The 72,089-nt window shown below is 38.9% G+C and overlaps 1 long non-coding RNA gene across 1 annotated transcript; it reads left to right on the forward strand.

The window, feature by feature from the left end:
- Nucleotides 1-7,241: 7,241 nt before the first annotated feature.
- On the forward strand, nt 7,242-40,760 carry LOC147361832 (uncharacterized). Its single transcript, XR_015138288.1, has 3 exons — nt 7,242-7,385; nt 35,598-35,731; nt 40,567-40,760. It is a non-coding gene; the product is annotated as an uncharacterized LOC147361832 (long non-coding RNA).
- Nucleotides 40,761-72,089: the final 31,329 nt, after the last annotated feature.

Below are 72,089 nucleotides of genomic sequence, written 5' to 3' on the forward strand. Positions count from 1 at the left end.
ACAGAAGAAATATTAGCTGAATATTGACCAAAGTCCAGGTGTAGGAGCTAGATACATGAAATACAATAGAGCACAAGAGTGGCTGTTTTACCAAAAGGGAAGAAAGAATGAAAGAAGAAGAGAAAGAAAGGGGAAAATCAATTTGGGGGAAAATCAAGCAAATAAAAACAATGGAACAATTTCAAACTTACAACTTGCCAACCTTGCTACTTGATTGAAGTGATTACAATAGAAAACTCCTTTTGGAGTTATTTTCTGTAAATAAAATGATGTGCTTGCAATCAGAACATCTCAAAAGCTCTTACAGTTATGTATAGTCTACAAAACATCGGGTAAAAAAATAGATAGTAAGATCCTGAGCAGCTTAGCAAGAAAAAAATGTTTAACAGCATGGACTGCGCTCACTGTCCGTGTTTCTCTTCCAAAAGGCAATCTGATTATAATTCTCCCAGATATGGAAGTTTCTCATCCAACTAACACGGGAAATTTATCAGCCTCCTCCCACCACTGGCTGGGCAGATGATAGAACAAAAGGGCAGCAGACAACGTGAGCAGAGGCAGCCAAGTTTCCTGCCCAGGCAAACAGAGAGGATAACAGGAGAGGGGGAAGGAGAGAAAAGAAAATGGTAACATAAGCTTTTTTTCTTTTTAATGTCAAAAATGTAAGAGTGCCTTTGTTATACAACATGGGCGTTGATTTCCTGTTTCATAACTTGTGATTGGTGAGTTATTTTTACATTTAACTTAATGAGGTTACACCCTGCTCTGAGATTTCATAAGCCATTTTCCTGCCTCTGAAACAAACAAAATATTCTCTCGGAATCCGTTTTTTCATTGACCTTGGGATAGCTGAACAAGGGAATGGTCCGGGTTACACATTAACCTCTGGGTCTAAGATGTGTGGCAAGAAGGAACAATCAGGCTTTATTTGGAATTCTTTACCTGTGAGACTCCAAAGTCAGTTATTTCCTGCCTTTTTATTTGTATCTTGAAAAAGTTACAAAGGACCAGAAAGCAAGCGTTTCCTGAATTGTGCAGTAAAAAGTTCTCCAAAAAAAGTGTAAATATATCTTTGGCCTTGAATGATGCATCTTAAATCAATTCTGACAAAAATCTTGTGTGGATGAATAAAAATTAATGGAACATGATTCACTGTGGGCATCAAATATTCAAATGAATAAAGAGCATAGCCAAGGAGACACAATTATTTTATTCTTCAGTTATGCCCTGCTTGCTGCGGTGGACAGACGAATTTGGGCTGTGTCCTTTATCGCCACCACACTGCTCTGGGCGCTGGCTTGGGAATTAAGGATTCATGCCTGTACATAATGATATATGATTAGCACTGTGAAAGTAATTGAACTCTTCGTTCTAGACAATCCCTTGCAGTGTCAGCAAGAAGCTGGAACAAACTGTGTCATTTAACAGAGTTATGCTGTAAGTGAAAAAAACCTCTGATCCCTGCACAATTAACTTCCTAATAATTTTTAAGTTCTCGAGATTAAATGAGAGAATTAATATAATAGACCATGTAAATGTGCATCAGAGAAATAAAGCGACACAAGGGCACGAAGAGGGATGGGAAATTTAAGGAAATTAACAATTGTTCTCAAATATAATAAGAGACAGGTGTCAGGCTGTGAAAAGGCTGATTGTTGTAACTGGAGCAGCTGAGGATGGTAAATGCACAGCTGTTGCAAAGATTAGTTGTATTGTAACAAAGAATAGTACTTGTTTTGCTGTGCCCTCCACAAACTAAACTCTATTAGGACAAGCTTATAAAGTATCCAGAAAGTGAAGCAATAGTGATATTAACACCTGTTTTACATAAAACACTATAACTCAAATCAATGATATTGACACCTATTCTACATAATAAAATGTTGTAACTCAAATCGATGATATTGACACCTATTTTATAAAACACTATTACTCAAATCATTTACTATAACTTTGTGGCTTCAAGTCTTAGCACACTAGCTGATTATTTGTGAAATTTCTCAATTTTCTTCATTAAATTGATCAATTAGCTCAATAATCATTTTAAGATAATAATCTAATTGCATTAGGCTGCATTAATTTCCCGAGAAGGCAATGGCACCCCCATTCCAATACTCTTGCCTGGAGAATCCCAGGGACGGGGGAGCTTGGTGGGCTGCCGTCTATGGGGTCGCACAGAGTCGGACACGACTGAAGCGACTTAGTAGCAGCAGCAGCATTAATTTCAAAATGATGACATTTTGAAAGAAATAAGTTCTCTTTCAAGTTCCCTCGTTCCAAACACCTTTTTATACTGCTAGTGTAGTTTTGTCAAAATGTTATTGTATTCTACACAGAGCAATGAATTGTATTTCAAGTAATTCTATAAAGAGGATGGGCGTACTCTTGGATAAGGTCTGGACTTGGATAAGGACTGTTATATTTGGTTAGAATCACACTGACCTTTAGGAAACAAAGGAAAGAAGGAGAGATTGCTTTGTTGTTCAGTTGCTAAGTCATGTCTGACTCCTTACGACCCCTTGGACTGCGGCACGCAGACTTCCCTGTTCTTCACCATCTCCCAGAGTTTGCTCAAACTCGTGTCTATTGAGTCAGTAATGCCATTCAACCATCACATCCTCTATTGTCCCCTTCTCCTGCCTTCAATCTTTCCCAGCATCAGGGTCTTTTCCAATGAGTTGGCTCTTCGCCATCAGGTAGCCAAAGTATTAGAGCTTCAGCTTTGGCATCTTTATAGTTATTCTCAAATGAAATTTTTGTTTCTTTCAGTACCATCTAATTAATTAACACCCTCTTGTACAACAAAAAAAAACATAAAGCTGAAAGGAAAAAATGTCAAAACAGAGATGTGATCATATTTATGGCTGCCTCTGCTATTTCTTTTTTTTAAAGAGTCTATGACTGAAAAAGGTCTTCCCTGGTGGTTCAGTGGTAAAGAATCTGCCTGCCAAGGCAGAAGACTCACGTTCAATCCCTGGGTCAGGAAGATCCCCTGGATAAGAAAACGGCAACCCACTCCAGTAGTCTTGCCTGGGAAATCCCATGGACAGAGGAGCCTGGCAGATTACAGTCCATCTGGTTCAAGAGTCTGGCACAACTTAGCCACTAAACAACAACAATGAAAGAAAACGATTCCAGTCACTCATTTACAAGAACATACATTCTTTGGTGGCAGGGACCTGGGTTTATTCAGTGAGGTTTTTGTTGATAATGTTTTGTTTTTATAAATTATAAAATTTCTTTTTCACACCTCTCTAAGTCATTACCCTCTCCTGTGAGTTCCAGTCATGTTGGCCAGTGGTTGCTAGTTCTGGCAAACATGTGAATTGAAAACTGAAATAGCAATATATTTGAGCCAATAAACTGCTATGAGAATTGATGTCACCATTTTTATGCAACTTTGGAAACTCTTCTGTGTTTTTATATATGTTTGATGGCTGACTAAATAAACAACAATGTTAAACTGATTAGATCCAAGATACTAGACATTAATTTCTTATTAGTGATCAGAAAAGTTTTGTTTCTACCTGGATAGATTTAAAGAAAGCAGTCATCTTTTCTTATTATTTTGTTACTGCAGGATTCAACTGCTTATAATTTAATTCTGTGGGTTTTTTCTGTCTTGTTTTGTTTGTGTGTTTGGTTTTCGCTGGAGTAAGGTTGCTGTGCAATTAAGCTTCCACTAGTTTTTAATAACCACTGGCCTGTTGAGTTTGGATGCAAGGTTTGATCAACACGAACACTTTCTGGCTGGTTCCCTTGCAGATTAATATCAGAATAATCAAAGAGACAATGTGAAGTAAGGATGAATTTTTATATTACTGAATGTTCTCCTTATGAAGAAGGAAAAATAAAAAGAATTATATTAACTGTTAAAGGAAATAGTTTTGGTTTAACTGTTTCTAAACATTTCTTAAAGTTTGGTTGAACTTTTTCTATACTTTAAGCAGCTACTTCGCTTGCAGATTCTAAAACCTTAGTAAAATTTTGTTTAGAAGAGAGTGGGTTATAATAATGTAATGGAAAATTCTACTGTTGCTGCTGATATGGAGAACTGTCAAGGATATGTCTTCAGGGTAACATCAGCATTCTGAAGTGGTGAATCTGGTTACAGCATATTCAATAATATATTGTAATCAGTTGATTTTTCCACTATCTGTGCCATTGAAATTATAAAACAAGCTCCTCTAAATCTTTTGTTCATCGTTAAAGTAACAATCCATTGGCCCAAGAGCTGAAATGCTTAAGTGAAGTTTATAGAAATATAAAGATGCATGTGAGTAACAAAAAATAAGCCTATTATATTCAGTTCTAGAATTGTGACAATTTCCAGAGCATTAAAAAAAAGAAAGCATGATTATTCTAGAAGCCAGAAAATTTAGGATTTAGATTATGTAGTATGTCAGCAACAAAGAGCATGGCGAGGCATTTAGAAGTGCCTGTGGTTCTTACCTTACTCTAATGTAGTAGTTGTTTACACACTTTTCCTTTCTTGATCTCTGCCTTATGTCTCTATCTAAAAACTTGCCAATAAGAGTAAGCTTTTGTTTTTTTCATAGTTACATCCTCCCATGTACAACAGATCATCTTTCGTTTAAAGGGTTCACAAATACATTTAAATGAATTGATCAGATGAACACACATGGATTCAGTTCAAAATAATGCACAGAAACCAACAAGAAAGAAGGTATATCGAAAGAAATGGGGAAAACAAATGAGAAGCAGCAGAGGCGCCAACAAACGAAAAAGAAGCAAGCAGACAGGCTTCAGGATGGTTATAGCAACTGGAGAATCAAGATGAAGTGAGAACTCATTTCATTCAATACGCCAATATTAGCCAAGTGCCAGGCTGAATGGCAAGCACTGGGTGACAGCAACGAATAAGACAAGCATCTTCTCCGACCTCCTGTAGTTGTTGCCTAGTGGAAAGCATAATGAAGGAAATAAACGACGTTCTTGGGTAAACAGTAACGTATGGACAAAGGGTGGAGTCAGCCAGGACTTCTGAAAATAAATGACTTCTATTCTGAGACCTAAAATGTGTAGGAAAAAAAAAAGAACAACCATCCAAAAAGTGGGAAGAAATGTTGTCCCAACAGCATGAACATGTACCAGTTTCCTGAGAAAGGGAAAACAGAATGTCTAAGAAAGTGGAAATAAAACCTAGTGATGCCAGTGGAGTTAGCAAGAGGGGGATTGGCAAAAGATGAAGTTAGAGAAAAAGGCAGTGGCCAGATAATGCAGAGCCTTGAAAACTAAGATAAAAATCTTATTCCAAGTGCAATGAGAGAGTTTCACACCTATTCCAAGTACAGCCAAGGTCATGATCTAATTTAACTTAAAAAAAAAAAAAAGAACACTTTTCTGGTTGCCAGGTGAAGATTAGATTTTAAGGGAAACCAGAGTGGAAGTGGGAAGGCTAGTTAAAGGCAATAGAAGCATCTCTGATGTGAGGTGACGGCAGCCTCATTTGGGGCAATTATGGTAATGACGGAGAAGAGTTGGGCTCTGATTGAAGAGCATTTGCTGAAGGATTAGATGGTGGAGATGGGAGTGAGGAAAGTGAGGAACCAGGACTGACCCTTAGAAGAAATGAGCGAACTTAGGGTAAACTGATTTGGTCTTCCCTTCACCACAAAAACGAGAGATGGCCACGGTTGTGTAGAAGTAGGAATCAGGAGTCCATGCTTAGTTATGTTCATGTGGAAATGCTTATTAGCAGACATGTCTGTATATGTGAGTTTGAAGATCAAAGGACACATCTTGGCTGAGATATTAATTTGGAAATTATCAGCACAACATAGTATTTAAAGGAATGAAAATGTATGAGATCATCTGGAGAGGAGAAGAGACAAAGATAGAGAAGATACACAAGTACCACCGACAATCAGAAATGCCGTGAGATTTCCTTCAATGTATTCTGTTTCTGAACTTGGCACATCCCCAAGACCTTTCCAACTAAGGTCAGCTACAAGAAGCAAGACATAATCTTCATAGGGTCTTCCAATATTTAACAACTGGGGGAAATAATGTAAGGGATTAATAATTCCAAGTTTATGTTTTAATGTCAGCAACACAACTTTTAAGAAACACCATGTGATCTAACTCTAAATCCAAAACCCAGTCTGCAACCTGGGCACAAGGAAAGTTTTCTTCCAAATAAACATTCAAGTTATATGCCAATCCTGCAAAAAGCCTTAAGATTCCTGGCTGCAGTCAATTAAAATTATTCATGAAATGTTAATCTTCTGTGCCCTAAGTCACATCCTCTGTCTTTTCCACTCCCTACTATACATGGTTTTCCTTCCTCGATAAGACATCAAACCTTAGGAATGGAACCAACGTTAATTCTGACACAGGGAAGAATGACTGATGACTTTAAAAATATTACCTTTCCCTGAGAAATTGTCTTTTCAACAAAGATTTGGAAAATTATGGTGGCATTGAAAACATCAAAGGCAGAAATAAAGCCCTCAGTGGTGGAATTTCGGGGGACTGCATTCCGAGAGATTTGGGAAGGTGAAGGAGGGAGGGTGGGATTTTATGCTACTATTGGAAGTATTAGCATATGCAATGAAATGCCCATTTACAAAGAAAAGAGTATATTAATAGATTTAGTTTAAAATGCTTATCTTAGATAAAATATCCCCTTTATTGATTACAAAGCATTGGTACCCTGAGACAACTGAACTCTGTACAGACATTAAAATGAAGGGACTTCCTTGCAGTTCAGTAGTTAAGACTTTGCCTTCCAAGGCAGGGGGTATGGGTTTGATCCCTGGTCAGGGAACTAAGATCCCACATGCTTCTAGGGCAAAAAACCAAAAACATAATACAGAAACAGCACTGTAATAAAATCAATAAAGACTTAAAATTTTTAAAAATGTTCACATCAAAAAAAATTCTTTAAAAATTGAAGCAAGTTTTTTCCCAACAAAACTTTTGTCATAAAGAACTGAAAAGTCTTCTCTTATAAGGTAAAAATAATACTAACCATGTTTAAAGTTTGTTTTGTATTTATGTATTTATATTTCTCATGCCAAAAGAGAATACGATTACTCCTTTAAAAAATGCCTCCAGCACCCTTCCTCTTAGGAGAAGCAAAAGCTACACACACTAAAAAGTACTAGATTTAAAAGTAGAGCAGAGGCCCTATTATTTGAAACACAGTTCAAGGCAACACTGACAATAAAGCCATTGGCTGGGGTAAAATTTAACTGACCCTTTCAAGGTTGAAAGAGATCTTCAATCAAAACGCTTCCCTGTCACAGGAGGAAGAGCTCTGCATTGAACTGATTTAAGCGTAAAACCTACTGAAATCGCTCTCGCTGGGGAAGCATAAGCTAAAACAAAAGCAACAACAATATAAACCTGCTACAGTTGTGGTAAGTAGATTGTGGAGCTGTATTTTTGCTACTTCAAAGGATACCATAGATGAGAGGATTTCTGTTAAAGTAAAACAAGTCCTATGGACAAAAATTGTGTTATTCCTCACTCTTGTTATCAGTTTACTCACTCACTGTAAACTCTTCACCAGACTTTAGATATCTCTCATATTAAAATCTCTGATACTTAAATAAAAGGCTATATTTTTGAGGCACAAAGGGATATTTATGATTTGCTCTAATGCATTTACTGTCGATGTCACAGGCCTACCTTCAGGGTTGAATCCACGAGGGAACGTTCCCCCTGAAGTAAGTGAGCCACAGTAAGCACAACGGTAGCTGGTGCTTCTTGGGAAATGGAAAACATTTTCTCTGGAAGTTGAGGCTGTGATTTTCATCCTAGTGAGGTATCTTTCAAGGACTCTATTTTGTTTTTCGAGCTCTTGACCACTTTAGCCACAATCACAACAGATGTGCAGGGCTATCAAGCTGGACACGTTCCGATCAGTGGGTGGTTTGAAAGCATTTGACAAGGTGAGACCGATGTGTCATCCCAGTTTTGAAATGAAGGACCACAAATACTATTGCTGTATTTCTGCTGATTCTCTCTGGGAACAAAGCTGATTGGTGCACAAATCCCTCACCAAGAAATGTTAATAGAAGCCGTAATTCTGACACCTCCTCAAATTGGGGGAAGTGAGTCAGAGGCCACACAAGAAACCCAGCAGCGTTATTAATTTCACACTTGAGCAGAACCACACAGTTAAGCATGCACTGCCTGAATTCAAGCCACAGCAGACAACTGGATTCAGTGATAATCAAAAAGCAAAGCTGATTTAAAAAAAGAAAAATAAGATGAAAACCACAGTATACAAGGCTTTTTAGCACAAAGAGTCACTTTTACTGAAATATGTACTTACTGAATTTGATCATAATTGATAGGTATGTAGTATGAACTATCAATTAGGTCAAAGCTTATACTATATGAATGAATTAAAGTACAAGAGTAATTTTCCAGAGAGTTCTATAAATGACCATTCTTCTTGCCTGGAATCTGAATTACATGGAAATATACTCCTCCCTTTCTTTTTCTACCTGTAATTGTCAGTTATTTTTACCATTTGCTCAGTTTTTCACTTTGATAATGCACATCTGTTACCATTACCAAATTTCTCAAATAATTTTGTGATCCTTAGAAAGGCTATATAAAACATTGAACACAGCTCAGGAGATCACCAGGGAAACAGTGATCTGCATTATAAATCAGTATCAATATAAATTTTGTGGTTGCTTGCTTTCTCTTTTCCCTACAAGAAATGTGTCGTTCTTGTTTTAGTCGCTAAGCCCTGTCCGACTCATCTGTGACCCCATAGACTGTAGCCCGCCAGGCTCCTCTGTCCATGGGATTTCCCAGGCAAGAATACTCGAGTGGGTTGCCAGCTCCTTCTCCAGGGGATTTTCCTGACTCAGGGATCGAATCCACTTCTCCTGCATTGCAGGCAGATTTTTAACCACTGAAGCCCATCAATATAAATCAGTATAAATACCTTCATTGATTGAACTATTAAATAAATGGACAATACGAGTTTGGAGTGGTACTGGCTTAGAAAAATGTATAGTGAAAAAAAGAAAAGGAGAGATTACCCAGAAAAAAATATTTGCTTGCTAAATGAAAGAGAATTAATATGTTTTTCAAAGTAACATCAAAGTAGTTTTTATGTTAAGAATTACACTTGACTTTTATCAATGTAAAACCTAACAATTTACACACACACACACACACACATTCCTGCATTTATTTTTTGTTCCTGCTTTTGTCTTAAGCCCTGCATCTGAGATCTCTTGGTGGCTTGAATTAGACATGAGTAATGGACTCATGCTCACTTAGCATTTCACTTTCTTTGTACAAGGAAACATATATTCTAGTCTAGATCCACAACTTCTTTCCTGAGCTAATACCTACAGCTGTGCTCCATCTATCAGATGAGTAGATGTTAACACAGATATTAACAACCAAACAAAAAACAAAAAGTGAAAAGACTGGTTTAAAAAATGTTACATGTCCTTCAAAGCTCATTGTTACTGAGGAGTATTTTTAAAACTTATTCCAAGGGAAACTATTTCCCAGGCTCCTCTCTCCATGGGGATTCTCCAGGCAAGAATACTGGAGTGGGTTGCTGTGCCCTCCTCCAGGGGATCTTCTCAACCCATGGACTGAACCCAGGTTTCCCACATTGCAGGCAGATTATTTACCATCTGAGCCACCAGGGAAGCCCAAGAATACTGGAGTGGGTAGCCTATCCCTTCTCCAGCGGATCTTCCCAATGCGGGAATCGAACCAGCGTCTCCTGCATTGCAGGCAAATTCTTTACCAGCTGAGCTACAAGGAAGACCCATAATTGGAACCATGATCATTCAAATCCAAAGACTGATTTGCTGCAAGCAAAGGTCAAAAGCATTTGACTTAAAATTCTCTATTTTCTACTTCAATTTATGCATATAAACATGGTCTCAGAATATACAAGCTGTCCCCATGAGAAAAATCACATTTTATAGTTGGAAAATGCTTTCAAGACATTGAGCAAGAAATAGGGAAACTTATGTAGCAGGCAAGGATAGCCACAAAGCAAAATGTAACTGCTTGAAATCCAGATAAAGCAAAAAAAAAAAAAAAGCCAGTGGACTGGTAGCTTCTGACATGACTTTTTTGAACAGATTTACTACTGCACCCGATGCCTCCTTGCCTCATATTGTGAAAAGCTGACTAATCCATACCACATCTCATCTCAAGAAGAACATTTTTAAGATTTATGAGTGTATTTTGAGATTTTATGATGGTCATTTGATTTATGATGTATGTAGTGAATTTTCCAGTAACAGGCAGGGTACAGGCACTCAAAAGCAAAACACATACTATTTTCCAATCATTTCCGTCAAAATGCAGAAAGATATGATGGTAGGATTGAAATAATGCTACATTATACTGTTCCCTGACTGCCTCTCCTCTCCTTCACACCCCACGTTCTCCTCTGTGCATGGTGGTATGTTGAAGCCTGTCCTGAAGGCATATTATGCTCTTACTAAAGCTACTGCCGCAATATCTTTGATCTATGTACCCACTGTGTTTATGTTCCATATATTTTCATGAGAAATCAATGGTGCTGATTTCTCTTTTTTCTGAAGGGTTCCGGGAGGCCAAGGGTTTAAGGGAGGTTATAGTTCAACTTGACAGTGTTTATAATTAGAGAAGTTTAAAATTTTTAAAAGGGCTCTTTATATTCTCATGTCATAGGCATAATTTCTTCATGTGCTAAGTTGCTTTGGTCGTGTCTGACTCTGTGCAACTCTATGGACTATAGTCTGCCAGGTTCCTCTGTCCATGGGGTTCTTCTGGCAATAATACTGGAGTGGATTGCCATACCCTCATCCAGGGATCTTTCCAACACAGGGATCGAACCCACGTCACTTACATCTCCCGCATTGGCAGGTGGGTTCTTTACCACTAGTGCCACCCAGAAAGCCCAATTTCTTCACAAAGAAGACGTTAACCAAAAGGTGAGGACTGAACAGACGGCACTGGTTCATTCTCTTCACCATACCTCTGTTCCATTCTTTTGGTGGTAAAGTCATAGACGCACCACTCATCTTGTTTGAACTAAAGAGAAGGCTTGAATGCTTTTCTGACAGTCAAAAGATCTTGGAAGACCAATTAGTTAAAGCCATGAGTGAGTGATAGTTGCTCAGTCATGCTGACTCTTTGTAACCCCGTGGACTGTAGCCTGCCAGGCTCCTCTGTCTATGGAATTCGCCAGGCAAGATTACTGGAGTGGCTTGCCATTTCCTTCTCCAAGTTAAAGCCATGAGATATGTTCAAAATTTAATCATACACCATTATTATATTTGAAACATTGTATGGCCCCAAGAGATAAATTGAATATGAAACGAGTGCATGATCCCCTCAATTTTTAAGGTCTTAAAAATTGCATAGGAAGTCATTTAAATATTATTACTTTTTTTATGGTTGTGCCAGGTCTTCGTTGTTGTCCATGGGCTTTCTCTGGTTGCAGCAACAAGGGTTACTCTCTAGTTATGGTGCATGGGCTTCTCACTGTGGAAACTTCGTATGTGGAGCCCAGGCTCCAGGGCATGTGGGCTCAGTAGTCGTGAGGCTGAGTAGTTGTGGCACACTGGCTTAGTTACCCCACACCATGTGAGACGTTCCTAGACCAAAGGTGGAACTCCTGTGCCCTGCATTGGTGGGCAGATTCTTAACCACTGGACTGCCCCATTTAAATATTAAGAGAATGCAAAGACAAATCAAATAATATAGCACTATGGGTGGGAATTTCAGGCTTTCATGAGTAGCCCTGAAAAGTAGACTTTGGGGGCTATAGGTTTAGAGCTTAAAATATGAGAGGTTATAAATAGGACATATGTATATTGTCCCATTGGTGTCCCAAAAAAAAGAGGCCAGTGGATATTCTGTCAAATGCTTCTGATTGTTGAGCAATCACAACCAGCTAAGCATATATACCCCAAATTGCTTGGCATGGTAAATGTGTTTATTTAACAAACAAGATTCCTTAAACCCAGGGAGGTTTTAAAATTCATTGTAAAAAGGCCTAAGAGAAGCAAGCATGTGATGTTAATGCTGTTGTTGTTGTTGTTCAGTCACCCAGTTTTGTCCGATTCTTTGCGACCCCATGGATTGCAGCATGTTAGGCCTCCCTGTCCCTCATCATCTCCCGATGTTTGCCCAAGTTCATGTCCATTCATCGGTGATGCCATCCAGCTACCTCATCCTCTGACGCCCTCTTCTCCTTCTGCCCTCTATCTTTCCCAGCATCAAGAATTTTGCCAATAAGTCGGCTGTTCTCATCAGATGACCAAAATACTGAAGCTTCAGCATTAGTCCTTCCAACGAGTATTCAGGGTTGATTTCCCTTAAGATTGACTGGTTTGCTCTCCTTACAGTCCAAGGGACTTTCAGGAGTCTTTTCCAGCACCACAGTTTGAAGGCATCAGTTCTTTGGTGTTCTGCTTTCTTTACAGTCCAGCTCTCACAACTGTACCTGACCACTGAGAAGACCATAGCCTTGATTACACAGACCTTTGTTGGCAAAGTAATGTCTCTGCTTTTCAACACACTATCTAGGTTTGTCATCACTTTCCTGCCAAGAAGCAAGAATCTTCTGACTTCATGGCTGCAGTCCCCATCTGCAGTGATTTTAGAGCCTAAGAAGAGGAAATCTGTCACCACTTCCACCTTTCCCCCTTCTATGTCCCATGAAGTAATGGGGCCAGATGCCATGATATTAGCTTTTTTAATATTTAGTTTTAATCTGGCTCTTTCACTCCCTTCCTTCCCTCCCTTCATTCTGCTCTTTAGTTCCTCTTTGCTTTCTGCCCATTAGAGTGATATCATCTGCATATCTGAGGTTGTTGATATTTCTCCTGCCTATCTTGATTCAAGCTTGTACCTCATCCAGCCCAGCATTTCTGATGATGTGCTCAGCCTATAGATTAAACAAGCAAGGTGACAGCACACATCCTGCCGTACTCCTTTCTCAATCTTGAACCAATCAGCTGTTCCATACAGGGTTCCAACTATCGCATCTTGACCCACATACAGATTTCTCAGGAGACAATATCTTTGTACTAAGATATCTGGGCTTCCCAAGTGGCTCAGTGGTAAAGAACCCACCTGCCAATGCAGGGGACATAAGAGATGCAGGTTGGATCCCTGGGTCAGAAAGATCCCCTAGAGAAGGGCATAGCAACCCACTCCAGTATTCTTGCCTGGAGAATCCTATGGACTGAGGAGACTGTCGGGCTGCAGTCCATGGGGTCACAAAGAGTTGTACACGACTGAAGGGACTTAGCACACACACATTAAGATATCTGGGCTTTTAGTTTCTACAATTTGTAATGTTCCAGAGAATTTGCCCTATTAGAGGAACAGCTTTATGATTTCAATTTAATATGCCTTGCTGAATAATTTATTTCAACTCATAATTTAAAGTTGGAAGTGTAAATGAAATAATAATGAAAAGTATTGGACATTTAATGGAACTTACAAATAACTATTTTAATAATTTTAATAAGTAAGTGTACTACTTGAGCATTTGAATGTTGGTCAGTCAAAAAATCAGATTACTTTAAAAGTATGTTTGACTATGTCAAATGAAAATTTGGTTTAAAACATTTACTAGTCTTTAAGTTATAAATAGCACTAATCATTAAAGATGTCTTTAAAGTATCATTAAACCCCTCTAATTTGAACTCTATAGATTGATTTACAACTAAACAAAGAACTACATTTTAGAATTTCTGACTTTAACAAATTTAATATTAATTTTCACAAAAATCCTTGAATAGTTATTTTGTGCCAAGACACACATACACACTTATTTTAGAAGCATCTATAAAGTCCCATTCATTACAAAGACTTTACTTGGTTTTTTTTTGAAAGAAGTTATTTTTAATAATGCTATAGGTTACATAGTAACCCAAGAAATGTCATTTATAAAATATTGCAGGTCTAGAGATATTTAATTTTTTATTCCTTTTTTTAATTTGTTATTTTATATTGGATTATAGCCAATTAACAATGTTGTGATAGTTTCAGGTGGACAGCAAAGGGACTCTGCCATACATATACATGGATCCATTCTCCCCCAACTCCACTCCCACCCAGTCAGGCACATAACATTGAGCAGAGCTCCCTGTGCTATGCAGTAGGTCCCTGTTGGTTATCCATTTTAAATACAGCAGTATGTACAAGTTGATTCCAAACTCCCTGACAATCTCTTCCCCTGTTATTCTTCTCTGGAAGCCCTAAGACCATTCTCTAAGTCTGTGTGTTTGTTTCTGTACAAAGACTTTTGTGATCAAGAGAGTTTGGATTTTTTTCCCCTTTAGAAGTACCTATTATGCCTGGACTACATAACAAAAAGTAAACAAGAACTGTTAGGAATTAGAAAATTGATTCTAAAATAAATAAACTGTGTAATAATTTCAACAAAAGAGATGAACTAGCTATGCTGATTTTTTTTTTTCCGATTGAATTTAGTCAAATTTAGTTGTATGGAGAGAAACATCTAAAGCTGTTAATTATCTGGTTGATTTACAACATTCTTACTCTCTGTCTATAAATTTTGGAAATGATAAGTGTAAATATAATTGAAGCCATGTTATTCACTGAGTTTAGAGCAGTAGTTTGTCAGTTAGTGGCAAAAAAAAGAGAGAGAGAGAGAAAAAACAGTTCAAGCAAATAATCATTAGTAGTAATTAAAATTATTTTTATTTTAACATAAAAGCACATTGGTTTGCCTCTCTTTACATATGGCTATTTGCTTTGATTATAAACAGATTAGTATTCTCCACAATCAGAAGTTCGTTATCTAAAATTTCCAGTTTTATTTCTGTAAAGGGGTCCAAGAACTTAAAGAAGCAGCTAGTAGCCCAATCAGATACAGAAACTGTCAGCTTGTCCTCCTTATATCTATCCTTCACAGCTCTTGCTCATACCTAGAAACCTTTAAAAATTTTTTTGTTTTATTTTTTGGCCATGCTTTGAGACATGTGGAATTTTAGTTCTCCAACCAGGGATTGAACCCATGCCCTGCACTGGAAGTACATTCTTAACCACTGGACCACCAGCGAAGTCCTAGAGACCCTTTTCCAGTGACTCACCTTTCTTAATTCTTTCCATAGCATTCAACATGTTTTTTATAGAAACAAAGATAGGTCCTCTACTCTATCTAGATACATTGGCAGATATGCTATGTCATGATATATAATGAAAGTATATATTGTAAAATCCTAATTGAAATAATAGCCTTCTTATTTCAGTCCCCATGTCAACACCATAAATGAGTAACTTGATAATTTGTCCAAACTGATATCTGCCCATTTAAGTCCTTGATGTCTGCAGCAAATCTGCAAAAACCTATAGAAAGAAGGAAGGAATGCAAGAAAGAAGGAAGGGATATGATAGGAGGTTAAGTTCCAGTATCTTTAACCTATGTTATTATGTTATAAAGGGCAACATCAACTAGCATGTATACATATGGAAGTGCTATTCTTAAACCTGCTCCTATAAGCTTATAAGCAGCAGTTCTTTAATTTTCCGGCAGTTTGAAAGTCAGTCACTAAACATAGCCATTATCAAATATTTAATCATATAAATTTAAAATTAAATAATTACATCAAAATCAAAGGCAGTAAATACTTAAATTCATCACTTTAATGGATTTTCCTATTATCTATGCTCTTGAGGTTATTTACAATGTTTATGGTGGAAATATCCTATAATGATATCCTACTAATATCTCTCCCAAAATCTTCCTTTTTGGGGTGGGGGGAGGATGGGTGTCAGGGTGCAGCAGTTAAGCATTTACCAGCATACCATTATATATAGGGTGTGATATTACCAAAAGATATGAATATTTTTGTCATGTTCTTAAAGTACAGAAATTAATTTGAGGACAATGAACCTCAAAATGTTCCTGTAGGTCATTTCTAAATGTGTTACCCCACTTCACTCAACAAGAAAAAAAGAGTGCTTTGGCAGGCTCAATGAGAAATCAATAACACACCCTGCTTTCCAGTCCAGACTTGACCCATTAAATTTCATTCCATTAATTGTTAAAAATAAATGTCAGCATATATTTTCCATTGTTGGCTGAGATACTAAATTACTTCATGTCCTATTTTATATATTTATACAACTTTTACAAATAGAATTTAAAAATTCCCACAAGAACATACACACAATATGCACACAAAATGGACACATTATGAAATAAAAAATATAGTCTTCTATATTTTTTATAAGTCTTCTATATAAGTCTCCTTCGTCCCCACCAGATACTCATGTACCAGTCACTTCTGTTTCTTAGAAAGATACTTTATTTACCTGCTCCAAATTTTACTGGGCTCTAGACTTTTATTTGGAGAAGGCAATGGCACCCCACTCCAGTACTCTTGCCTGGAAAATCCCATGGATGGAAGAGCCTGGTGGGCTGCAGTCCATGGGTCCACGAAGAGTCGGACACTTACTAAGTGACTTACTTTCACTTTTCACTTTCATGCATTGGAGAAGATAATGGTAACCCACTCCAGTGTTCTTGCCTGGAGAATCCCAGGGACAGTAGAGCCTGGTGGGCTGCCTGATGTGGGGTCGCACAGAGTCAGACACGACTGAAGCGACAGCAGCAGCAGCAGCAGACTTTTATTGGGCTATCTGCAATAATGGGTAGAGAATTATGCCTACAAAAGCTAAGTTGGTTTATGTAAGAAAGAAAAGAGCTACACTTAGAAAATAAGAAAACAGTTAACCTGAAAGAAAGTGACATAATGAAATAAGCTAAAGACTTAAAAGACCCAAGGGAAAGAAATTTGAGAAATAATTGTCACTATGAGTGAGAGCAACATAAAAAAGACATGTTTTAAAATTAGTAGCAGTAATGAACATTCATTGATTATTAATTATGTAATAGGTATCACTCTTAAGGGGCTTACATGTACGAATTCAATTTGATCCTCACAACAACACTATAAAATAGTAACATCATCTTATCATCCTCCAATTTGCACATAAGAATACTCTGGAACTTTGAAAAGTACCTTGTTAAAATGAGTTTAACAGTAGTAGAGTTGGCATTCATACCCAGATAGTCTGGTTCTTAGCTTCTTCACTCAGCCACTAGACTGCACATAGTTTACTAACATAATATCTTTTATAGCAACATCAAAAATACAAAAAATATCAACAAACGTTACTTTCTAACACTTTTGGAAATAATATTTGTGTCTCTTTTAATCATACAAGCACATTTGAACTGGCCTCAATGGATACAATTTCATTTGGACCATAAAAGACAAATTAGAAGGATCTGAAAACCAATGTCCTAGTAGTCACTGTGACATTTTAGGAAGAGTAAATATAAAATGAATTTTGTCATTTAATGTGTTTTGGCTAAAAGCTGAAAATTTGACATTTCTTACAATGTGCATTTTTTGTTTGCATTCAGTTCAGTTCAGTTCAGTTCAGTTGCTCAGCCGTGTCCGACTCTTCAAGACCCCCATGAATCGCAGCACACCAGGCCTCCCTGTCCATCACCAACTCCCGGAGTTCACTCAGACTCACATCCATCGAGTCGGTGATGCCATCCAGCCATCTCATCCTCTGTCGTCCCTTCTCCTCCTGCACCCAATCCCTCCCAGCATCAGAGTCTTTTCCAATGAGTCAACTCTTCCCATGAGGTGGCCAAAGTACTGGAGTTTCAGCTTTAGCATTATTCCTTCCAAAGAAATCCCAGGGCTGATCTCCTTCAGAATGGACTGGTTGGATCTCCTTGCAGTCCAAGGGACTCTCAAGAGTCTTCTCCAACACCACAGTTCAAAAGCATCAGTTCTTCAGTGCTCAGCCTTCTTCACAGTCCAACTCTCACATCCATACATGATCACAGGAAAAACCATAGCCTTGACTAGACGAACCTTTGTTGGCAAAGTAATGTCTCTGCTTTTGAATATGCTGTCTAGGGTGGTCATAACTTTCCTTCCAAGGAGTAAGCATCTTTTAATTTCATGGCTGCAGTCACCATCTGCAGTGATTTTGGAGCCCCCCAAAATAAAGTCTGACACTGTTTCCACTGTTTCCCCATCTATTTCTCATGAAGTGATGGGACCCGGTGCCATGATCTTCGTTTTCTGAATGTTGAGCTTTAAGCCAACTCTTTCACTCTCCACCTTCACTTTCATCAAGAGGCTTTGAGTTCCTCTTCACTTTCTGCCATAAGGGTGGTGTCATCTGCATATCTGAGGTTATTGATATTTCTCCCAGCGATCTTGATTCCAGCTTGTGTTTCTTCCAGTCCAGCATTTCTCATGATGTACTCTGCATATAAGTTCAATAAGCAGGGTGACAATATACAGCCTTGACGTACTCCTTTTCCTATTTGGAACCAGTCTGTTGTTCCATGTCCAGTTCTAACTGTTGCTTCCTGACCTGCATACAAATTTCTCAAGAGGCAGGTCAGGTGGTCTGGTATTCCCATCTCTTTCAGAATTTTCCACTTTATTGTGATCCACACAGTCAAAGGCTGTGGCATAGTCAATAAAGCAGACATAGATGTTTTTCTCGAACTCTCTTGCTTTTTCGATGACCCAGCAGATGTTGGCAATTTGGTCTCTGGTTCCTCTGCCTTTTCTAAAACCAGCTTGAACATCTGGAAGTTCACGGTTCACATATTGCTGAAGCCTGGCTTGGAGAATTTTGAGCATTACTTTACTAGCATGTGAGATGAATGCAATTGTGCGGTAGTTTGAGCATTCTTTGGCATTGCCTTTCTTTAGACTGGTTCCAAATAGGAAAAGGAGTTCGTCAAGGCTGTATATTGTCACCCTGCTTATTTAACTTATATGCAGAGTACATCATGAGAAACGCTGGACTCAAAGAAACAAAAACTGGAATCAATACTGCTGGGAGAAATATCAATAACCTCAGATATGCAGATGACACCACCCTTATGGCAGAAAGTGAAGAGGAACTCAAAAGCCTTTTGATGAAAGTGAAGGTGGAGAGTGAAAAAGTTGGCTTAAAGCTCAACATTCAGAAAACAAAGATCATGGCATCCGGTCCCACCACTTCATGGGAAATAGATGGGGAAACAGTGGAAACAGTGTCAGACTTTATTTTGGGGGGCTCCAAAATACTGCAGATGGTGACTGCAGCCATGAAATTAAAAGATGCTTACTCCTTGGAAGGAAAGTTATGACCAACCTAGATAGCATATTCAAAAGCAGAGACATCACTTTGCCAACAAAGGTTCGTCTAGTCAAGGCTATGGTTTTTCCTGTGGTCATGTATGGATGTGAGAGTTGGACTGTGAAGAAAGCTGAGCGCTGAAGAATTGATGCTTTTGAACTGTGGTGTTGGAGAAGACTCTTGAGAGTCCCTTGGACTGCAAGGAGATCCTACCAGTCCATTCTGAAGGAGATCAGCCCTGGGATTTCTTTGGGAGGAATGATGCTAAAGCTGAAACTCCAGTACTTTGGCCACCTCATGGGAAGAGTTGACTCATTGGAAAAGACTCTGATGCTGGGAGGGATTGGGGGCAGGAGGAGAAAGGCACGACAGAGAATGAGATGGCTGGATGGCGTCGAAAAGAGTCTGACACGACTGAGCGACTGATCTGATCTGATCTTCTTTGGGATTGGAATGAAAACTGACTTTTCCAGTCCTGTGATCACTGCTGAGTTTTCCAAATTTGCTGGCATATTGAGGGCAGCACTTTCACAGCATCATCTTTCAGGATTTGGAATAGCTCAACTGGAATTCCATCACCTCCACTAGCTTTGTTCGTAGTGATGCTTTCTAAAGCCCACTTGACTTCACATTCCAGGATGTCTGGCTCTAGGTCAGTGATCACACCATCGTGATTATCTGGGTCGTGAAGATCTTTTTTGTACAGTTCTTCTGTGTATTCTTTCCACCTCTTCTTAATAGTTCCTGCTTTTGTTAGGTCCATACCATTTCTGTCCTTTATCGAGCCCATCTTTACATGAAATGTTCCCTTGGTATCTCTAATTTTCTTGAAGAGATTTCTAGTCTTACCCATTCTGTTGTTTCCCTCTATTTCTTTGCACTGACTGCTGAGGAAGGCTTTCTTATCTCTCCTGCAATTCTTTGGAACTCTGCATTCAGATGTTTATATATTTCCTTTTCTCCTTTGCTGTTCGCTTCTCTTCTTTTCACAGCTATTTGTAAGGCCTCCTCAGACAGCCATTTGCTTTTTTGCATTTCTTTTCCATGGCGATGGTCTTGATCCCTGTCTCCTGTTTGCATAGGTATACAATTTTGCATATCAAAAACCTTTACAAGGGGACATATGTATACCTATGGCTGATTCATGTTGATATTTGGCAGAAAACAACAAAATTCTGTGAAGCAATTATCCTTCAGTTAAAGAATTAAAAAAAAAAAAACTTTACAAATGAGCTCATACTCTTCTTTAGTAATGAGAATTTAAGAGAAAAAGCTGGTAGGCAGGATAGACTCAAGGAATACAAATTCAAAGTTAATTTTGCATTAGGTTAAGATTCATGAAAATGAAGGCTAACCTTTTGAGACATATGCCATCATTGAGAAAAACATGCACTTAAGTTGCTTGTGGCCATAAGTCCAATCTTTGACCGGTACTCAAAGGTTTATGTGCTGGAAATGCTGGAAATTAATGAAGTGGATACTCCTTTTAAGCATGAGAGCAGAGTGCCAGGAAAAGGCCAGAGGGAAAGTAATACATGAACCTGAGTTCAGAAAAAAAACAGAGTAGAAGTATAACCTGAGACTGCAATCTTTGCCTTTTGCACAGTCATCTGTCTATCTCCGAGTCCTTTTAGCTTTTTTCTATAAAGGAGATTCATATTTCATCAAATAAAAGACATCAATTTTGAAATGTGCCCCTAGTTCATAGAGCTATTTTTTTTTAATCAGGCAATTAAATTGAGTTTTTTTTATGTAATTGCTTTAAAATGTTGTGTTAGTTTCTGCTGTACAACAATGTGAATCAACCTGACAATACTTTCTTATAACTAGAATTTTTATTTTATGTTTGTTGAAATAATATGCTGGGACTTCTTTGGCAGTCCACCTTGACTTCTAATGCAGGGATGTGGGGTCTGTCCCTGATCAAGGCACTAAGATCCCACATGCCCTGGGGCAAAAAAATAACAACAAAATATAAAGTAGAAGCAGTATTGTAACAAATTCAAATGAGACTTTAGAAATGGTTCACATAAAAATGTAAATTATTACATATGCATATAATATTTTCATATCGGTCTCTTTTGCACTCATAGAAAAGGAAAATAGAATATAAAAAAATTGGTAAAGGAACCATAACTTCTTCACCAGAACTTACTCTTTTGAATCACTTCCCACAAAGAGTTATAGATAACCTCTGTTTTGTCATAAAATAGAGGAAACAATAGAATGGGAAAGACTAGAGATCAATAAGAACTCTGTTTCACTTTCACCTTTTACTATACTCTTTTACCATATTTCTGTGCTTATTAACAGCATTTGTCAAGGATTTGATCATTTTCTTATTATGCATTATTTAACATTTCATACAATATATTCAAACAAAAAAACACATAGTTCACAAAGATACAAATTACTTTCAGAGATTTAAGTTGTATATTGCATGCTACCTGCCTAAGTACTTACTATTTCAGGACATTTCAATATAATCAATCTATGGATCTTTGTTACTGTATTTAAAAATAATTAATCAAAGTATTACTTCATTATTACATCTAATACTGAATGTTTATATGCTTTTACCTCGAGAAATTTGTGGTAATTTATATAACATGGTAAAAAGAATGAATACACCAATATAGTTATTTTGCTAATTATTAAAGAAATACCTGGAGTGACAGGCAAATTTGGCCTTGGAGTACAGAATGAAGCAGGGCAAAGGCTAATAGAGCTTTGCCAAGGGAATGCACTGGTCTTAGCAAACACCCCCTTCCAACAATCCAAGAGAAGACTCTACACGTGGACATCACCAGATGGTCAAAACTGAACTCAGATTGATTATATTCTTTGCAGCTAAAGATGGAGAAGATCTATTTAGTCAGCAAAAACAAAACCAGGAGTTGACTATGGCTCAGACCATGAACTCCTTATTGTCAAATTCAGACTTAAATTGAAGAAAGTAGGGAAAACCACTAGACTATTCAGGTATGACCTAAATCAAATCCCTCATGATTATACAGTGGAAGTGACAAATAGATTCAAGGGATTAGGTCTGATAGACAGAATGCCTGAAGAACTATGGACGGAGGTTTGTGACATTGTACAGGAGACAGCAATCAAGATTATCCCCAAGGAAAAGAAATGCCAAAAGGCAAACTGGTTGTTTGAGGAGGCCTTAGAAATAGCTGTGAAGAGAGGAGAAGCAAAAGGCAAAGGAGAAAAGGAAAGATATACCCGTTTGAATACAGAGTTCCAAAGAATAGCAAGGAGATATAAGAAAACCTTCCTCAGCAATCAATGCAAAGAAATAGAGGAAATCAATAAAATGGGAAAGACTAGAGATCTCTTCAAGAAGATTAGAGATACCAAGGGAATATTTCATGCAAAGATGGGCACAATAAAGGACAGAAATGGTATGGACCTAACAGAAGCAGAAGATATTAAGAAGAGGTGGCAAGAATACACAGAAGAACTATACAAAAAAGATCTTCAGTAATCATGATGGTGTGATCACTCACCTAGAGCCAGACATCCTGGAGTATGAAGTCAAGTGGACCTTAAGAAGTATCACTACAAACAAACCTAGTGCAGGTGATGGAATTCCAGTTGAGCTATTCCAAATCCTAGAAGATGATGCTGTGAAAGTGCTGCACTCAATATGCCAGCAAATTTGGAAAACTCAGCAGTGGCCACAGGACTGGAAAAGTCAGTTTTCATTCCAATCCCAAAGAAGAGCAATGCCAAAGAACACTCAAACTACTGCACAATTGCACTCATCTCACAAACTAGTAACGTAATCCTCACAATCTCCAAGCCAGGCTTCAACAGTACAAGAACCGTGAACTTCCAGATGTTCAAGCTGGATTTAGAAAAAACAGAGGAACCAAACCAGAGATCAAATTGCCAACATCTGTGTCTCTTTTGCTGTCTTGCATACAGGGTTATCATTACCATCTTTCTAAATTCCATATATATGCATTAGAATACTGTATTGGTGTTTTTCTTTCTGGCTTACTTCACTCTGTATAATAGGCTCCAGTTTCATCCACCTCAGTAGAACTGATTCAAATGTATTCTTTTTAATGGCGGGGTAATACTCCATTGTGTATATGTACCAAAGCTTTCTTATCCATTCATCTGCTGATGGACATCTAGGTTGCTTCCATGGCTTCCTGGCTATTATAAACAGTGCTGCGATGAACATTGGGGTACATGTGTCTCTTTCCCTTCTGGTTTCCTCAGTGTGTATGCCCAGCAGTGGGATTGCTGGGTCATAAGGTAGTTCTATTTCCAGTTTTTTAAGGAATCTCCACACTGTTCTCCATAGTGGCTGTACTAGTTTGCATTCCCACCAACAGTGTAAGAGGGTTCCCTTTTCTCCAGCATTTATTGCTTGTAGACTTTTGGATACAGTCTTTTGGACTCTATGGGAGAAGGAGAGGGTGGGATGATTTGGGACAATGGCATTGAAACATGTATAATATCATATATGAAATGAATCGCCAGTCCAGGTTCGATCCAGGATACAGGATGCTTGGGGCTGGTGCACTGGGATGACCCAGAGGGATGCTATGGGGAGGGAGGTGGGAGGGGGGGTTCAGGATGGGGAACACATGTACACCTATGGTGGATTCATGTTGATGTATGGAAAACCAATACAATATTATAAAGTAATTAGCCTCCAATTAAAATAAATAAATTTATATTTTATAAAATAAAATTAATAAAAATAAAAGTAGCAGCTGTAATTTTCATTGAGAGGAAAAAATTAAAGGAATTGGTGGACTTCAAATAATTTTTTATCACAAAAAAAAGAATTGCCAACATCCGCTGGATCATTGAAAAAGCAGGATAAAACCAGAAAAACATCTATTTCTGCTTTATTAATTATGCCAAAGCCTTTGACTGTGTAGATCACAACAAACTGTGGAAAATTCTGAAAGAGATGGGGAATAGCAGACCACCTTACTTGCCTCCTGAGAAATCTGTATGCAGGTCAAGAAACAACCATTAGAACCAGACATGGAACAATGGACTGGTTCCAAATTGAGAAAGGATTACGTCAAAGCTGCATATTGTCACCCTGCTTATTTAACTTATATGCAGAGTACATTATATAAAATGCCAGGCTGGATGAAACACAAGCTGGAATCAAGATTGCTGGGAGAAATATCAGTAACCTCAGATACGCAGATGATATCACCTTTATGGCAGAAAGTGAAGAGAACTAAAGAGCCTCTTGATGAAAGTGAAAGAGGAGAGAGAAAAAGCTGGCTTAAAACTCAGCATTCAAGAAACTAAGATCATGGCATCTGATCCCATCACTTCATAGCAAATAGTTAGGGAAACAATGGAAACAGTGACAGATTTTATTTTCGTGGGCTCCAAAATCACCTGCAGATGGTGACTGCAATCATGAAATTAAGAGATGCTTGCTCCTTGAAAGAAAAGCTATGACCAACCTAGATAGCATATTGAAAAGCAGAGATATTACTTTGCCAACAAAGGTCTGTCTAGTCAAAGCTATGGTTTTTCCAGTAGTCATGCATGGATGTGAGAGTTGGATTATAAAGAAAGCTGAGAGCAGAAGAATTGATGCTTTTGAACTCTGGTGTTGGAGAAGACTCTTGAGAGCCCCTTGGACTGCAAGAAGATCCAACCAGTCCATCATAAAGGAAATCAGTCCTGAATATACATTGGAAGGACTGATGCTGAAGCTCAAACTCCAATCCTTTGGCCACCTGATGTGAAGAACTGACTCACTGGAAAAGACCCTGATGCTGGAAAAGATTGAAGGCAGGAGAAGGGGATGACAGAGGACGAGGTGATGGATGGCATCACCGACTCAATGGACATGAGTTTGAGCAAGCTCCGGGAGTTGGTGATGGACAGGGAAGCCTGGTGTGCTGCAGTCCGCGGAGTCGCAAAGAATCGGACACAACTGAGTGACTGAACTAACTAACTATGAACTATGAACCTCTGTGCCATCCAGAAAACTGGTGATACTCTTAAAATATGTCCCAATAATTGCCTTTGAGGTTTTCTTTCAAGTTTCTGACATCCTGCAAGTTTTGATGATGGTGCTTTCTTAATCCCAACTGAATACTGACCATGAAGGATTTCAGGTAATGATTATGACCTTATTCTAAAACTTAATGTTTACATCTGACCACAATTCATATATTGAAGCCTAATCCTTAATGTGGTGGTATTTGAAGGTGGGGACTTTGGGAGGTGAGTAGGTCTTGAGGGTGGCACCCTCATGAATAAAATTAGTGCCCTTAGAAAACAGACCTCAGCTCTCTTGCCTCTTCCACCATGTGAAGACACAGCAATAAGGAGACCATCTATGAGCCAGGAATGCGTTCTTCACCCGACACCAAATCTGCTCATGCCTTGATCGTGGACTTGGCAGCCTCCAGAACTCTGAGAAATAAGTTTCTGTTGCTTATAAGCCACACAGCCTATGGTATTTTTGTTACAGCAGATTGAGTGGACTAAGATACTGTCATATTAAAGCCCTTAGATAGTTTATGATTTAGACATTGAGGGTTTCTTTTTCCCATCATGCTGCCAGAAACAACAATCAAGGTTGAGTACACTCAAGCAATAATACATCATCCCTTCTACCTGATCAGGGTCCATTTTGAGATTACATCCATTGTAAGATACATGCCCACTTCATAAAAACTAAAAGGTGGAAAATGTATAATTTAGAATTAATGGCATTACATGTTCAAGCTGTTCCTTGTTAATGTGAGCAAAACAATTTGAGTTTTGACGTAATTCTTTATTTATTACAGTGAAACAACTGCTGATTAATGTAACCTGTTTAACATGTCTATGTGACTTTTTGTTTCATAAGAATACTGACCTTTCTGCCCTCAAAATCCATTATTTTGGAGTCCCCTACATCGTTCTTCATGCTTGGATCTAAAGAGATTATAATGTCAGCAAGGTTTGTTCTCCCAACTTCTTCCCTGGGCAGAGTGTACCTTGTAAATACCTTCTTCTCTCAGATGAGGATCCAACATTTTTTTTTAATCAAATAATAAAACATGTAATAAAGTACTATCCAATTTGAAGTTTAGGAATACCAGCTCTACAATCTATTCTCTAATGCCTTGGGACAGATGTGTGTCAGAATTCTCAATTTCTTTTAATTTTATAAAGAAAATACCATATTTGTATCATATCCTATGTAATCCAATAGGATCTAGAGCAGCACCCTGTAATCAGATGTTTTAGTACTTCTCCTCAGTGTATCCAGCTTTTTGTGACCCCATGGACTGTAGCCTGCCAGGCTCCTCTGTACATGGAATTCTCCAGGCAAGAAAAAATAGAGTGGGTTGCTATTCCCTTCTCCAGGGGCTCTTTTTGACCATGGGATTGAACCTGGGTCTCCTGCATTGCAGGCAGATTATCATCTGAGCTACCAGGGAAGCCCTAAGTACCCTTATAGAGATGATATATTTTTAGCTTTTGTGCTCAGTCACTCAGTCATACTTGACTCTTTGCAAGCCCATGGACTGTAGCCTGCCAGGCTCCTCTGTTCATGGAACTCTCCAGGCAAGAATACTGGGGAGGGCAGCCATTCCCTTCTCTAGGAGATCTTCCCTACCCAGGGATCAAACCTGGGTCTCCTGCATTGCAGGTGGATTTTCTACCATCTGAGCCATCAGGGAAGCACCAATATTTCTGCACTAAAATGTAAGAATTGCAATACCAAGAGGGATGAAAGTTATAAAATGGCCTCAATTAAATTCAAGCTTGAATCTGCCACCAGATGAGATCACATCAGATGAGTTTTGTCACCAGGCGAGTTATGCAAACCTTCTAGTTTTTCAAGCTAATGGATCTTAGAATTGCAGATATGGAGCTCTAGACATATGTTAAGCATCAAGATTCAAGTTTTTGCATAAAGTTCTAGGCATGAACTAGAAGGTGAACGACGTCTTGAAAGGAGGAAGGAAGAGGCAGGTTTACTCAGTTCCTAAGTCATCACATTTGAAGAAATGGACACCATCAGCACTTGAGGTTGGCCAGGTGGCTCTGAACATTTTTCTCATGGCATCATTTTCTTCCTCCTTAAATGTCCTCAGTTCAGCAAATGGTATCACAGACTACCCAATTGCATGCCGAAAAACTTATAGCTGTCCTTGATTTTCCTGTTTCTCCTCCTGTCATACTCTACTTCCAGAATATGCCCTTTTGGGGCATGCATGTTATAGGGCCTATAATATCAACTCTCCCCATCTCCACAGCTACTACCTTAAGCCAAGGCTCTTCATGTCATGTTTACTATACTTTGGCATCATTTTATGCTTCTATCAATGCTGAGAAGTTTAAGTGACTTGTCCAATATCTCGAATCTAAAATCCAGTGGCATTGCGGTTGATTCCCTGATTCCTCAGTGCACAGATTTGAGGAAAGGAATGAAATCACTCAATTTATATTGAGATGAATTTAAACTTCTTTTAAAGATTCAAATGTCATGGTGAGAATGTTGCTATTCTCTAGCACAATGAAAAAAATAATGGTTATTTGACTCCTATGGGCCTCAAAAAGTATAACATTTAGGAGAGCTTACTGTGTCTGTACATTGGAAAGATTATCTTCTCTGTGGAAAACCCAAGTTCAAGGCCTCCAGGTTTAATATGCTTATAGAAGATATAAATAAATTAGGAAAACCCTCTCATGAAAATAACTGGGTTTGCAAGGCTATCGTTTTCAGTAAAGAGACCAAAACTGCCTTCCCCTATGCCCTTGACCTGAAGGGAGACATGTTTTCAGTAAGAAATGTAAATGTTTTGGTTTAATATTTATAAGAATATTAACCCTTTGTGTTATAGTAAAGAAAATCCAAATTATTTATCAGGACAAAATCATTTTCCTGTAATTCAATTAAAAAACATAATATATTGCAATCAACGGGGGTAAGGAAGTCTCCTGAATAGACGAACAGGGTGAACAAGATTAAACTTATGTGCCTATTTAAGACTATCCACCTAAACAGCATTTTCTTTGGCTTATTTTCTCATTTCTTTATAATGTTGCAAGAAAGTGTAAGTTTCCTCAAAAATGACATTCACGCTCAAAAAATAGAATTTTAAATCAAAAAGTTGTTTTGAGGTTTTATTTTCAATTCTTCTTGTCAACACGTCTCCTTAATGCCGACTATATTTAGTGAAACTTCCTTTATAAGTGTGTAACGACCCTTTCGGCTGTTAATATTAACAGCTGAAGTTTGAGGTGTGATTGTAAATGACTTTTCACATGCCAAAAGTGTTTTATTTTTTTGAAGTGTCAAATACTTTTTAATTGCTGGCTCCACCCAATGGCTATAATCATCCCCAAAGCAAATTTTTAAAAAGTCATTTTAAGAAACATTATCTAAAGTAATTTTAAGTGTTTTAAAACTATAAATACTCCAATACATGCTAAGTATAGAAGATTTAAGTTGACAGAATATTTATTTAAAACATTTGAGTGTTTCTTTTTCGATTTCCTTAATTACTCTTCAGTCAGTCAGTTCAATCGCTCAGTCGTGTCCAACACTCTGTGACCCCATGGACTGCAGCACGCCAGTCTTCCCTGTCCATCACCAACTTCCGGAGCTTGCTCAAACTCATGTCCCTCTGATGGCTAAAAAAGAAGTTGATTTCCTAAAAGATATAGAAGAAAGAAATCTAAACAATCCATATATAAGTCTCGTGGCCACATAAAAAGGACTGTCCATGGTCATAATGTTACTAAAGTCATCAACCGTACCTCCAACTGGGGTTCTAGCTCAGGCTGAGGCCCCCTGTCCTGGAGAGATTCCTTTTTTGGTTGAATTTACCCAGCCAACAGCAAAATCAATGCTGAGACTGGAACAGCATAGGCTTTATTAAAAGGCCAAAGAATAGAGAAGTGAGAACCTAATTCACAAATCAACTTGTCAGCCCAATTTGGGTGGAGACACTAAATATAAAGGAGGATCAAGATAAAAAGGGGAAACACTGGAAAGAGTGAGCAGAATATTCAAGAGTATTTCAAGAACAGGTGTGTGTTTTAGACCCGGAACTGATGCATCTCTCCTTTTTCGTCCTTGTATGGACTTTTCTGGTTGTTGTCATGGCACTCATCAACTGTCATGGCACTTTGGGTATGTCGTTTAACTAATGTATCACAATGAGTGTATAATAAGACTAAGGTCTACTTTGACCTTGAGTCAAAGTACAGTAAAGCTATGGTTTTTCCAGTAATCATGTATGGATGTAAGAGTTGGACAATAAAGAAGGCTGAGGACCAAAGAATTGATTCTTTTGAACTGTGGTGTTGAAGACTCTTGAGAGTCCCTTGGACTGCAAGGAGATCCAACCAGTCAATCCTAAAGGAGATCAACCTTGAATATTCATTGGAAGGACTGATGCTGAAGCTGAAGCTCCAATACTTTGGCACCAGATGCAAAGAGCCAACTCATTGGAAAAGACCCTGCTGCTGGGAAAGATTGAGGGTAGGAAGAGAAGGGGGTGACAGAGGATGAGATGGTTGGATGGCATCACTGACCCAATGGGCATTAGTTTGAGCAAATTCCGGGAGATGGTGAAGGACAGGGAAGCCTGACTTGCTGAAGTCCTGGCATGATCACAACTAACAACAAACAACAATGTGAGGGAGAGGTATGGTTCTGGGGCAACTGCCTTGGTAACAATAACTACAGAGAGAAAAAAAACTGAACTTTAAAATTGTATTACAAATGGTGCCATCATGCATTTTCCGATGTACATCACTTCAGTGATTTTTCAGGAACTTCATTCACTAGATCTTTGTTTGACTGTTTCTCAGTCTCTCTCATTGCTACCACACACTGGAGGCAAAACTGTCTTTGTGAGAGGTGCAGTTTTTACCACACAGAACAGGGGGGTCAGCTGAGCAGGGCTTATGTCAAGCCCTAGATTACTGACTCAGAGAGAGAGGGCTGGAATTTAACCAAAAAGGGGGCTTCCCTTGTGACTCAGCTGGTAAATAATCCACCTGCAATGCCAGAGACTTGGGTTTGATCCTTGGGTTGCGAAGATCCCCTGGAGAAGGGAAAGGTTACCCACTCCAGTATTCTGGCCTAGAGAATTCCATAGACTTTATAATCCATAGGGTCATAAAGAGACAGACACGACTGAGCGACTTTCTCTTCCTCGAAAAAGACTGTCTTTTACTCGAACATCAGCAAAGGGATTGATTTAGAAGGCTCAAATCCTAAAGTTCCTCCATAGAGAGAATAATATTGACATTTCTCATTGCACATAATCCTCCCAATAGCCCTGTCTTTTAAGTTCTGCTATGGTTCCCATGCTACAGAGAGAAGATACTGAGGAGCAAACAGCCAGTCAGGTTTAGGAAAGGCTTTGACTAGGCTTTGACTAAAAGCCTCTTTGGTTGCACGTTATTCTACTGCTTATACTTCCTTTCCAAATGCTGGAGAACTGATTTATAGGCAAGTAGAGAGGGTTCAGGGCAGTGATTCTCGGTTAGTTTATGAATAAGTAATGTTTTATGTATATGTGTATATATGTGTGTGCTTAGTCGCTCAGTCATGTCCGACTCTTTGTGACCCCATGGACTGTAGCCCGCCAGGCTCCTCTGTCCATGGGGATTCTCCAGGCAAGAATACTGGAGAGGGTTGCCATGTCCTCCTCCAGGGGATTTTCCCAACCCAGGGATCAAACCCAGGTCTCCCGCATTGCAGGCAGATTCTTTACTGTCTGAGCCACCAGGAAAGCCCAAGAATACTGGAATGGGTAGCCTATCCCTTCTCCAAGGAAACTTCCTGACCCAGGAATTGAACCGGGGTCTCCTGTTGAGCTACAAAGGAAGCCCATAAACATATATGGGCCTCCCAGCTGGTGCTAGTGGTAAAGAACCTGCTTGTAGATGCAGGAGACATAAGAGATGTGGGTTCAATCCCTGGATTGGGAAGACCCCCTGGAGAAGGGCATGGCAACCCACTCCAGTATTCTTGCCTGTAGAATCCCATGTTCAGAGGTGTCTGGAAGGTTGCAGTCCACGGGGTCACAAAGAGTCGGACAGGGCTAAAATGACTTAGCACATATATATAGAGAGAGAGGAGAGACAGAGAGAAAATAATATACCATGGTAGATTATATACAATGGTAGAAATATACAATGGTAGAAAATACCAACTTTTAAGAACAAATGTTTAAAAATATAAATATAAACATTGAAAAGACAAGGATTAACACTATGATTGCTTATTTAGAGAAGAGGATTTATTTTTCTGGTAAGTTTTCATACATGAAATCCCCTCTGTATGCATTTAGAACAACCTTCATTCATTTTAAGAGAAATTAATTGCTTTCCATTTCATTTTCACTTAAAGCTGGCCAGTTTCTTTCCTAATATTACACACTCATGCTTCATTATTTAAAAAGAAAAAAAAAATGCTTTAAAGTTCATATTGAGAAAGGAATGAAAGGCTGAAGAGCTTGAACTTGATTTTCAGATTGCCCCTGGATTCAAGTCAACTATACCTCAGTTTTCTCTCCTGTAAAATGGAAGTTTTGAAGATTAAATGAGAAGGTACAAATAAAGCACTTGAGATATGAAATGAACATTAAATTATAGCTCTTACATCAATAAAATGGCTTCAGTTGTCAAAAATTCACTCTAGAAATTCACTGGAATATTGAATCAGTTCTCTAGTGAATACAGCATTGATTGCCAGTTTCCTTAACTCTTCAAATGATAAGCTTTCCTTAAAGGTGAAGGATATTCCATGGGCTTCCCTTGTGGCTCAGATGGTAAAGAATCTGCCTGCAATGTGGAAGAGCCAAGTTCAATCCGAGTCAGGAAGATCCTCTGGAGAACGGAATGGCAACCCATTCCCGTATTTTTGCCTGGAGAATCTGCATGAACAGAGGAACCTGGCAGGCTACAGTCCATGGGGTTGCAAAGAGTCGGACATGACTGAGTGACTAACACTTTCAAAGGTGAAGGATATTCCATAGGTACAAATGCCCCATGCCTTTTAATCTTAAAACTATACTCCAAGTCACTCAGGAATCACTTCATTTAGGCATTTGAAAAACTCAAATCAGCATAACACAGCCTTATAATGTTCCCTGCTGCTGCTGCTACTAAGTCACTTCAGTCGTGTCCGACTCTGTGCGACCCCATAGATGGCAGCCCACCAGGCTCCCCCGTCCCTGGGATTCTCCAGCAAGAACACTGGAGTGGGTTGCCATTTCCTTCTCCAATGCATGAAAGTGAAAAGTGAAAGTGAAGTCGTTCAGTTGTGTCCTACTCTTAGCGACCTCATGAACTACAGCCTACCAGGCTCCTCCGTCCATGGGATTTTTCAGGCAAGAGTACTGGAGTGAGTTGCCATTGCCTTCTCTGACAATGTTCCCAGTGTGACCCTCTAAAAGATTTACTGGTCAACAGACAATAGAATCATGAAAAACATTTTACTTTATCTGCATCATGAAGTCTGGCTTTCTTGAAAGTATGAAAATTAAAAGGCTTTATAGTTAAGTATTTTTCCTCCAAAATCCCTAGCTTCATGCAGGCTAGATTAAGGATGATATGGTTGAACAATTAAATGCCCAGGATTTCGAGAGTAAAGCTGTATTGCCCCAGGAGCAATCTCAAAGTAGCAGCTAGCAATTAGCCATTCAGAGCAAAGGGCTGTTTGACTATTTATAACCCCTGACCATCCACTGCCTTCAGGGGCCCATGTCTCCTTCATATTAAGGAATGAAGATATGGCAGATTCCATTCCTAGGAGCTATAGAATCTGGGTGGAGCTTGGCTTTGATACTGTTGCTCAGCTGGTCTTGTTTCCTATGCAGCAGGAACTCTGTGACTTAAGGATGGAGACTTTCACTTACAGTTAAGGTATGTGACATCTGCATGTGTCCACTGGGCCATCTGATTCACACAAACTTGAGCAAATTTGTGTTTGTTTTTAGGTAAGTCAGTGATAAAGGCAGTATTTCAGGTGCCTACCCGAATTTCAGAGACCATAGGTATGGTGGTATAACATTTACACAGTAGATATCTATAAAATCTCTATAGATTATATAGATACAAAATATCTATATAATACCTATATATTATCTTGTCTACTAGAGCAGGGACTTCTGACTCATGTAGCAATACTGAGAATATAGTCAAGTCCTCAGTAAATATCTATTAACTGATTGAGCAAAGAAATGAATAAGATAAAACCTTGAAATTAGTGACTTGGGCAGGAAAAAGGAAAAGAACACCCAGGGTATAGGTGGAAAGGAAGAAAGAATCAGGTACTTACAAGACTGGTATGACAACGCATTGTCACATGCATACATGCTCAGTCATGTCCAACTCTTTGTGACCCCATAGACTGTAGCCTGCCAGGTTCCTCTCCATGGAATTTTCCAGGCAAAAATACTGGAGTGGGTTGTCATTTCCGGCTCCAGGGAATCTTCCCCACCCAGGGATGGAACCCACATCTTTTGCCTCCCCTGCATTGGCAAGCAAATTCTTTACCACGGGCTCCATCTGGGAAGTCACTATGACAATGCATTAAGTGAAAGTCGCTCAGACGTGTCCTACTCTTTGTAACCTCTTGGACTAGTCCATGGAATTCTACAGGCCAGAATACTGGAGTGGGCAGCCACACTCTCCTCCAGGGGATCTTCCCAACCCCAGGGATCGAACCCAGGTCTGCCAGCAGTGTTTTAAAATATATTCTAATATTGTGTAAAATCGTGTCACACACCCCACCCGTGGTAAATCTAATGATATAAATGCAAACATTCTGCTGCAGTTGAAAAAAAAAATGTTTCAAGTGTCCTTTCTTTCAGCAAACTCATTGTTAAAGAGGAAGAAACCAAGCTGACATGTGCTGTGGGCTGTTCTAGAACTCTGCACAAATTGTTCTGAGAGAACCCAGGAAGTTTGGGGAAAACCGGGCCAGAAGCACAACTCTGGGCACGAGAGAGAACAAGGAGAAGCTTTCCCAGCGGAGGCCGGGATGCAGGCCATCACTGTGGTAGTGAAGACTCCCAACAGAGGAGTCCAGCCGGGGGCTGCCCAGCTGCTTCACCCTACATAGACCTGCATCAGCCTGGATGAGGGCCATCTTTGTGCCATCGTCTGTCCCCAGCTGAGGGAGGATGGGTTGGGAGGAATTCACCTGCTAGAAAAGCCTCCTTTTCTAACTCATCTTCCTGGAAAGTGAAAGTCACTCAGTCATGTCTGAATTATTGTGACCCCCATGGACTATACAGTGAATTCTCCAGGCCAGAATACTGGAGTGGGTAGCCGTTCCCTTGTCCAGGGGATCTTCCCAACCCAGGGATCAAACCCAGGTCTCCCACATTGCAGGTGGATTCTTTACCAGCTGAGCCACCATCTTCCTGGAGGGGCATCTTTATTCTAATTTGCACAGACACCATCATGCAGCTTGATTAGAGCCATACACTGTGAAAATGTGTGTGTGCTCAGTCATTTCCAACTCTTTGAAACCCCATGGATTGTAGCCAGCCAGGGATTTCCCAGGAAAGAATACTGGAGTGGGTTGCCATTTCCTCCTCCAGGGGATCTCCCCAACCCAGGGATTGAACCCGGGTCTCCCGCATCTTCTGCATTGGCAGGTGGATTCTTTACCATTTGTGCCATGATGATGAGTCTAATTGCTCACCAAGTGGGTTTCAATTCCTTCTTTTTTCCCAACTTTCTCTCCTATTGTTATAAATACAGAGATGCATTGCTGGGGTGGGGGGAGCTCGAATCTTGTCTCTATTCAGTATTCTTCCAATTTACCCTCTGCTACAGAGAAAATAATATCCCCCAAGATATCTACATATCTACATTCCCCAAAATCTGTGAATACGTGTTACATGACAAAAGGGAATTAATGGTTATAGATAAAATTAATGTTAACTGGTTGACCTTAAAATAGAGAGTATCTTGGAATATTTAGGAGAGTCTCACGTTATCACAAGATTCCTTAAAAGTGGAAGAGGGAGACAAGAGAGGAGGTCGGAGTGATGTGATATGAAGAGGACTGGATACATCTTCACTGGAGGAAGGTACCCCCAGCCGAGGGTGTTAGGCAGCCTTCTTCTAGAAGCTGGGAAAGGGTAGGCAGCAGATTGTTCCCTCAGTATCCAGGAGGAACACGGAGACTCTAATTGATCCCTTCCTGGTAGCCCAGTGAGACCCAGGTCAGACCTCTGCTTAGGAGAACTGAAAGATAATATACGTGCATTGGTTTAAGCCACTACGTTTGTGGCGATTTGTAACAGCAGCAAAAGGAAACCAACACACTTTCTCTCTGACCCCAAAGACATCCCTGTTTTGCCTCTTTTTGTTTCCAGGTTCCACATCTCTTACTGTTCCTTTGCAATTTCTTGTTAGCATCTCTCGAATATCTCTAAAATATTGTTCTTTCCCAGGTTACACAGTTACTTCTCTTTTCCTGCTCTTCAGGAATCACAAATTTGCTGAACATGGCCCAGATTCAGCCTGTAGCTATGTTTCCATTGGCCTCGCAGTGTTTTTTTCAGGAGCCAAATTGAAATGTTCTTAGGTAAGTAAGACATGTGTCCTCTAGTTTTTCATAACTCACCCTACTCCATATTGTATTTCACCCAGCCTACTTCCCCGGCTTAAACTAAGGAAAATCCTTTAAGGTTTTGAGTTGAAGCCCTCGTCTCCTAAAATATAAATAGATAATGAGATGTTGAGATGTTATATACTGGGCTTCCCAAGTGGTGCTAGTGGTAAAGAACCCACCTGCCTGCCAATGCTGGAGACATAAGAGATGTGGGTTTGATTCCTGGGTTGGGAAGATGCCCTAGAGGAGAGCATGGCAACCCTCTCCAGCATTCTTGCCTAGAGAACCCCATGGACAGAGAAGCCTGGTGAGTTGTGGTCCATAGGGTTGCAAAGAGTTGGACATAACTGAAGTGACTTAGCACACATGCAAGATGTTATATTAAAAAGAATTCTTGAGTCAAATAGGTTTAGGAAATGCCAAGATTGATAAAAGTAGGTTGTTATATGACAGAAGTTGACAGCCTTAATTATGCTAATTATCATAGATCATATAATATAGGATGTAGATGCAAATGGCATGTGGCATCTCCCCAACTTATGTCCCCATAGAACCTTAGCGAGGACAGCGTCTTATAGGTGGGGTGCTCCAAGTAAGCCGTTGAACAACATGAGTTGTTCAATACACTCTTCATTACCGCAACTATCATGCATATTTTTATGTTGCTGCTGCTGCTACTGCTAAATCACTTCAGTCGTGTCCGACTCTGTGTGATCCCATAGACGGCAGCTCACCAGGCTCCCCCGTCCCTGGGATTCTTCAGGCAAGAACACTGGAGTGGGTTGCCATTTCCTTCAATGCATGAAAGTGAAAAGTGAAATAAAGTCGCTCAGTCGTGTCCGACCCTCAGCGACCCTGTGGACCGCAGCCTTCCAGGCTCCTCCATCCATGGGATTTTCAAGGCAGGAGCACTGGAGTGGGGTGCCATCGCCTTCTCCGATCTTTATGTTAATGGCTTCCAAAAGCTATAAACATAATAAATCAGACACATACAAAGCACACACTGCATGTTACATACTGTTCTAAGTGCTTTCACACATATAAGCCAATACATGATTCTGAATGATAAGAGGCACTATTCTTATCCCAATTTTACAAGTAAAGTAACTAAGATCTAGTGAACTTATCATGTGCCCAATGTCGCATGCTAAGAAGGTTACAAAGCTGTAACCCACCTTGTTTCTGAGTCTGCACTGAACCATCTACTTCGAGCACTCACTCTGTTCTTGAACTGGAGGTGTGGGTTCCATATAAGAAAGTACTTTCTACCAGAAGTAGCTGAAAATATAACAAGTCATCTCAGATAAGATTAAATTCACTGTCTCAAAAAGAGGTTTGGAGGACTTCTTAAAAGGGAATTTTCTGGGAGGCACTAGTATTGAAGACATCTAATCTAACCATAAGATCTCTCTAAATATGAGATTCTAAAAGGATAAGAGAATCTATATTGAGTGGAAAGGCGACACGAGCAAAGGTAAGGAATGTTGTTTGAAGCAGACCAGCCTGGCTGTTATGAAAAACTTCACGAAGAATGGTTGCCAAGTAACGTTTCAAATATAAACTGGAATCAGATTGCAGGAAGCCTTGAATGTCAGCAAAAGAGGGATTTGACCTCAATCCTTTGATATAGACTGCTAAAAAGCATTGCATCAGGAAAGTGACGAAGGTTTTAAACATACACACACACACACACACGCACGCACGCACATACACACAGGTACATAGTGACAAGAAGGAAATGAATCAATTGTCTTGATCTGCTGAGTGGTGACTCGGGTCAGGCCTCTTTGGCATGCTCTATTCCTCCCCTTCCCACTAGGTGGCACCAGAACTCAAAATCAGGTCACCAGAAAAGGCTGTCCCTCTGTTCTTTTTTGTAGGATGACTTTGTATAAGGAAAATTGATGTGATGTGAACATACCAAAAAATATTTTTATAGCCAATTCTTAATTTGCCTTTTCCTTCACCCTGGGGTGTATTTCCCAATAGTTAACAATTTTCAGCTTAACTGACTGTAACATTCTAAAGAACAGCTTCTGGGGACCCTGCCAGTTTAGAGCACTAGCGTAGACCAAGTACTGCATCCTGAAGAAATAGCTAACAGCCAGCTGGAAGCTGATACAGTGGAAATTATTCCACTCTTGATGCAATAAGGGGGACCATGGAGGATTTTCAGCAAGCTGGTTGAATTACCTCCTAGAACTGAACTCTAGTTAGAGGATGGAAAGGGGGTGCAAGCCTGAGCTAACTCATTACCTAATTCTTCAGGAAAGAAATAACGTCCAGAACATTGTCCCTCCTTCCTTTCTGAATGCCTTTTCTTGGTACAAACTATTTTACACGAAAGACAGCTTCTCTTTTAGGTATTTCTTAACTTTTTCCTTTAGTGCCACAGGTCTTATTCTGTCCTTTTAAAGGACGGGAGGAAAGTAGGCTTTCACTTTGTTGGAAAGTCAGTGTGATCACAAATTGACACAGAAAGCAGTCATTTCTGGTCACAAGTAAATTTTTATGTGGTGACAAAGTACCCATAAATCAAGATTCCTGTTTTAAACATCCTAAGACCAGTTCATATGTTTCAAAAAATCAAAAGGCAAATGGCAGAGAGCCCAAATCTTCACAGGTTAAGTGGGCACATGGAATTTTCCCCTAAATCCTTCAAGCTGAAATTTGAGGAGGAAATGCAAAGTTAGTGAACGTGTTACAAAGGAGGCTTTGTTAAAGATACACAGACTCTGTCTAAATACCACAGTCTCAATTTTTCCCTGATTCTAAAGACAAAGGAAAAAAATATGTGTAACATCACTTAATTTCATTTGAAATTTTTATGCTTCTAGTTTTTCTACACCCACCTCTTCTAAAATGGGACATAGAAGAGAGTGGCTAAAATAGATGATAGACTTATGGACTTGGATAAATAATTAATGGCCTGGAGTAATTAGCTGGAAGATGTTTAATCATTAATCTGTCTGAGTCATCACAAGCATTTGCACCCACTCACAAAGTATTGCACTCATTATGCGTGTATATATTTTGTCAAGATGGAAATTAATATATGATGAGAATCAGCACTTTGAGAAATTAAAATATGAAACAAGTCTGTTTGGTCTCTTCTTTGTTCAAGATAAACGAGATTTCACTTTTCTTTATTTTACCTAATAAGAAAAAAGTTGTAGAAATTCCATCTGTGTGCATAAGCAAGAAGTCAAACTTTTTGGTGAGAGAAGCAAAATAGTTGGCTCATTTTGTCTTTGTTTCGGGACTTTTTCCAGGAGAAAATAAAAGGCCAAACCAAAAACACCTCATTATTAAAGTATCTGGTGAACAATTAGGGTTCTTTCAGAGGACTTCAGGGGAAAAAAAATGTCCTTTAACATAATGCTATTTTGCAATTTATAGCTGTGTTCTTCAATGTGGTGTTTTCCAATACAATTTTATTACAGGCTTTAAATTATACTTTCACAGGAAAGGTCTGCCTTTAAACTTTTAGGTCAGAATTGTTCAGATCTTTTCACACTGAATCAATCAGGTTTAAAGCTGGCAAAATCCTTGGCAGCCTTGTAAATCTTTCAAAAGATGTTATCCAATTACCCTTCATGGGCCACAGGATTCGACAGCGTGACTATTTCCTTCTCTATGAGGAATTAAGTGCTCATGAGAGGTTAGAAAGCAATGGAGTTGAAAAGTAAGGTTTTGCATTTTTTTTCTCCCATTTACATGGTATAGATATAGCTCCAGCTACTAATATATTGTGAGAACCGCCACAGACATTCTGATATAAACAGTGGCCCTGGTATCACTGAAGTTTTTTTTAATTTGCTTTAAATTAGCAAAAAAAAAAAAAGAATTAAAAAAAGAAAAAGCACATACTAGTATCAGAATGGTGCGCATTACAAAACCTTATTTAGGACCTGTATTCAGAATTTAGCATAAAGTTATATGCCAAATAGAAAGCACAAGAGATCACTATTTCTCTCAAGTGAATTTGTTTTTCTTGAAAAACAAATTTAGGTATACTCTATAAATACACATGGGATTGGAAAAAATAACAAAGAAGATAAATGTACTTCTTTAGTGTGGGTCTTGATCTTCTAAAAAATGTGCTTATTTTCCACTTTTAAAGAAACACATATTCATCTTTGTTAGTTTTTCCTCTAGGTTGTCAATATAGAATACTAATAAAATGCTAAGGAGACATTCAATTTATATAAAAGCTTATTTCATGCCACTTGGCTTTGAGAGGAAGAATTATCATGGGCAGAATCATTTTGAAATAATTTTTCAAGAAAAAGTGTGAATGTGCCTACAGATTTCCTTCATGAAGCCTAGAAAAGCTTTGCTTTCCTTTGTGATGTAAAAGGCTGCTTGGAGGTTATGGGATCCCAGTTGCACCTTTGACCTCAAAGCCTCTGGAGTCATTCATTTGTCATGACCTTTGACCTTTGGCAAATCACAACCCTGACTTATCTGTTTCTCTTGATTTTTACTACCTATAACAAAAGCTCTTTCCCCCTCTGGAATGCATAAGCAGAAGTCATATAAATGTTTAAAAATAGTTTGTCAGCCAACAATCTGGCCAAGAGAAGATAAGTATCATAAACAAAAACAAAAAAATCACAAAGCATGAAGGAAAATATCTAACATTTAAAGTGTCCTCTGGTGGAATAGATTGATTTCAGGGACTACAGTGTGAACAGTTGGCCACATGTTCCCTCTCTTAAAATCTTTGTTTTCTTTGATTTAAAATGTGATGTAGCAAGAGGTGGGAATTTGGTGCTGTTATAAATTGTGCTTCTGATTCTTTGCAGGCTGGTCATTAAAACTTGCAGACATCACCCCTGCAGCTGTGTGTTCATCAACACTTCCTTTTAACCACTATCTAAATTGCTTCCATGTCCAAAGAAATGCAGTTCCCCTTATCAGGATTGTGAGTGAAAGGTGAATATGTGTAAACATTTGGACTAAAACAGAATTGGAACCAACTCAAGTACAGATGAGGAACCAAGACAGTTCATTTTAAAAATGTGTGTAAAAAATAAAATAAAATAAAAAAAAAATAAAAATGTGTGTAGGAGCCCTCTGCATCGAACAGTTACTCAGTATATAAAATGTTCAGTCCCAAATATTACTTGGTCTTTTTTTTAACAGTAATTTTCTTTTTTTATTTTATATTTTATTTGATTATTTTTTATAGTAGGTCCCTGTTGGTTATCTATTGTAAATCTAGCAGTATGTACATGTCAATCCCAAATTTAGTCTTTATGATATCAACTGTTACACATGTGTACATTCATGCTTGGTTGCCCAGTTGTGTCTGACTCTTTGTGACCCCAAAGCCTGTAGCCCACCAGGCTCCTCTGTCCATGGAATTTTCCAGGCAAAAATGTGAGTTGCCATTTCTTTCTCCAGGGGATCTTCCATACCCAGGGCTAATACAGACTACTGATTGGTAACTATCAATTGATTTGACCTTTTGCGAGTTTTCCTTTCTAATACTCAAGTTTGTTCATTTGCTTATTTGTTTAAAGCAAATATTAGGGAAGAGGAAGCTTGAAGTTATAGTTTAATAAAAGAGTGAAGGCTTAATACAGCAAAGGGTGATGTATGCTTTTTCACCAAGCTGAGAATTAAATGCAATCTCTTTAATACTCTGAGATTTGTCTACTTAAGGAATACTCTTATGGTTACTTATTTCCCAGCCCCCATGAAGATTCTTATTTTTTCTTTTTGCATTAAGATAGACCATTTTAATATTTATTTTGGGGACAGTTTTATTTTTAGCTATTTTTACTGGCTTTATAGTGGAAATCCACCAATTTTTTTTTTTTCCTCACAGCTTCTCTTTCTCTAAGGATCAAAAGAAGTGCTTGCTGCTTTGAAAATACAGTCCAAACTGGCACATTGATGATGTTAGTTCTAGATGGACAGTAACCTGGTTTAATTATAATTTAGAAGGAAGATGAAGGGTTTGCCAAGTACTCAAACAAGTCTAGTTAAAATCTTGGCAACAAAGATTTTTCAGTATTTTTAATTCATTTTAAATAGTTGAAAATGGAATCTCTTTTTAAAATCTTAATACAAATCTGTTTATAGAGGTATATGTGCAGTCTATCAATTTTGTAATCTCTAGACAGATTTCAATAGAAAGTTGTACAACTGGTATAACGTTATCCTTCCTGAGGTCGAGGTAGGAAAAAGTGAATGGGCTGCAAACTGTGGAGTGGCAGGTCTACTCTGCTCTCTGAAAGTCTGTGGATACCATGTGACATTCTGTGCTATTTGAATGTGTTTTTTTCCTAATTTTTGCATCTATCACCACAACACCAAAAACTTCCTGCAGCAACCAGAATCTTTCCCCCCTCAGATCTCAGCTAAGGGTCCTGTGGTTTCAAATTAGAAATCTCAGAATTCACTCTTCGTTACTTTCCCATTGGAATATTTATGACTTCCTGTAGAGCTAGTCTTCAATAAAATTTAATTAACCATATGGAAATTGGAGGGAATTTGTTGAGTTCTAAAAGTGTTTTGAGTCTGAAAGTTGAGTCAATAGAAGATAAATTGACCCCTTAATTTCACAGAAATCTGGTACATCATTTGGATAAGATAACTAAAGGATGGACATTATCCATGTTTTAAGTGTTTCCCCTACTTTAAGCCATTCAAATAAGGCTGTCTCTCGTTTTTTCTCCTTCTTCCTGAAAAAACGGGGTCTAGAATTTTTACAACTGTGATTTTTAAGTAATAATACATGAAAGATAATAAACAAATTTTACTTAGGGTTTTAGAAGGGTAATACTAACAACGTTATTTCTTAAGACCCCTTTGATCTCAGTGTACACCTCTAGAGCAAGGCATTTTTGAAATGTAAAACATCAGTCTCATTGCTCTTGCCGCCCATCACCTCACCCCAACAACCACAGGCACAATTCTGCTTAACATATGTCAGTCACTATCCATCCAGATAGAGCAGACTTTCTCAACATGGCTACCATTGACAATATGGATGGGATGATTCCTGGTTGTGGGGATTGTCACTTCTCATTTTAGAAGATACAGACTGGTCTCTATCCCCAGATACTAATATCACTCTCCCCAAGTGGTAACAACCAAAAATGTCTTCCATGCCATGCTGCTGTGCTAAGTCGCTTCAGTCATGTCTGACTCACGTCTTCAGATATTGCCAAATGTCCCCAAATTCCTGTCGGTTGTGAATCACTGAGAGAGAAATTAAATGCTCAAAAAAAAGTCTGCATGTCCTTTTCCTACCTATCAAATCCTGTATTATTCAGAGTTCTCCAGAGAAACAAAACCAATAGTATGTGTGTGTGTTTATTCACTAAGTCCTGTCTGACTCTTGGCAACCCCATGGACTATAGCCTGCCAAGCTCCTCTGTCCATGGGATTTCCCAGGCAAGAATACTGGAGTGAGTTGTCATTTCCTTCTCCAGGGGATCTTCCCGACTCAGGGATTGAACCCAGGTTTCCTGCATAGCAGGCAGATTCTTTACTACTGAGCCACCTGGAAAGTCCTTATAGATAGTGTGGTATCAATAGAAAGAGATTTATTATAAGGAATCGGATCACATAAACAGGGAGGCTGGCAAGTCCAAATCCACAGCATGGTCCAGCAGCTGGGAGACCCAGGAGAATGGATGGAACAGGTGAAGTTAAAGGCGGTCCACTGGAGACTTCACCTCCCTCAGTGATCCCTTCCCAAGAAGAGATCCTCAGCCTCCAGGGACACAGACCTTCCTTCAGTTCCTTGAACATATATTCTTGCGCATCTCGGGTCTTTGCCACCTGATATGCCCAGTTGTGCGGCACTTTTTGCCACCACATCCTGTCATTGAGCAACTAACTCCTTTCCATTAACATTCTCTTGTGCTTCCTGATGGCATTTTCCCCAGCCTTCTTGGGTAGGTAACCTCTTCTCTAATTTTGCTTCCACAGCACTTATGCAGCTTCTTCAAATCACTTAGCACTGCAAAGTCCTTGGGGCCCTTTCATTTTTATTTTGCTCTGTAGCCCCAGTACCTGGCATATAGTAAGTACAGTTGTTCCTTGGTATCCACAGAAGGTTGGCTCCAGGAGCCCAGTGAATACCAAAATCCATCGATGCTCAAGTCCTTCATATAAAATGACATAGTATTTACATATAGCCTATACACATGGTTTCAGATACTAAAATCATCTCTAGGCTACTTATGATACCTCATACAATGTAAACACCATGTAAATATTTGCTAGGACACAGGAAACCAGTTTTGTTTGGGAGAACTTTCTAGAATTCTTTTTTCAGAATATTCTCAATTCTGGTCAAATCCATAGATGTGGAACCCACAGATACAGAGCTGAATATTTGTTGGCCGCCTGAACAAATGAATGAACATTTACCCCAAATAGTTTTCAGATGATTACTGGCTCCCCAAGTGGTCGTTGGTGAAAGTACTGATACCCTAGGCCTCATTCCCACTGTTTCTTATTCCAATCCTTTTGAACACTGTAAAACACATCACTTTTTTTATACTACAGGAGCACTTGTCTGTTTTTTGTTGTTGTTTGTTTATTTATTTATCCATATTTGGCTGCGATGGGTCTTTGTTGGCAGTGCCGGCTCCTCACTGTGGTGGCTTCAGTTGCTGCAGAGCACAGGCTCTTGGGCATGTGGGCTTCAGCAGTTGCAGCTTGTGGGCTCTACAGCATGGGCTCAGTAGTTGTGGCACACAGCCTTAGTTGCCCTGTGGCATGTGGGATCTTAGTTCCCCGAACAGGGATCGAACCCACGTCCCCTGCATTGTCAAGAAGACTCAACCACTGGACCACCAGCGAAGCCCCATGTCATGAGCATTTGTAAATACACTCTATACATTTTGGAATTTAACACCTTAAGGAAAGGTAGGTATCAGCGATCAAAGTATTGTCTCTGGGCTCCAAATTCACCCCTCAGCTCCTTGCTTTGTGATACTGGAGTTGGAACACATGAAGATTTCTCCTTTGCCATTTGGTACCATACTAAGCTTTGTCAATAGAGTGTGTCACAGGAGGGACAGTGCCAGAGAGACTTCATTTGACTGGATTGCATCCTCTCATCTTGTCCCTCAGATGCAGCTGCTAGAGGTGTGGGTTCAGCAGGTCCAGTTGCACAGCCCTCTGGCAAGTTTTGCCAGGACCCCAATGGAAGTCTCTGAAATCAGTTCCTCCTCACCAGCCCCTTCCAGCTGGCCATAACCAGTTTTGTCCTAGGGCTATTCAGTGAACTATTCTGCCACTGGATGGGTGCAGTCACACTCTCACCAGTGAATTCCAAATCTGTGTTGGAGAGGGTGCCCAACCCTCACTCTAATTGTCTTCCTTCATCAGGTACTGTCTCACAGTGCTAGGGAATTGTTCGAGTTCTCCTTTATGCCCTCTGAGAGGCTATATACTTGCTGCTGCTACTGCTACTGCTAAGTCACTTCAGTTGTATCGGACTCTGTGCGACCCCATAGATGGCAGCCCACCAGACTCCCCGTCCCTGGGATTCTCCAGGCAAGAACACTGGAGTGGGTTGCCACTTCCTTCTCCAATGCATGAAAGTGAAAAGTAAAAAGTGAAAGCGAAGTTGCTCAGTGGTGTCCAAGTCTTAGTGACCCCATGGACTGCAGCCTACCAGGCTCCTCCGCCCATGGGATTTTCCAGGCAAGAGTACTGGAGTGGGGTGCCATTGCCTTCTCTATATACTTGCTACCAGTTAATAATTCTTTGTATTAAATGATCTCTTTTCAAATTACTGGTGTGAATTCTGTTTCCTAGAACTCTGAAACAGCAGATCAATGAATTAAAAAGTCTGAATACACGCACATGAACACACGCATGTAGTTTTATTTCAAGAACATTGAAATATGCCTTTCTAAGATGAAACACTGTAACAAACAGCTTTTTAAGGACATCCTATAATGATCAGTATCCAAGAAACAGAATTTTACTGCTGGATGGAGTCCAAACGGCCACTCAGCCCCTTTTTTTCAGTGGAAGCATCACAGTCACAAGAGGTTAAGTGACTTCATATACTGAGTGGATGTAAGACCCTGGGGACCTGATAGGAGGCAGCTCCTCCATAAAATGTTCCCCCACTCTGTGCCCCACCCCCATTCCCGGGGAAGATGCTCTCTGGACCTTCACAAGATGACTCACTGGCTTTTTTATGAGGACTCATGGGCGGGAGAGATTTCTCTCAATTCTAAGTACCAGAAATAATTATGCTTCTTCTTAACAACTGCTCCAGATTTAGCTCATAGACAATGTGAATTATGTAAATGCTCATCTTCCATTTAGGACGGTGGCCAGGAAGCTCCTGGCCAGGGGACAGCACCTCAGGACAGACATACCTTTTGCATCCCCACCCTCCTCCCGCTTAATCTCAGCTCTTTTCTATCCAGTGTTCCCCTTTCCCTTGATTTTAACCCTCATTATCTTATTACACATCAGACCCTTTAAAACAATGATTTAAGAATAGGCTCACTATCAGCTCTACTCCAAAATAAAATAAAATTTTTTAAATGGATAGGTTAGCTATAAAAATATTCAAGTACAAACCTTCAGTTTTCCTTATGCTCACTTCAACATTCTTTTCATTACATTGTGTTTGCTGACAATGGAAAGGAGTTTAAATACTTACATACTCCCCAAAATGGGTGCACCTTGAACACCTAAAAGCAGTGTGTTCAAAAGTTTCAAAATATCCCCTGTCGAATGTGCTGTATGTTGCAGGGAGCTCAACCTGGTCCTCTGTGGTCATCTAGGTCCTCCTGGTCCTCTAGGTCCACAATCTAGAGGGGTGGATGGGGTGGGAGGTGGGAGAGAGGTTTAAGAAGGGGGCACATATGTATAACCTATGTCTGGTTTGTGTTACTGTGTGGCAGAAACCAAGACAACATTGTAAAGCAATTATCCTCCAATTAAAAATAAATAAAATCACCTGTCACTTGCTTACCTAATTAATATGCTTAATAAATTGTCCAAATAATAGAAATATTTATCAACTTCTTAGCTGTTCTGTCAGTGCAAAGACATCCAAGCTGATAAAGCCTGACTATAGCAAAGCTGGCCATAGGTTCAGCAAAGATAATCTTTTATCTTTTTCTTACCAGTTCATTGAATTATAGTGTCAAAATTAGGTTTGTTTCAAGGATGGTCATTTAGCCATGTTCCTCAAAATACAGAGGGGGAAAAAAAATCTCTTCTCTGTCCTTTTTCTTTATTTTTATGATCTTATTATTTTTTCTTGCTGAATAAGCCCCTTTCTTTTTTGTGAGTCTCTCTGGGATGGTGAGAGATGGCTATTCGAAACCTTATTTACACCCAGGCGCCCTCATGTTTCTGTGCTTCTGTAGCCCAGCTCTCCACCTGCCATTTATCATGGGCAGTGACTAAGACTTTCTAAGGGCAAAATAAATATTTGCTGAATAAATCCTCAGAGCTGCTACCAAATATGGAAAGTACTGGAGACAAAGAAGCAATCTCTGATATAAAGTAGCTGCAGCTGGAAATACAGAAATTGCATGAAATTCCTGATCTTCTCCTCATAATTCCCCCAAATGGGAAAGGTTTCTTTTTTGTTTCTTTCTGTACTGAAGCTGAAAAGCCATATACTTTTGGCTTTGTCTGATTTCAAAGACATTTTTCTGACCAATGTTTTTCTTATTTTCCTTCACTTCAGAGAAACCCAGGCACTTTGTGCCCTTGGCAAAGATTCATTCTTTTCATTCAGTATCTCTGTGAGAATTTGCCAAAGCTTTTGTGCAAATACACCTGATAACCTTTGGCTCATTCATACCCAGAAAGCCTCCAGTGAAACAAAGTCAGGCACATTGACCTACAGACCAACCTAACAGAGGGAATCCTGGGAAATGGCCCTCAGAAACAAGTGGGCTAAGAAGGTAAAAGTTAGAATGAAGCGCTAAGGAGGCAATGCCTCTGCATTCCTCTTGTTGTTAGGAGTGTATTGTTAAGACAGAGGCTTTCTGCCATTTCTGACTTAACTCTGAGTACGGTTCATAATAGTGGTCCACCATCCTTTTAACCTTCAGATTTCTGGTTTATTTCAGAAAATATAAGATCAATTTTCCAAGTAATTCAATCAGCTCATTGGGTTAATGCCCTTCATGGCTTCAAATATCTTCTTGTGCCTAATTCTATTACCCAAGGCTTTGATCTTCAAAACTAAAGTCTGTGTTCCTCTGAGGGCTCTTCTGGGGGTAAATAGCTTGACTGAGTCAATGATGAATTAATCTTTATCTTCGGACACCCTAAGTTCTTCACATGAACTAATGGAAAATAGAATAGACAAAGGAATTAAGAAAGACACATTTCAAATACCATGTCATTTCAGTTGATATTTATTAAAAAAAAAAAACACACACTAATATTAGTTGTCGTTCAGTTGCTCAGGTATGTCTAACTCTTTTCAACTCCATGCATGGACTGCAGCACACCAGGCTTTCCTGTCCTTCACTATCTCCTGGAGTTTTCTCAAAATCAGGTCCATTGAGTTGGTGATGCCATCCAACCATCTCATCCTCTGTCACTTCCTTCTCCTCCTGCCTTCAATCTTTCCCAGCATCAGGGTCTTTTCCAATGAATCGGCTCTTCGCATTAGGTGGCCAAAGTATTGGAGCTTCAGCTTCAGCATCAGTCCTTCCAAAGAACATTTAGGGTTGATATTCTTTAGGATTGACTGGTTTGATCTCCTTGCAGTCTGAAGAAATCTCAGGAGTCTTCTCCAGCACAACAGTTCAAAAGCATCAATTCATCGGTGCTCAGCCTTAGTAGATTTTCAAATATATACCAATCTGAAAAATGTGTTTTTTTTGAAATTATTCATAGAAAACTATGTTTATGCTTTCCAGTGTTATCAATCACCTGAAATTTTCTGATGAGCACTTTTAAGACATTTTAAGACTTAAGACATTTCAGACACTTTGCCTGAAGTTTGTAACTGTATGCGTAATGAAAGCATGCACAGTGGAAGTGGAAGTTCTCCTGGCTTGGTGATGTAATGTTGGGCAGTGATATAAAAAGCAGTGCAGAAAAAGAGCTTTCTAGATGCTCTGCACAGACAGGGTTCCTGGGAGCCTGGGGAAGCCATGCTGGAATTTGCTGCAGTTCCATCTGTTCTTGCCCATTTCTGATAAGATACGGAATCCTTGAGTAATTAAATCAGAGCTGTAATCTCCCCACTAGAGAGCCTGTCCTTGGCATTAACAGTGGTGTTGCCTCGTTAAATGCATTACCTGAGCTTCCTTCCCCCTGACAACCACGCAGGTTCCTCCAAGGCCATTTGCCGGATAATATGAATGAGCAAACATGAAGAAGGCAGGCTTGCACAATACTTAGTAACATACCTATGACAATTATCATGGCTATTTTTTACTCTGGCCGAATGACAGTGGGAATAAAACTGCATGGAGAAATCTACGGCTTAAGTGTGCTTAGTTTTGGGGTGAATATAGAGACAAGGGCTGGTGCAGTTTAAAAATAAATGATTCTGTTGCCATGGTTTCCTTCTTTATAAATTCTTTTCAACATGAATTGCTGTTGTTGTGTTTAATTTTAGATTCATGCAGATTTTCGACAAATAAGAATCCCTATACATATGAGAAATGGTTTTTCAAAAGCTGCAGGAAGAGATGTTTGGCAGTCTGGCTTAAACACTTCTGAGCAGAATAAACTGCAGGGTTCTGGCTATAGACAACTGCCAAAGGAAAGCAAGTAAAGAGAATGAGAACTTAGAGAACACATAAGACTACATTTAACCTTATGATTAAAAAGGAATTCATGTTACTGCAAGCTTTAAGGGAAAATGTTGAGTCTTAAAGATGGCCTCTCAATAGCGGGGGCCATAGGGAGACAGATGTCCCTCCTAGGAAGTAAGTTTCTAGACAACCAACCGGTAAATGTCAATTTAGATAAATATGCATTTATTAATATCAAAGGGTCTAATTGTGTTTTCAAAATCTGTTCTATTACTTCAAATACAGTTGCATTCTTGAATAGGGTGTCAGAATTGTTTATATCTGCTCAAAAAATAGCTCTGCTTCATTCTTTTTTCCAATTTAGTAATGGTTATTTCAAACTTGGATATTCTATGACAAACCCAGACAGCATATTAAAAAGAAAAGACATCACCTTACTGACAAAGGTCAGTGTAGTCAAAGCTGTGGTTTTTCCAGTAGGCAGGTACGGATGTGAGAGTTGGACCATAAAGAAGGCTGAGCACCAAACATTTGATGCTTTTGAACTGTGGCGCTGGAGAGTACTCTTGAGGACAGACAGCAAGGAGATCAAACCAGTCAATCCTAAAGGAAATCAACACTGAATATGCATTGAAAGGACTGATGCTGAAGCTCCAATACTTTGGCCACCTGATATGATGAGCTGACTCATTGGAAAAGACCCTCATGCTGGGAAAGGATGAGGGAAAGAGGAGAAGGGGGCGATTAAGGATGAGATGCTTTGATGGTATCACTGACTCAATAGACATGAGTTTAAGCTAACTCCATAAGATAGTGAAGGACAGGGAAGACTGGTTGTGCTGCAGTCCCTGGCGTGGCAAAGAGTCAGACATGACTTATTGACTGAATAACAGTGATTCCAAACTTGGAAAAGCATAAACAGAAAGGAAGAGCTGACTTTACCAAAGAAGTTCTTCTTCCTCACGCATTTATTACAGGATTTTTTAAATGGTAAAATCCTCTACCACTATTAAAATAGGACTTGATTTTAAAAAGAAGGAAGGGATAAAATTACTTTGGCAGAAATGCATTATAATATACTTATTATGTAAGCAGTAGACTCTGAAATGTTGGTAAATGCTTGTTTCAAGTGTAAATTTAATGATTTATTTAAAATTTTGTTTTTGCTATTCATTTTCTTTTTCTAAGGATTTTGCAGTTAATCTCAATAATCCAGCAAATGAAAAATCCAGAAGTTAGAATACGTTAAGATAGTAAGGGTAGGAATTCATTATATCTGAAAGGAAATGAGTGAACCATATTTGTCTTCATAAACTTATTTTCTAATTTGGTTACTCTGATTTATTACAGCAATTAATCAATTGTTTTGTTAATTGTACATTTGCTGTTTAGTCATTCAATTTCTGTTTTCATTTAAAAAAACTGAAAACTCAGAAAATAAATTCTTGAAATATTTTAGTCCAATTAAAGTTGAAACAGAAGTTTGTTGTATTTCTCTTTTTTAAAATTGAAGTATAGTTGATTTACAATGTTATACTTGTTTCAGGTGTACTCCATAATGTTTTTGTAGATTATATTCCATTATAAGTTATTACAAGATGATGGCTATAATTCCCTGTGCTATACAGTATATCCTTGTTGCTTATCGTTTATCCATAGTAGTTTGTATCTGTTGATGTCATATCCCTAATTTGTCCCTCCCCCTTTCCCCTCTCCCCTTTGGTAACTGCAAGTCGGTTTTCTGTATCTGTGAATCTGTTTCTGCTTTGCATATGCATTCATTTCTATTATTTTTTTGATTCCACATATAAGTGATATCATACAACATTTGTCTTTCTCTGTCATTTCACTAAGCATAATATTCTCTGGGTCCATCTACATTGCTTAAATGACAGAATTTCATTCTTTTTATGGCTGAGGAATATTTCATATATATATATGTACATATACACATACACATATATATACACACAACACATTTTTATTCCCTCGTCTGTTGATAGGCACTCAGGTTACCTCAATGTCTGAGCTATAATGCTGCTTTGATCACTGGGGTGCATGAATCTTTTCAAATTAGTATTCGTGGTATTCCTCTTCATGTATCTTATATTAAAATTTACACATAACAATTTTAGAAAGTTTTGGAGGTTGTGTGTGTGTGTGTGTATTTGGAAAAGAGACAGGGGATTTGATGATTAAGATATTTCAACTAATAGCATAGACATAGCCCAAGTTAATGGAATGATTTTATTAGTCTCCACTTCTTTCTGTGAGAGTATTGCTTCATGTTTTATAATATTTCTATAGTATACAATCAGACAAAAACTATTGTGTAAAGTCATACGTGTTTTGAAATTTTCGTGCATAGATCAGAGCTGCTCCTCAGAGCAGACTTTATCAAATATCTACTTTTTCTAAAGGGGTAGGGATTGCTGAGGACCTGCTTCTTTGATTTTTTTCTCTGAGTTTTCAACTTCCCAGTGTCACAAACTGTAAGAAATAAATCCCTGTTGTATACAAGTCACCCAGTGCGTAGCATTCTGTTACAGCGGCCTGAACAAACTAAGACTAAGAAAACTGAGATCTATTCAAAGAAGGAATGAAACAAGCTCTCCAGAACAGAAAATTATGACCAACTGAAACTAAGGATGCCCTAGATAAGCATAATAAAAGTTTAGACACAACTGAAGAAAAGAAAATGACCTGAAAAATGGATCCAAGGACAAAATATCCAGTTTGACGTATAGAGAGGAAAGAAAGCTAGAAAAGAGACTGAGAGAATATTGGACAAGATGTCAAAATCTAACATGGCTTCCCAGGTAGCTTAGTGGTAAAGAATCCTCCTGCCAATGCAGGAGACTCAGGAGAAGCGGGTTCGATTCCTGGGTCAGGAAGATCCCCTGGAGCAGGAAATGGCAACCCACTCCAGTATTTCTTGCCTGGAAAACCCCATGGACAGAGGAGCCTGGAAGGCTACAGTCCAGGGGTCACAACGAGTCAGACACGATTGTGTGAATGAGCAGGCACACATGTGAAGTCTAATATATGTGGATTATAGTCCCAAAGGGGAAGACAAGAGCAGAAGAGAGAGAATTAATATTTGAAGATATAATAGCCTAGAATTCTATCAAATAAATTAAAAAACATCATCACAAATTTAAAAAGCAACATGAACCTTGAGCGTGATAAATACAAAGAAAAACACACCTAGGCAAATTACCAAAATGTGTGAAGTGACTTCCCTGGTGGCTCAGTGGTAAAGAAGCCACCTGCCAATGCAGGAGACACAAGTTCAATCCCTGATCTGGGAAGATTCCACATGCCACAGAGTAACTAAGCCTGGGAGCCACAACTACTGAGCTTGTGCTCTAGAGCCCAGAGCTGCAAGTACTGAGCCCACGTGCTACTGCTGAAACCCACACACCCTAGAGCCCGTGGTCTGCAACGGAGAAGCCACCATGATGAAAAGGCCATGCACATCACCCCCACTCGCCACAACTAGAGGAAAGCCTGTGTCCAAAGCCCACAATGCAGCACAGCCAAAAATAACAAATAAATATTTTTTTTAAGAGAAAAGAGATAACTTTCAAAGCATCTAGAGAAAAATTACAGGCTTTTACTTTCAAGGAGCAAAATAATCCCTATAACAAATAATAGAAATAAGTGAAGCCAGAAAACATCTTCTAATTAAAAAAAACAAAAAACTGCCAACTTAGAAATCGATGATAAGTAAAAATATTCTTCTAAAATGAAGACAAATGAAGACATTTTTATACAAACTAAAATTATAACAATTGTTGCCAACAGATTTGCATATAAGAATACTATATATATTTTTTCAAGCCAAAGGAAACTTGTAATAGATGGAAGCACAGAAATGCAGGAAAGAAAAACACAATGAAATCTTAAATAGGTGTGTAAGTTTAAATAAATAAATATTAACTGAAAACAATCATAATATTTTCACACTGTGTGGTAAAAAGTATTTATAGAATTAAAATGCATGACAGCAATTTGAAAGGCAAGCGGTGGCAATAAATGATATTAAAATAAAGCATTCAAGATCCTCATATGGGCTTCCCAGGTGGTGTAGTAGTAAAGAACCCACTTGCCAATGCAGGAGACATAAGAGATTCAGGTCTGATCCCTGGGTTGGGAAGATCCCCTGGAGAAGGAAATGGCAACCCACTCCAGTATTCTTCCCTGGGAAATCTCATGGACAGAGAAGCCTGGTGGGCTACAGTTCGTAGGGTCGCAAACAGTCAGACATGACTGAAGCAACTTAGCAAGATCTTCATAGAGTCCAAGATTCCATTATATTAGACTCATAGGTCAAGGATTCATATTATGATTTGTAATACAGTTAATTAATGTGTAAGTAAAAACCTAAAGGAAAGTAAATGGAACAAGAAGAGCAAATGAAAAACAGAATGAGATAATAGACTTAACGTCAAATGTATCAATGATTACATCACAAGTATTTAAATGGTCTAGTAGAAGTCTAAGGCAACTCAATGGCTTTGAAAAACTTTTTGACAGTTTCTTACAAAACCAAAAGTACATCTATCCTATGACCCCAAAATTTCAACCTGTTTTATTTCTCCCAAGAAAAATGGAAACGTATGCACATACACATGCTTTTAATAACTTTAAACATAATATGCAAGAACTGGAAACAATTCTATGTTGACAGAAAAACAATCATACACTGTTATACTACTCAGCCGTAAGACAGAATATGTGACTGGAGAAAGTCAGTTTTCATTCCAATTCCAAAGAAAGGCAAAGAAAGACAATGTCAAAGAATGTTCAAACTACTGCACAATTGCTCTCATATCACGTGCTAGCAAAGTAATTCTCAAAATTCTCCAAGCTAGGCTTCAGCAGTATGTGAACATAGAACTTCCAGATGTTCAAGCTGGATTTAGAAAAGGCAGAGCAATCAGAAATCAAATTGCCAACATCCCTTGGATCATAGAAAAGGCAAGAGAATTCCAGAAAAACATCTACTTCTGCTTCATTGACTATACCAAAGGCTTTGACTGTGTGGATCACAACAAACTGTGGAAAATTATTCAAGAGATGGGAATATCAGACCACCTTACCTGCCTCTTGAGAAATCTGTATGCAGGTCAAGATGTAACAGTTAGAACGTGACAATCAAACAATGGACTTGTTCCAAATTGGGAAAGAAGTATGTCAAAGCTGTATATTGTCACCCTGCTTATTTAACTTCTATGCAGAGTACATCATGCAAAAGGTCGGGCTGGATGAAGCACAAACTGGAATCAAGATAGCCGGGAGAAATATCAATAACCTCAGACATGCAGATGAACCACCCTTATGGCAGAAAGCAAAGAGGAACTAAAGAGCCTCTTGATGAAAGTGAAAGAGGAGAGTGAAAAGGCTGGCTTAAAACTCAACATTCAAAAAATTACAAAAATCCATGCATAAAAATAGGTGGACTAAATACTCTAAAAAAAACAAGCTTCCAGACTGGAGTTTTTTAAAATCCAAGATAAATGCTGCTTAAAATACACATTAACAAAACACATAAAAAGACAAAGATTGAAAGCAAAAGCATGAAAGACATTTTATGCAAATATCAATTTGAAGAAAGCTAGCATGTGTAAATTAAAATCAAAGAAAAATGTAAGCAAAAAAGCCTGCTAGACATAGAAAGTGATAGTCCCTCATGTTCCTCCACAAAGAAAATAAAGCAACTCTAAATTTGCACGCATCTAATAATATATATCCGTAAAATATTTACTGTAAAAATTGCCAGAGTATAAAGAGAAGTAGAAAGGTCATTGTGAGAGATTTTAAACACCTACCTCAGTAATGGAAAGAGAAATCAGACCAAAAAAAATCATTAAAGTTCTAAAAGATTTAAACAATTATTCTAATCCTCTTGACCTGATTGACTTAATATATAACAAAACACCATGAACAGATGAATATATATTCTCTTTCAAATAAGCATTGAGTAGTTATCAAAACTGTCTATATGCATTTCTAGAAAGCAAGCTGCAACAATTTCAAAGGAACTTAATCAGATAGAGTATCTTCTCTGCTATAAGAAAATCCAGAAATCACTAACGGTCAAATCACTGTAAATCTACCTTATGTTTGAAATTTAAGTAATTTGGAAAAGAAGGAAAGAAGGAGAAGAAAGAAAGAAAGGAGAGAAGGAGGGAAGAGGGAAAAAATTGAAATTCTTACATTCTAATCAGAAGAGTCCAAATTGGTATTATCACTTTTGAGAATGCAACAGTAACAAGTGAAGGGCTTCCCAGGTGGCGCTAGTAGTAAAGAACCTGCCTGCCAATGCAGGTTAGATGGAAGAGATGCAGGTTTGATCCCTGGGTCAGAAAGATCCCCTGGAGGAGGGCAGGGCAACCCACTCCAGTATTCTTGCCTGGAGAATCCCACGGACAGAGGAACCTGGCAGGCTGCAGTCCATAAGGGTCGCAGAGAGTTTGGACACAACTGAAGTGATTTAGCACACACACACAGACACACACACAGTAACAAACAAAACTGACAAAATACACGTCCACCAAAGAGGCAACTCCACTTCCAAGAAGGTACTCAAGAGAAATGCATACATAAAAAACACAAGCACAGAAATGTTTACAGGAACGCTATTTCAAATAGCCCCAAATTGGTTGACATTCCCTTCAAATGATCATCAAACCATTACATGGACAATGGACTATATTCCCAATATTCATTTGATATATATCATCATGTAAAAATGAATAAACTATAGACATATGCAACAATTTGTATAATTATCAATTTTGAGTAAATAACGCAAAAGTGTACATACTTCACGACTGTCTGTATAAAGTTCATCTATATAAATGATGTTAATGGGTATCAGGATAGTAGATAACTTTGAGGAAGAAAAGAATTGATGAATACTGTAAGAAGGCAGAAAGCGGGTTTGGGGGTGCTAGCAGTGCTCGGTTTTCTGACCTGGCAACTGGGTAGCGAAGAACTGGCATGTCCATTTTGTGAAAATTCATTGAGCTTTACACTTAGGATTTACAGAACTTCCTATATGTAAATATTATTTACAGTAAAAAGTTAAATTAAAATGTGAGGGAATTTCTTGTGAATATCTTCAGTAATGGCAAATGTTCACTTCACTGAGGATATGAGTAAACTTATTTTTAAAAAGTCAAAGGTAATTTTGAAGCTGATGAATAAAGTAGGTGATTAAACCAAGGAAAGATGTTCTAACCAAAAAGGAAGTGTGGCTGTAATCTAATGAGATTGATTTTGTTATGAAGCATGGAAAGTGGCCACAATAATATCATCCAAAAGAGGATTTCTAAGAATTTTAATCAATGGAATCAACTGGGAGGAATTACTGTACCGTTTGTATGAAATCATGCTATTTGACCACGAAGGCATGCTTTTAACTGTATTTCTGTATATAGCTTCTCATTTTGACCACTCCAAAAGTCTGGTGAAGTAAGGGTTATAATCGCTTTGGGAAGACATGCGTTAATATTTCATGAGTTTAAAAATTTTTGAAAGAGAGAGATGAAGAAGAATTTTAGGAAGGTGGTCAAAAGGAAAAGACTTCCAGATAAGTACTAGGGAGGTAATAGACACCATGAGGACTGTAGTTAACACTGCTGGGTGTTGCATGGGAAAATTGTTAAAAGGTAGATCCTCAGCACTCATCACAAACAGAAATTTGTTTTATTTTCTTTTTGCATCTAAAATATGGGCTTTCCAGATGACTCAGTGGTAAAGAATCTGACCGTCAATGCAGGAGACACAGGAGATGCCAGTTTGATCCCTGGGTTGCAAAGATCCCCTAGAGGAAGAAATGGCAACTGACTCTAGTATTCTTGCTAGGAAATCCCATGGACAGAGGAAGCTGACAGGCTTCATGGGATTGCAAAGAGTCGGACATGACTTAGTGGCTGAACACACATGCGTCTAAAATGTATAAGATGATGGATGTTAACCAAACCTACTGCGGTAATCATTTTATAAAATATGTAATTCGAATCATCATACTGTACACCTTAAAAATATGCAATGATGTATGTTCAGCTGTTTCTCAATAAAACTGGGAAAAAATATTAGAACTGAAGAGAAAGAGAGACAGACATACAGACAGAGAGAGACAGGTCAGCTCCCCAGTCAGTGAATCACCCAACATTACATACTGTGGGAAAGTGCTTCAGGCTGAATTTGTCCAGCATCTTCTGATTCCTGTCCACTTTCCAGTGCCACGAATTCTTGAGATCAATAATGATATCTGTATCTCTTTTTATCTTTGAGCTGTTTCCTTATCTACACTACTGTTTTGAGCAATATATTATGCTCAGCTTCTGATCTTATTAAGCTACATGCATTCATGTTACCACTTCAGTTGTGTCAGACTCTATAGGACCTTATGGACTGTAGCGCCCCACCCCACCTCCAGACTCCTCTCTCTTTCCATGGGATTCTCCAGGCAATAACACTGGAGTGGGTTGCCATGACTTCCTCCAGGGGATTTTCCCACCCCAGAGATCGAACCCAAGTCTCCTGCATTACAGGTGGATTCTTTAACCACTGAGCCTCCTGGGAAGCCCAGCTTATAAAGCTTACATACCATTTATAGCATTTGTAAGGCAGTAATTTTAATGTAAGATCTAGCAGTTTTATATCTAGGTTTGTGTCATCCAGGAATGATAAAGTCAGTATGAAAAATTTTTTAATCAATATTTTTTCTTGTACCATTGCCACCAATACCCTAATTAATCAAGCTTTTCTTTTGGGGTGAATTGATTGATTCAATTATTTTCTCATGCAGAACTGGGTCACTGTTTAAATCCAAGTACAGAGTTTCTCTTTCAAGTTTACTAACACATTTATTCATGTTTGGATGATAGCTCAAGCTACTTCTGATGAATTACTCTGTCCTCAGAGAATTAACCTGAAGCATAGAAAGATAACTTCCTTTCCCATACAATGCATTTTACATAGTAGATGACCAAAAAAATATTTGCAGAATGAATGGATGGATGATTAATGAGACATAGCACTTCAAACAGAAGAGAAACTCAGAGCATCCCACTATTTCAGGATTGTACCTTGGACATGCTGTGTTTTCTCTGCTTTTTTAACAACTTATGCAATTGTGCTAGGCAATGCTGGGTATGCATCTGATACCATACACTCACATATAGGTGGGTGATTCTCATTTTTTTCTGTTGAGTTTTGTAGCTTTTTGGTGTTTTTTATTTTTATTTTTCAATGTGGAAAATCTATAAGACTTATGGGAATAATAACTAATAGGCATAACCAAAGCCAAATTAAACTTTTGTTGATGTATTTTAGAAAATGATGTTATTCTGGATTTCTTGTGAAAGAAGGGGAAAGACAATGATTTTTTTTTTCCTTTTCTTTCTTTATTTTATTTTAGGCTCTTCTTAGCTTTATCTTTGTTGCTGCAAGTGGGCTTTCTCTAGTTGAAGCAGGGGTTACTCTTTAATGTGGTACACAGGCTTCTCACTGCAGTGGTTTCTCTTGTTACAGAGTACAGGATTAGAGTGCCACAGGCTTCAGTAGTTGAGGTACATGGGTTCAGTAATTGTGGCTCGCAGGCTCTTGATCATAGGTTCGGGGCTCGGTAGTTGTGGCACATGGGTTTAGTAACTCTGTGGGATTTAGGATTTTCCTGGACCAGGGACCGAATCTATGTCCCCTGCATTCTTAATCATGGGAAAGTCAGACAATGATAATTCTTTGTTCAACTTTCTTGTCTTATATTTACAGCTATGAGTTTTTTTAAATGGTGGCATATATATTTATATGAAAAGAGCACATGACTAAAAAACTTTTACAAAATTAGAGACTTTTTATATTTCCAGCACTTTTCCCCTCCAATTTTAGCATATCAACTCAAATGGGAAAGAGATAGCTAACTCAAAAGATTAAAAAGAGAATATTTACAGAACTATAGGAAAAGTTAAAATGGAGCTGTCCTACAAAATAAAACATGCACTGAACATCCAACTCAGCAATTGTACTTTTGGGCATTTATCTTAGAGAATAAAAACTTATGTTCATAGAAGCTACATTCCTAGAGCACAGAGTAAGGCAGAGAAAGGCAGAGATTTGACCTGGGGGCCAGGAAGAAGGGCACAATGAGAGAAACCTGCATGTCTCTGCTACATTCAAATGCTTCCTTCTAGTATAATGTTTCCCAGAGTGAAATTTTTCTTTTAAAAGTAATATTTACGTTACTGAAATTTCGCTACATTTTTTTCAGTTCGACATTCTAGGAATTAGCGAACTGAAATGGACTGGAATGGGTGAATGTAACTCAGATGACCATTATATCTACTACTGCAGGCAGGAATCCCTCAGAAGAAATGGAGTGGCCATCATGGTCAACAAAAGAGTCCAAAATGCAGTACTTGGATGCAATCTCAAAAATGACAAAATGATCTCTGTTCATTTCCAAGGCAAACCATTCAATATCACAGTAATCCAAGTCTATGCCCCACCCAGTAACGCTGAAGAAGCTGAAGTTGAACGGTTCTCTGAAGACCTACAAGACCGTTTAGAACTAACACCAAAAAAAGATGTCCTTTTCATTATAGGGGACTGGAATGCAAAAGTAAGAAGTCAAGAAACACCTGGAGTAACAGGTAAATTTGGCCTTGGAATACGGAATGAAGCAGGGCAAAGACTAATAGAGTTTTGCCAAGAAAATGCACTGGTCATAACAAACACCCTCTTCCAACAACACAAGAGAAGACTCTATACATGGACATCACCAGATGGTCAACACCAAAATCAGATTGATTATATTCTTTGCAGCCAAAGATGGAGAAGCTCTATACAGTCAGCAAAAACAAGACCAGGAGCTGACTGTGGCTCAGATCATGAATTCCTTATTGCCAAATTCAGACTTAAATGGAAGAAAGTAGGGAAAACCACTAGACCATTCAGGTATGACCTAAATCAAATCCCTTATGATTATACAGTGGAAGTGAGAAGTAGATTTAAGGGACTAGATCTGATAGATAGAGTGCCTGATGAACTATGGAATGAGGTTCATGACATTGTACAGGAGACAGGGATCAAGACCATTCCCATAGAGAAGAAATGCGAAAAAGCAAAATGGCTGTCTCGGGAGGCCTTACAAATAGCTGTGAAAAGAAGAGAAGTGAAAAGCAAAGGAGAAAAGGAAAGATATAAACATCTGAATGCAGAGTTCCAGAGAATAGCAAGAAGAGATAAGAAAGCCCTCTTCAGCGATCAATGCAAAGAAATAAAGGAAAACAACAGAATGGGAAAGACTAGAGATCTCTTCAAGAAAATCAGAGATACCAAAGGAACATTTCATGCAAAGATGGGCTCGATAAAGGACAGAAATGGTATGGACCTAACAGAAGCAGAAAATATTAAGAAGACGTGGCAAGAATACACAGAGGAACTGTACAAAAAAGATCTTCATGACCCAGATAATCATGATGGTGTGATCACTGACCTAGAGCCAGATATCCTGGAATGTGAAGTCCAGTGGGCCTTAGAAAGAATCACTACGAACAAAGCTAGTGGAGGTGATGGAATTCCAGTTGAGCTATTCCAAATCCTGAAAGATGATGCTGTGAAAATGCTGCATTCAATATGCCACCAAATTTGGAAAACTCAGCAGTGGCCACAGGGCTGGAAAAGGTCAGTTTTCATTCCAATCCCAAAGAAAGGCAATGGCAAAGAATGCTCAAACTACCACACAATTGCACTCATCTCATACGCTAGTAAAGTAATGCTCAAAATTCTCCAAGCCAGGCTTCAGCAATATGTGAACTGTGAACTTCCTGATGTTCAAGCTGGTTTTAGAAAAGGCAGAGGAAGCAGAGATCAAATTGCCAACATCCGATGGATCATGGAAAAAGCAAGAGAGTTCCAGAAAAACATCTATTCCTGCTTTATTGACTATTCCAAAGCCTTTGACTGTGTGGATCACAATAAACTGTGGAAAATTCTGAAAGAGATGGGAATACCAGACCACCTGATCTGCCTCTTGAGAAATCTGTATGCAGGTCAGGAAGCAACAGTTAGAACTGGACATGGAACAACAGACTGGTTCCAAATAGGAAAAGGAGTTGGTCAAGTTTGTATATTGTCACCCTGCTTATTTAACTTATATGCAGAGTACATCATGAGAAACGCTGGACTGGAAGAAACACAAACTGGAATCAAGATTGCCAGGAGAAATATCAGTCACCTCAGATATGCAGATGACACCACCCTTATGGCAGAAAGTGAAGAGGAACTGAAAAGCCTCTTGATGAAAGTGAAAGTGGAGAGTGAAAAAGTTGGCTTAAAGCTCAACATTTAGAAAAGGAAGATCGTGGCATCCGGTCCCATCACTTCATGGGAAATAGATGGGGAAATGGTGGAAACAGTGTCAGACTTTATTTTTCTGGGCTCCAAAATCACTGCAGATGGTGACTGCAGCCATGAAATTAAAAGACGCTTACTCCTTGGAAAGAAAGTTATGACCAACCTAGATAGCATGTTCAAAAGCAGAGACATTACTTTGCCAACAAAGGTCCATCTAGTCAAGGCTATGGTTTTTCCTGTGGTCATGTATGGATGTGAGAGTTGGACTGTGAAGAAGGCTGAGCACTGAAGAATTGATGCTTTTGAACTGTGGTGTTGGAGAAGACTCTTGAGAGTCCCTTGGACTGAAAGGAGATCCAACCAGTCCATTCTGAAGGAGATCAGCCCTCGGTGTTCTTTGGAAGGAATGATGCTAAAGCTGAAACTCCAGTACTTTGGCCACCTCATGCGAAGAGTTGACACATTGGAAAAGACTCTGATGCTGGGAGGGATTGAGGGCAGGAGGAGAAGGGGACGACAGAGGATGAGATGGCTGGATGGCATCACTGACTCGATGGACATGACCCTCAGTGAACTCCGGGAGTTAGTGATGGACAGGGAGGCCTGGTGTGCTGCGATTCATGGGGTCGCAAAGAGTTGGACACGACTGAGCAACTGATTTGATCTGATGTACCCTTCTACCTGGCTGGCCCTATGATCCAAACCATTCTATTTGTTGTAAACACTTATTTAAAGTTTTTGTCTAGTAAAATACCTTGTACACCAGATAATTTCATTTCTTAAATTAAGAGTATTTATTAAGCTCTCACAATGAGCAAGCTACTGTGATAAGTCTTGCCAGGGGTACAATTGAAAATTGTCCATAACCCTGTGCAGAAGATAGAAATATGTACCAAAAAAAAAACCCCACCAATACACAGAACAAACTGAAAGGGAGAGAAAACTGAGTCTTTCATCAGGTGTAAAATTCTAAATTGAGATACTGACGTCATTAGGCACGGAACTTTACATTTCCACAGTGAGTCATGCACGTGTTTATGGTGGGGGGATGGGTGAAGTGAGAGCTACAGTGCTTCAGAATCTCATTCCAGAAAATTCGACAGCCCAGTCCTGAGATGCCTTTGCATTTCTGAGGCAAATTAGGCTTTCTTCCAGTCTTCATCATTTGCCTAGGAAACTCAAGATGGTTTTTGCCGAAATCACCTTGTCCCTCTTCCTGTCTCATGTTGCAACTTTCTGGACTTCATCAATCTTTCAGCCTTAATACCCGACCAAATCTCCTGTTTTCCAGGCACATCACAACCTTTGAAGAGAAGCAAACTTACAATATGATCATAGTTTCTAACAAGAGAGAAGAGATTATGTAGATTATTATGAATTTTGAAATGTAGGCCTCATAGGACATCACTGTGACGTGAAGGCATGTTTTTCATTTAAACTCCAATTCTTTGAATAAAAGGAAAGACCCAACTGGGGTTGTCCCAAGTGAAATAAATATCCTATAACCAACTTTGCAGTATTTTCATATGAGGAAATGTAAAAGGATCTGCATCTCCTCTAAAATATTTATTTAGATTTTCTTCTTTAAAATGGTGTTTTCTTGCATTTGACTGTCACCAGCAAACATAAAGAGTGATGAGTTTCCCCAATGGCTAGAAGTAAACACGGTCTCTCATTGAGTAGCAAAAATTCAACAGCCGTGGTTTTTCGTGCTCACTTTTCTTATACAGTGACTTGTAATTTGTCCCACAGTTACTTTCAATGTAAAAGGAAGACTCTGACTGAAAATCAACACAATTAGTTTTATAAAAATCGTTTGGCTCAGATAATTTATGCAGCATGAAGATGTCAAAAGCACTTCAGATTTTTATCTTCTAAAACAGATTTGCTTTGAAATCCAGTCTAACAAGTACATACATTTTGGGTCTATTAGTCTTTAATAAAAAAAGATAGTGAATATTTTTATCACAGTGCCTCTGCAGGATAATACCACCACTCTGCATTTTAAAAAAGCATCTTTATCTTGAAAAAGTTGGCATATCTTTCATCTCGTATCCTCTTTCAGGGGGTGTAGAATCCATCTTGCAGGTGAAGAATTGAGGCGGAGACAAATGATTTATTGTCTGAAGTGATATTTGCACAAGAGGCTGGCTCTGCATGAAGACCCTCCCATCCAGCGCCGCTTGCTCATAGAAACCAACACTACAGGAGGAACACGGGTATAAAAGCTCCTATCTCCCTCTGCAATCTCAATAGCAGTGGTCACTGCCTTTCTGAAGATGGCTGCTGTGGGCACACTTTAAAATTAGAAACTCAGGAAATCACGACAAAGGGTTTGGGTTTGTTTTCTGGGGAAGGAGGAAGTCAGGAGAACTCTCAGCAAAATGCTAAACTGATCACTCCTGGAAGTCAAACTTTTTATCCCAAAATGACAGCTTTCTAAAGGAAATAAACAACCCCTCCCATCCTGGTGGTTCAGATGGTAAAGAATCTGCCTGTGATGCAGAAGACTGGGGTTCAATCCTTGGGTCAGGAAGATCTCCTGGAGAAGGGAATGGCTACCTACTCCAGTGTTCTTTCCTGGAGAATTACATGGACAGAGGAGCCTGGTGGGCTATAGTCCATGGGATCACAAGGAGTCAGAAATGACCGAACAACTAACATGGACTCATTTAACAACCTGCATATTGTCAGGGAACTCCTTGGAAAAAGAGGTGGGACCTAAGAAGTTGCCCCAGAGGCTGGATTCCCTGGGGCAAAGGGTGCAAAGGACCGAAAGGGCTGGGAGAGACAGAAAAGCAGATGGTAGGTGATGAGCAGCCAGGGTTGGGTAAGAAAAGAGTGCAGTTTAAAGAAAATGGGGGACTTACAGGATTGTCCACAAAGGCTAGAAAGCCCACCCAGTGCTGCTCCCTGACGATGAAGTCATGTGTGCATGTTTAGTCGCTCAGTTGTGTCCGACTCCTTGAGACCCCATGAACTGAAGGCCACGAGGTTCCTCTGTTCATGAGATTTTCTGGGCAAGAATACTGGAGTGGGTTGCCATTTCCTCCTCCAGGGGATCATCCTGAGCCAGGGATCAAACCCACATCTCTTGTGTCTGCTTCATTGCAGATGGATTCTTCACCCTCTGAGCCATCAGGGAAGCAATTCAAATCAAAAGAAAGAGGGCTCAGGGAGGGGAGGGCTTAGGCCAGACCTGTGGTTACTAACTCACAAATGATGAAGAACAGGAAGATTTAAGTCCACTATCAAACAGAATTTCTGTAAACACTTCAACTCAAATGTTTAATCAATTCTTTGGTCAATGTCCATTGTATTCAATTGTTCCCTTTTTGTGACCAATCCCAGAGAAGCAACCTCAGTCTGTTATCCTTTGCGAAAACTGCTGATTCTGAGTGGCCTCAGAAAACAAAGCTCCAGCACAGGCATTTTGAGGAAGGAAAGTAAAAATGGAACATCAAGTCGGGTGTTTGGGGAACTGGACGACTTTGGAGATGACTTGGTTGCCAGCTCCCAGCTCCTTTATCTCTTCCATCTCAAATTAGGAAGTAAAACCTGTTTTCCCTGACTGCATTCCTTTTCAAAAATTTTCCTTTCTCATACCCAGATGGTGCCCTTTGAACTTAAAAGCTAAAGACCTTTGTTCCCCACTGTAAATCGTCCGCATGGCCATGCTGCTTTTCCATTTAGCTGCCAAGCTGGGGAGAATTGGCAGTTATATCGGACAATTAGCACTTTGAAATATTATCCCAGCACATATGTAACAGGTTAGCACAGCGCCTGGACACGAATGGGAGCGCCTTCTTTCCCTCTGGGCACTACCCTAGGCCGGTCTAGTTGCATTTCTACCCCTTAGACAGAGAAAAGCCGGTGTTTGGTGTCCTAAGAGGGGATAGATAGAGAAAAAAAGAAAACTATGAGAGAATGTTGCTAGACTCTCATCTTAAAATTCAGTTTTAGACTGATAAGTCATTAAGCAAAGCCTAAAAACAAAATTACAGGGAGAAAAAGACAACAGGAAATGAAAACATTAATATTGAAACCCCTAAAAGCAATCACCTTTATCGCTAGCTGTAAAACAGTCCACATTCTAAAAAGTCAAGTCCGAAGTATTACAGACACTAAACAAAGACCTATCAGTGGACTGTCACTATTAATAATTAGGGATGGTTTTAAGTTTTTCCCTAGCACTTTATTTAGTACAATCAAAATGTTATCACCTAGAAAAAATAGGCAATAACAGGGGCTGTTATTTATATAATCTGTGAAAATAAGCAATAACCCACTCCTCCAGTCCCTGAATAAAACCCAACATATGGTGGGTATTAAAAAGCAAATGTAGTCTATCGCAACTTTGTAAATTTCTGTTTGTTTTGTCACAGAAACTCTCACTTAAAGGGAATTTTTCTGCTTCAATCTTCTTTTAAGAGATGAATTCTCTAAAACACTACCCACCGCTTTCAAGATCCTTAAATCCAGAGAAAAGTGGCTCTTAAAAAGTATTCAGATTACCGTGGAAATAACACAGTAATTTAGCCAGCTAAGAATTGAGTGGGTTCGGCTTCCCTGGTGATCAAATGGTTAATCCTCCTGCTAATGCAAAGACCCAGGTTCAGTCCTTGGTCTGGGAAGATCCCACGTGCGGAGCAACTAAGTCTGTGAGTGCAGCTACTGAGCCAGTGCTCTAGAGCCCACATGCCACAACTACCGAAGCCTGAACGCTTAGAGTCCATGCTCCTCGATGAGAGAAGCCACCTCAAGAAGCGGCTTGTGCACAGCAATGAAGAGTAGCCCCTGCCTGCTGCAAGTAGAGAAAGTCCACATGCAGCAATGAAGACCCAGCATAGTCAAAAATAAATGAATAAATCTTTAAAAAAAAAGACCCCAATTGAGTTTTTCTGGCTATTCTTCATAATGATTTCCTGACCAGAAGAGAATGTAACTTCTAGCTTCACCCTGAGCTAATAAGTCAAGAGAAATTTGAGCCAATGCTTAAAGAGGACATATATAATACAGGCTATGGCAACCCACTCCAGTGTTCTTGCCTGGAGAATCCCAGGGATGGGGGAGCCTGGCGGGCGGCCGTCTAGGGGGTCGCACAGAGTCGGACACGACTGAAGTGACTTAGCAGCAGCAGCAGCATACAGAAAAAAAAAATTGCATTAAATTTGGTTGAGCTTTCAGAGTGTGATGAGAAGACTAGATTAGACAGGAATCAGAAGATGTGGGTGTTAGCCTTGATCTGCAAACTTGAACAATACCTCTCTGGTTCTCATTTTCTTCATCTGCAAAATAGGACAAGAAAATCCATTGGGCCAATCTTTATGTGAGAAAGGATTTCACAACTATAATCAGATATACGTTATCCTCCACAGTTAGATACTATTCATTTAACAAACTTCTGTTGAGAGTTTCACCTTCCAAAAGGATTTTATTCCATTTGAATGTTTATTATCATTGTGGGTAGCCAAAATCTCTGGTGTTTCTGAAAAGGATAAGAAGGGTTAAATCTCAGGTATCACAAAGCTCTCTTTATTCCTCTGACCTCTAAGCCCTTAGTTCTGGAAATCCCGCCTCCCCTCTCCATGCAGACTGCTTGATCTCACTTGGGGTAGGGAAAGAGATGCTTCTAAATTTAGTCTAAGTGGATTTAACATATGGCATCATACCTTCCTGGGTCAAGAGGTCTCTGTGTTTCTGGAAAACTGGAAGACGGATTTTGCTGGGTGGGAGAAATTGGAGAAGGAAGACCATTCAACTATTTGGAGAAAAACAGTGACTTGAGGATATGGGATTGCTTTAAACTAAATTTCTAAAAGAAAGCTATGCCCCAATGCTAAAACAGCATCTTGATTTAGGCCTTGGAGATATTTCCCTGATGGCATCTAAGACATATTAAATTATTTGGCATTTGGTCCATGTGCAAAATAGACTTGGCTCTAAGGGAGTTACTCAGGCTTGGCTTTGGTAAATTACCTTTATTGGATTTGAGGATAAAAAAATAGAAACACAAAGAGGGTTAGAAGAGAGGTTTTCTTTTCCAAAGATAAAGGGCAAAAGTCAACAGAAAAAGGAGTAAGAAAAAAAAACAACAGTGAAATTTAGACTTTTAAATTGGAAACAATTTTTAATAAAACTGTGATTCAAATCTTATACGTTTCTTATTAAAAAAAAGACCTGCCTTTACTTTCAGGTGTGATACGGGTGGCTTCATGTCAGCAAATTACTGCAATGTGTATTTCTGTGAACTTGAAATACTCATGAGTGGAAAACAAGTATGAATTGCCATATTTCCTTACGGCTTAAGTAAGGCACCAGGATTCACGCTTTTACGTCTGTCTGGAATATCCACAAGTACTAACATTCTTATAAATGTTTTTTGTTTTTTTTCCCCTCATTGCATCAAAGGCATAAAAGGAGTCCAAGAAAAGAACAGCTTTAGAGACAGAGATGAAATGGTGTAAAATCCAAAATGAAGGTGTATATTTGGTTCTGTGCAATCAAACTGTAATAGAAAGTGCTATTGTAAACTATGTGAACACTGCCATCTAATGCATCGCTAAAAAGCAGCAAGGGCTTTGGAAAGTTATGCTGGGAAGCAAGAGAAACAGAAAATGACCACCTAATTAGAAATACTATTCTCAGGATTTTACTTTAAATGAATACAGTATTAAATAACTCATGGTTCTTGTGCCTTATTTTTCAGCACACCAGGGGTATTTAGTGTCTAAATATGTGCCATCTCTCTTTTCTCATTTTCAAAGGATAGATTTTTTTATTTTACAAGTGCTGTGTAGCCAAAAGTATTTGCATTAAGAACTTTTTCTATCTGAGGATTACTTTGTAGCTTGGACAAAATAGGTCATCGAAATCTATCAATAGAAAAAAATCCAAAAACCTAGAACAGATCCAATAACCTGTCTTTATTCAATGTGAGATGTGATTAAAATGTCGGATGCTGTGTTAGAAGCTATCAATCCTGTATCCACTATGGCCATTTTCGTTGCTCCAAGACAACTTAGAAATAAGTTTTTTGAAAAACTGTTCACCATGGATGAGGTAAAAGAAGCATACCATGCACACACACACACACACACAACACACATCACACACACACACACACACACACACACACACACATATATAACAAAACTAACGTAACTTCCCCTAGTCTTGTAAAGGAATATTTGGGGAAAAAATACTGAAAGATGTATCAATGACTTCTAATATTAGAAGTTTGTAAAAAGGCTTTACTAAAACTTCAAATGAGTCTGCCACAATCATTTATATAAACTCTATGAGCAAGTAAATTGAAATAATCCTGTATTCTTAGGTTTCTTTGCCAGGAAATAGTCGATGGTTATCTTGCTGCAACAATTCCCACCTTGAAGAAACTGAAAATCGCACTTACCAAGAAAGGATGAGTAGCAGGCCAGAGGAGAGAGGGTGCAGTAAACTTGATAAGTTTGGAGAAAGCATGCTGCTGTACACTTCAGCTGACATGGGTCCTTCATGGTAGCGAAAGATATGTGAGGCTCAAGGCAGTTGTTTATACTGACAGATGTAAAATGTTTAGAAAATGATTGCATTTAAGCTTCATTCATTCAGTTTACTGAGCTGAGACCAAAGACAAATGGAGAGATCAATGAGATGATGTTGCTGTGTTTTAAAAATTACACCCCAGTGAGAGAAAGATGAATTTTGCCACCAAGGTCCGGTATCCAGGTTCACACTCAGGGTGTGTCCCCACAGGATCCAAGAATTTTCCAGAGAGACCTGGGCTCACTGGATCTCTCCTACAGAGAAAAATGATGGAACAGACGAGGAGAGAGAAGATATCTTCATAAATACATAATATGTGTATATATTAAAAGTATATATCTTATGTAAATATACATGACATAATATATTCATGAATACATAATATATGACATAATATGGGACACAAATACATAGTATATTTGAAAAGATTTTAATAACTAGTAGAGTAGACACCCAATAATTATATTACTGAATGTGTAGATAATTACTTGGATAAATGAATACATGGATCTATGAACTAGTGTCATAAGAGAGGTGATGGGATTTCTTGAAAAGACAAATTGTTTCTGTTATTTTGGTAAGCTGGGATGTGGAGAAAAGATACAGGAGTTTAACACTATAAATAAATATAAACATAAAATATAGTTGGGATTTGTGCAGCACACTGAAAGGCTGATAATATAAACCTAGGTAGTGACAATACTTTAAGGCCATTGAAGGCAGAAGAAATAATAAAGGTTTGGAGACGAGAATGTATTCTGCATGAATTTATTTCTGTTTGCCTGAATGATAGACAATATACAATTGAGGGGAAAACTTTTACCTCACACCATATACAAAAATTAGCTCAAAATAGATCAATGATGTAAATATGACTTAAACATGAGAAGAAAGCATTGAGGTAAATCTTCATGACAATGGATTCTTAGATATGACAACAAAAGCACAAAAAACAAAATTATAAATAAATTGGACTTCAGCAGAAATGAAAAGTTTCTGTGAATCAAATGATATTATCAAGAAAGTGAAAGGGCAACCAACAGAATGGAAGAAAAGTACTTGTAATTCATACATCTGACAAGGGTCTGATAATCAGAATTTACAAAGAACTCTTGAAACTCAAAAGCAAAAGGAAAAAACAACACAATTAAAGGACGAAGGACTTAGGCAGTTCTTCCCAGGCAGTGCTAATAATAAAGAATCTACCTACGAATGCAGGAGGCATATGAGATGTAGGTTCAATCCCTGATCTGGAGAGGAAATAGCACTCCACTCCAATATTCTTGCTGGAAGAATCCCATGGACAGAGAAGCCTGATGGGCTACAGTCCAGGTGGATCGCAGAGTCAGACATGGCTAAGCACATACACACCAAACCCAAAGGACTTAAACAGACATATCTCCAAAGCATATGAAGAGAAGTACATTATTAGCCATTAAAGGAATGTAAATTGAGGCTGCAAAGAGGAATTGGCAAATATGTGGAGAAACTGGATTCCTCAACTGTTGCTGGTGGCAATGTTAAATGGTTTACCACTGTGGTAAACAGTTTGGCAGTTTCTTAAAAAGTTACATATAAAATTTCCTTATAACCCAGAAATTCCACTCCTGGGTATATATCCAAAAGATATAAAAGCAGGTACTCAAACAACTATATTTACATGCAAATTCACAGAGGCATTATTCACAGCATCCAAAAACAATCCTAAGGTCCATCCATTGGTGAATAAACAGATGTGGAATATCCATACCATGGAATATTATTTGGCCATGAAAAATAATGAAGAGTTCATACTTGCTATAAGAATGATGAAACACAAAAACATTATGCTGAGTGAAAGAAGCTGCTAGACATAAAAGGTCACACATTGTGTAACTCCAAATATATGAAGTATCAAGAAGAGTCAAATCCAAAAAGTAGATTGATGCTTTCCAAAGGCTGGGGGGAGGGGAGAAAATGAGGAGTTAACTGCTCAATGAGTTTGCAGTTTCCTTTCGGAGTGGAAAAATCTTTTGGAAGTATGGAAAGGGTTGTTGTACAACATTGTGAAGGTACCAAATGCCACTGAATTATTCACTTTAAAATAGCTAATTTTATCTTTCCCAAATTTCACCAAATTTTTTTAATTATTAAGGAAAAATGAGAGCAGGATATAACATAGAAATGTAAGCTATACAATTGTTATTTGCTGCCAATCAAATGCATGCACAGGCGAATGAATTACTCTTTGTTAAGTTCTTGGTTAGAAGAGCAACGTGATCATCTCCATGCTGAGGGACAAATGAAGTAGCTGCAGTGTGAGATAGACACTGGACAGAGAGATAGGGAGAAAAACTACCTGTTCATAATTTTAAAACTAGTCCTGTTGTAGGAAGAACCATCCCAGGTCTTAGGCAAGTCCCTGAGATAGTCACCCAGTGTGGATTCTTGGCTTTGCACAAGAATTTTAGTATGAGCCATAGTAAAGTGAAAGAAGGTTTATTCAAGAAGATATATATTCCACAGACAAAGTGAGGACCATCTCAGAGCCTGCTGCTGCTGATATTCAACTCTTTTGTGACCCCATGGACTATAGCCCGTCAGATTCCTCTGTCCATGGGATGCTCCAGGCAAGAATACTGGAGTGGGTTGCCATTCCCTTCTCCAGGGCATCTTCCTGGCCCAGGAATTGAATCCACATC

The sequence above is a fragment of the Bos grunniens genome, chromosome 12 (assembly GCF_055505025.1).
Source record: "Bos grunniens cultivar Pamir isolate PY7600 chromosome 12, Bosgru_T2T1.0, whole genome shotgun sequence".
NCBI classification, from domain to species: Eukaryota; Metazoa; Chordata; class Mammalia; order Artiodactyla; family Bovidae; genus Bos; species Bos grunniens.